This window comes from Eucalyptus grandis, chromosome 4 (genome assembly GCF_016545825.1).
Source record: "Eucalyptus grandis isolate ANBG69807.140 chromosome 4, ASM1654582v1, whole genome shotgun sequence".
NCBI lineage: Eukaryota > Viridiplantae > Streptophyta > Magnoliopsida > Myrtales > Myrtaceae > Eucalyptus > Eucalyptus grandis.
Window position 1 is genome coordinate 17,839,340 of NC_052615.1, and position 52,204 is coordinate 17,891,543.

Sequence of the window (52,204 nt, forward strand, 5' to 3'; positions counted from 1 at the left end):
ATATATACTACCTTATCTTTTTATTCTGTTTCTTTTTTTTTTTTTTTTTTTGTCTTTCTTTCTTTCTTCCTTTTTTGAAGTTTATGTCCTTGATTCATGAACACTTTTCTCTCTTTCGCACGTTGGACAAGAACCCATGTTTCTGAATCAGTTCATGCACTTCCTGAAATCAATCCACACGTTCAGAAGGAAAAGCCACTCCTTTTGATTGGTTCTTCCCGAGAGACCCTCTTCGCTAACTAGCCATCCGCGTTTCTCCCTCCCTCTCTGTCTCTCTCGGGAGCTCCGATGGCCACCTCGTGTTTCCACGCGTTTCGCTTGAGGAAATCGAAGAGCAAGCAGTTCTCGGTGCCTTCGTCTTCAAGAAGCAACTTGAATTCAGAGATGGAGAACATGGAGAGGAGGAGATTCGATAGCTTGGAGTCGTGGTCAATGATATTGGATTCTGAGAATGTGGAGGCCTGGGAAGCATCAAGGGAAGATCAGGAAGAGTGGACGGCCGATCTCTCTCAGCTGTTCATAGGCAACAAGTTCGCTTCGGGTGCTCACAGTCGGATTTATCGTGGAATTTATAAGCAGAGAGCGGTGGCAGTGAAGATGGTAAGGATTCCGAATCAGAACGAAGAGACTCGAACTCTACTGGAGCAGCAGTTTAAATCTGAAGTCGCATTGCTCTCGCGTCTGTTTCATCCTAGCATTGTCCAGGTAACATTCTCTTTCTCGAATTCTCACGCATGAAGCATTCTTGTCATGCATACGGGTGGTAGCGTTTCTTTCTGTTATTATTGTGATATGTCGTGGAATGACATCAGTTTAGTATTGTCGAATTTCGATATTTAGTCAATTTTGCTACCAACAGACTTATACATGTCGCTAATCTGCTGATATAAATAAAGAGTCATTCCCGAGCATAGTTAAACAGAAGATAGAAATGAAAGAAAACGCGTGATTTGGAATGTCTAGTGCTTTGAAATTGCAAAAGGTATACACTCCGCTCTGGTTTATTAGCATAATGATCCACAATAGCTAAGCCATGGAGATGCGACAAATTGGTCTCCAATTCAAAATGCTGCGTAAATGTACTGAAAGCTTCCAGAGAAGTAAGCAATCTAAGCTCCAAAATGGGTTTCCGGCTCAATCTTTTTGTGCATCGAACTCCTCAAAACACTTTGATGGTTTGCATAGACAAGATGCATTGAAAACTAAGGCAGAAAGAGGTACTTGCATCCTCAGGCATGTGATAATTAGCTTGGCAATTTAAACCAAGAGAGCTCAATATTGCAAACTTGGTGACCCATCATTTTGGGCAGTTCATCGCAGCTTGCAAGAAGCCCCCGGTATACTGCATCATCACTGAATACATGTCGCAAGGAAATCTGAGAATGTATCTGAACAAGAAGGAGCCTTACTCTCTCTCGATCGAGACAATCCTAAGGTTAGCTCTCGATATATCCCGAGGGATGGAGTACCTTCATTCTCAAGGGGTGATCCACCGGGACCTGAAGTCGAATAACTTGCTTCTTAATGACGAAATGCGAGTTAAGGTGGCGGATTTCGGCACTTCGTGCCTAGAAACGCAGTGCCAAGAAATCAAAGGGAACAAGGGCACATACCGTTGGATGGCGCCGGAGATGATCAAGGAGAAGCCGTACACTCGTAAGGTCGATGTGTACAGTTTCGGGATTGTTCTGTGGGAACTCACCACAGCCTTGCTTCCTTTCCAAGGAATGACGCCAGTGCAGGCTGCTTTTGCCGTGGCAGAGAAGGTTAGATGGCCAATCTGCATGCAAATTGTTTGCTTTCATTCAGATTTTGTTTCATTTTGGCATCTTCTTGCAACTTCTCGTGTAGAACTCTTCAGTGTCGCTTTTCGTTCGGCACTTCATTAGGACATTGTTTTACCCTGTAACTTACGCAAAAGGTCTTGATTGAATCCTTCTTCGCAGAAAAACTATTAATTTGATTTGAGTTTGGCCTTCTTATTCTTGGCATATAATTTTGATTGCTGTTCTTGTTGAACATCTCACTAAGTTTTCGATTCTTGGTGTTTGCACCGACACCTTGTGCTACATAAGATGGTCATTTTCTTCCAAGTGCAGTCGAGATAGACATCATTCCATGACTCGTTTCTGATCTTTTCATCTGACAGAATGAAAGGCCTCCGCTGCCGGAGAGCTGTCAGCCTGCGCTTGCCCACCTAATAAAGCGTTGCTGGGCAGCGAACCCTTCGAAGCGTCCGGACTTCAGTGACATCGTGGCTGTGCTCGAGAAGTACGACGAGTGCGTCAAGGAAGGGCTTCCTCTCAGCTCCCACTCGTCGCTGGTTAGCCGGAAGCACATCCTGGAGCGCTTGAAGGGCTGCGTGTCGTCCATCAGCTCATCGATACCTGTACATGCCTGACGCTTAATTGTAAGGTATATACCTATTGTTTTCTTCCTGATTAGTCGTCTGTTTGCCGTGTACATTCGACGTTCGAGCACTACAGTATGATGTGATTGTATATTATTTATCTTTGCGCTCGAAGAGGTTAGGAAGATAGGGGCACTATAAATTTCCCCTTTTTCCTTTTCTATTTTTATTTATTTATTTATTTTCAAATCGATTCTTCTGTTTGAGGTGCTGAAGGAAGGGCATCGACATGCCTTGCAACAACTTGACATGAACGTCATGGCTAGATGTGGGGAAAGGAGGATTAGCAAGAAAAGGAAAAAAATATAAGTATTGATGTATCGTGGGTGAATCGAATCCCTCGTGACAACTAACTTTGGTATCGTATCTGCCGGATTAGGAACATTATTGAACATGAGTATGTCCGTTATGACACTGCTAATTTTGGAATAGACATGGTAATAAAGATTGTGATTCAAACTCCGGCAAATTCAATCTGCAGTCCAAGATAGGACGGAATTTCATTGCCGGAGTGACTATAGAGGAACTTTTCTTCTTCTTCTTCTGAACGGTCCGAGTCACTACAACCAGGCAAACTCGCTGTCTCGGCAATAAACGAACAATTGAATATGCTTTCACAGAATCGCCAGTTGTGGCCGAGAGGTCACTGTTTCATCTACTCACCATGCGTTTGCCATATGATGTCTTAATTTAGCTAATGCAATCTCGTGTAGCAGCAGTTATTGGACCAGAATGAGTCAATTTCAAGCACATCACAACTTAATGTCAAAGATTGTCACCATTTCATGAGCCTATTCCACATATGCGCACTCATCCTTTTTGTCATGTATAAACAGTCAAACTGATGTAGAATCAACACCCCAATGGTGACTCAGTGACCTTTTCCTGACCAATAGATGCTCATTTCAGCTGCTTTCAGAATTATTCAAAATGACACGAGGCCAAAACCAAATTGAAAACTAGATGGCATCAAATGGCCAAGCTCAAGAGCCCCTTGTGTTCAGTTGGATTAACACAAGGAGCTTTGGATGCTTGCGTCTTCATCTAAATATTGCGTTAGTGTTCCTATCAAATAAACTAGAAAACAGACCTCCCAAAATAAAAATAAAAATTGTTAGTCCATCACCGGTGTATGCTGACGATAATGCCAACTCAGAGGTGGGAATATAGAGAATGTGTGCTCTTGTTACCCAGACTTGATCAACTGTACCCTCTCTTCTGTGTTTTTCTTTCTTCTTCTTTTTTTTTTTCATAATAATATCCAGATGCATACAACTTCGCACCTTAAGTCAAAATAATCAAGAGGCACACATTAGACAATACCAGGCTCAACAATCAAGTTGGTCAAGAGCAGGTAAGTACTTTTCGGGCAGTTGTCACATAGTTTCTCTTTTTGGGTCTGATGCTGATGACCCTTAATTAGACTCAAATGGCTCGGAAGTAAATCAGGAGTTCATCCTCTTTCTAAGCCAAAAATAAATCAGACCAAACTACATAACCATTGCATTAAAGAGACATTGAAAGATGATACAGTCCAGACAAATAGTGGGTGTGAGGAAAACTAAGGGAAGGGAAAAAAACAGGCTCTTGGGAACCACCAAAAGGAGTTTTGGATTGGAGTACCAATACCATTAGTGGGACTTTGCTTTAATCGAAGCCCTTACTTCCCTTTCTATACTCGTTTGTTACATGGATATCGAAGCCTTCCTTTTGCCAACCTTTATAACCATAAAAAATCAGATATAAAGATTGTAAAGTACTGACTACTATCGCACAAATTTGCATCCAGTTATTACCTATTCAACACCAAATTGCATCCACTGTGACAGAGATGCAAGTTCATACTAAATAATAATACAGAAAGGTAGGAACAAAGAGATACGGCAAGCTAATATAGTTCAGAGTCAGCTTATATTGGCTTTGTTACTTTCGATGTCAATTAAAAATCAAGTTTTGGGTACCTCAGTGCATGAATCGGAACTTCCCCTATTAATTCAACAGGAAAAGTTTCTTGACTAGAGTCTATGGTAAGATAAATCTATTGGCATGCTTCACCCATTTCACGGGGCATAAGACAATGCTAAGAGTAGCAAGCTCCCATTTCATGGGGAGGAGGTGATCATTGATCCTTTAGTATTGTTACTTAGCTGCCTCAATCGAAAACTGAATGTAAATTTTAGTCGAAGGAAATCTCAGAAACTTCATCCCTAGAGAAAAGCGACCCACCTTAGAGTAATAGCTAATCCAGCAAAATCAGAAAGCCATTCTATATGGCTTTCATTTATCTTGGCATGTTTTCCAAAAAAAAAAGAAAAAAAGAGAGGAACAAATTCAGCTGAATAACTCATACTTTATTATAATTCCAAGAAGCAGCCACTTTCACATCCTCGATTATTGTAAGGCAACCATCTACAGGACTGTTTCTCTCTTCCCCTGCTTTTCCCTTCAAACTCAATGGGAAAAACAGCACTCACCGCTCTCAGACACCCCAAATCTTCTCTGCGATGAAACTTAAGAACCTCCTCAACAGTCCGTTCTCTGCCACTTCCTCTGCACTGCCACTGCCATTACTGGTGGATTTCATTTCTCTCATCGACTCCAACTGACCCAGCTCAGCATTCCCTGAGTTTGGCTGCTTTGACTCACCTGACCTGGCGTTAAACCTTCTCCTATTCCTTCTCTCCTTTCTTGTTCCCGAATTTCTTGGTTGCTTCTCTGATGTCAGCCCATCTTCATAAGCATCAATTATTTCATGGATCAACTGACGATTTGGAGATGAGTCCCACCTCGCCCAATAACTCATATAGCATCTGAAGCAGTCACAATTAAAGGTACAGGGATGATCATCACTAGCTGTGCTGCTTTTGGCAGAAGAAGAGCTTCTGCGGGAGGTTTTGAGGTTGTTCTTGATGGTGGAGATTGGGGCAGAGCAAAAGATGAGATAGGCTAAGACTTCTCTGTCCTGTGGTGACAGAGCCGCTGTGAGGGCAAGGATGGTGGCTGGAAGGAGGGAGAGATAATCGGACACGATGATCGACAGCGACGGTGATGGATGCACCGAGCCTTTTCGGAGTTTCTTCATACCTCTCGTTTTCTTGAAGTTTTCAGAGCTCTTGTCTGGTTTGCGAAAAACAGACTTCAAAGTAGGAAAAAAAGGGTTTGGGAGGTCTTATAACGCAGAGAGAGAGAGAGAGAGAGAGATTACACTTCCAAATGCCCCCTAGGCATTAATTTATTATACTGCTTTAAAAGGTCTAAACATAAATAAGTCAGGATTCGGTTTTAATTTGGATTTAGAGACTTACAGATTTATGGATACGAAGACTATAATAAGATCTCTGTCTCTCTTCCTTTCTCTCTCTTTTCTTTTAACGACGAGGAAGCCATCTTAGGTAGGTAAGCATTGGGCTCACAAAATATCCCACTAATCTCCTAGACCAAGGAGAACATGAGCCCATATATGAAATTATTTGTACTAGGTTGTGGGCTTGTGCGGGGTGCCCAATCCTCGCACACCCTACGTTCCTTAACCACTAAGCCAACCCAAAAGCAAATACAACCATCATTGACATTATCCTCATCATTATTATATTTGGAACAAGAAAATCAGATGATAGCAACAGGTTAATCAGCTACGTTAGTGAAGACGTAATCAATTGCGAATCAGATCACATGCAGATCGATTCTATGGCATATCCACATTAGATATGAAGTCAACTCCATAACCTTAATACAATGACATTCATTTCCGATGCAAGGAAGTACTGCAGTCTAAACATCTAAAAACAAATGACTGATTCAATGGCTGGCATCTGACACAAACACCATGACATCTACTTCCTTTATAAGTGGAGAACGATGACAAAGAATGAGAGTGACATCATCAAATGTTTGTTTCCTATTATACTATGTCCTAAGACCACGAACATTTGCTATTTCTTATATGCTGAAAAATTAGCAGATTCTTCTAAAGAAAATTTCATGCAATGCTCTCTCGTCTGTATTTCAAAATACAATATCCCATTTTCATTTCTCTTAGTTTAAAATTACTAGAATCACACCACAATTTCCCCATGTCCACACTTTACATCAAGCCAAAATATATGAAAAAAGTGAAGAAACATATTTAGGAGCCCTTGGTCCAGCTCTTTGTTTTTGTAATAAATAGAAAAGAAATAATACTATCCCATAATTTTTCCTTAAGAACAAATCTCAAGACCATATTGAAAAAATGCTTAGCATAGATGGTGCACACATCTTGAACATCTTTCATGCATCAGTTTGCACATGCGGCATAGCACAAATCTACTGGATGATGGATGGAAAATATCTGCCACTTCAACCATCACATACCAATAATTCTAAGAAGAACTCTGAAGACGAGCTCTAATCCACGACTCTAGATTACGGAGCTCCTCATTGTTTATAGAATGGCCAAGACCAGGATAAGCCTACATATCCATGGAATTTTTTTAGACATCTAAAAATCAATTGTACATAGAGAAAAATTTACTTACAATCCATCAAGGACCATTGAATAAAGTTCAAAAATGTTGAACAGATTTACCTTAAACTCACAACTCACACCAGCTTCTGCCAGGAATGGTGGACCCGCTTGCCCAGCTTCAAATAATACTGTTCTGTCATCAATTCCATGAGCCCATGAGATAGGTGTCTGCATAGAGAGCCATAACTCATGCCCATAAATCATACCAACGTACCAAAGAAACAAAATGGATCTTCAGAAGATCTAATCAGTAAAGGAATTGCCAATTCACATTCAATTTAAAATCTTGGCCTTAGTCCTGACACAACAGTGGACATTCTTTACCACAGAAGTGGCCATCGAATTGATTGAAGAAATTGGCATAAAAAAATCTCTTCTAGGCCCAAAAGCAAAATTCACAATGTTCCCTTCATTTTCCATATGCTACTACTGAAACAAACTAGGCCAATTCATAGCCATCACCAAAGATGTAGGATATAAAAGACAACTCAAGAAAAAGATTTGGCTGAATTTTGGTCTAACTATATGTATTTATCAATTGGGATAAGAAAATGGAGAAAGAGAAAAGCAATGAGAAAGGAGAGGGAAACATTGAGGAATGAAAAAAAAACAGAGCTCCATTTACAGGAGCACATTATCAACAAAAGCTTGTACATTTCCATCTATTGCCAGGACTAACACCGAGAAAACAACTTATCAAAAAGCTAATCTCTCTATCTAATACACATGTCAAATAGGTAGCAGAATGAAGCAATGAAAAGGAAAAGTAAATGAAGTTGAAGTTTCCAAGGTCGAGATAAAGAAGTACTCTTTTGGCATCTGGCGAAACTTGATCGAGAATGGATGAATTGAAAGGAACCCATCCGCTGAACACTGCACCACCTCCGAGAGTTTTAGGGTACAGGAGAACACTTGCCAAGGTCAAAGCACCTGCAAAACATGAAACCACCTAGCTGTAAGACTGCGACAAAGATAATGTGGACAAATGCATATGCTAGCACGTGCACTCCCTATTGGGAGGGGGGGGGAAGAGAGAAAGAGAGAGAGAGAGAGAGAGAGAGACCTCCTTGACTAAAGCCACACACAAACACATTATTGGGACTTATGCCAGCAGCTATCTCCTTGTCAATCATTGCATGCACATTCTTTACTGCTTGAAGCACTCCGTTCTCATCTTTTGGAGAGTCCTGGCATATGTAACCCATTCCATGTCACAAGAGGAAGTCAAAAAGAAAAAGCACATTGTAATAGTTGTTTAGAGCCAGGCAATCCACTTCATTTCTTAGAGGAGATTATTAATTACATCGTACAACTACAGGGGTTTTAGAACCCAAAAATATATTTATGGCCTTGGAAAAATATAAGACGTCTCAATGCTTATAGGAAGAAGACAAGTCGTAGCAGCAGAGAAATGGCTTTTGGTGGATGTTCTGGTCACAAGGTGACTTCATTTTTTTTTTCCCTTTCGGATGTGATGACTTGTAATCTCAACTAAAATCCACCTGGGCTTATTGGTTACCACGGATAGGGAGATTTACATGGTATTGAAAGAAAGATGTGATAGGAGAAAATCATACTTACGGCTTTTATAGGGATTTCATGAATATCAAACCATGAAGGCATGACAGCACCATCTGCAAGGAAAAATATGTGAGTAAATGTAGCAAAGGATGCACGGAAGGGTTTATATTTCCAGAGAAAAGGAAAGAATGATTATCTACAATTGCAAACACTGCAGGACAAGTCAAGAGATGTCATTTTCTCAGGGCATCCAAAACTATTGATTGAAAAACCAAGGTGTGCTATTGTATGATACTTTTATTCTGTAACACAACCAGCAAGGAAATCTCTTTCTTCTTCATGGCTAAAGTGCGATTAAGGAAAGATGTTTTGAATGGCCAAAATAAAGTCATTCACAAGAAGTTAAGCCAACATGAAGGAGAAAAATATCTGAAGGCGGTTCACTCTCCCACTGTAATATTTCTGCGCACGATTGTTTTCCTGCGAGGTCGAAAGGCATGTCAAGCACGAATAAGTTTCCAATCTCCATACTCTTCAACAATGCAAACCATCAGCCTTCGTTTGCAATACCCTATCTCTGATTTTTCATACTAAAAGAAACTCATATTTCCATGTAACAACATCAGGTTCCCTTGCGGCCCCTAAGGAGTTCAAGATTGAACCAACATTATCCGCAGCTTCAACCTCACAGACAACACGCTGCAGTACACAATTCACCAAACAACACCAAAATCAACGAAAAAACCCGACTTTCCGACGACGTTTCGGTAGATCCCGCAACCCATTTGATCGCTCTAATTGCAGACACCGAATAGCTCCCCCATCATTCGATCACACTACCTATACCCATCACAGGAAAATCTCACGGGCGACCGAAATTAAGAACACCCATGAGCACGCACGCACGCACAATCAAAAGGGCACGACAGAACCCACAATTGCAAGTGACCGGCTTGGAAGGAGCGGAAGGGAAGGACCACTTGGTGAGCCTGAACTCCGGAGAAGTGAAGAGGGTCTTGATGGGCTCGTTGGCGGGGCCCGAATCGCCCAACCCGTGGAGCCAGAGGACGAAGCTTCGAGCCGCCATGGAGGGCGGCGCCGGAGCAGGTGGGTCCGGCCGCCGCGAGAAGAACAGGAAGAGGACGGTGGCGACGGAGGTGAGCGCGACGAGGACGAACGGCTTCGTTGCTGGTATCAGCCTGGTCATCGCCACCATCGTTTTCTTCCCCTGCGAACGGGGGAGGTGGAGTACGAAAGGACGATGATAGCCTTCTGCTTCGGTTCGATTTGTTGGATATGCAGGAAGTAAAATCGAAATTTGAAGTGCGTTTCGGGGGGAAAATGGGGAAAAGAAGTAGAAAGTGGGAAAGATTCCAATCCAATGAAGGAGAGAAATGTCACGTGTCTTATGAAGAATCTATCGATAAGCCGATGTACATTGCACCGTTCAAAGGAAATGAATTCAATCTAGTGGACCGTCCTAATATTTTCGTAATATGATCAGCTCATGTGAAATGAAGTTTTGGATTTGTACCATCGATTTTTTTATTTTTTTTTATTTTATGAGAAAGCATATTTCAATATCATCATGAATCAAACGAAATCTTGGTAAGGAATTTAACACCAATGTCGTGACTTTGATAGAGTATTTATTGCAATATCAATATTTTTTGAGTGCTCACTTTATTGCCATATTGATGAAAAAAAAACGATCACTAAAAGTACCTCTAATCATAAAATTGCAATTGGCTTTTCTAAAAAAAAAAAAATAACGTCGGATATGGCTATTTTTAAAAACACTATTAAGTATGAAACCTATGTTCCAACTAATCCAAATTCCTCAAAATTACAATGCATCCTATTTGTCTCTTGCTCTCTTTGTTCAACATACACTTACCCTAGTCTTTGTGTGGTGAGGGATTGAGAATCCTTAACTTATTGTACTTTTACTAATTCAATTCTAAACCTTTAATTTTTGCTAATTGAGTTTGAATCCATGTCTAACTCCTACTCTAATTGCTCAAAAGTTGGGAGCAAACACATTGTCTACAAATCTTCTGGGAGATGATATGGTGTTGTTGTATCCTCATCTAAGGATGATTGCTCTTACAGAGGGTCAGTCTCGAGCCTCCGTAAATAATTCAATTAGCTCTCTAATTAAACTCCTTCACTTCTCACCAACATTTTGTATCTTGAAATGATGAAGTTATAAAGTTGAAAGAGGAGAAATTAAGATTAAGAGAGGAGGCTAAAAAAGTTTAAGATTAATTGGAAAAGGCTGAAAATAAATAAAAAGGTTGGGAGAGCATAATTTGCAACTAAGAAAGGAAGCTATAATATTTAAGAAATTGTCGCATGAAGAGAAATTTAGAGGGTTGGATGAACAACTAATGATGATAAAGTAGTTTATAGCATGCATAGACAGAAATATAGAGTGTTAGGCAAGGAATGATTGATGAGGCAAGCACAAACCGAAAGATAGAGGGTGTTAAGTAAGGAATGATTGATGCGGTAGGTGGGAAAAATTGATAACCCATCTTGTATTTGGAGGGGAAGGTGGACAAAATATAGTCTATTGAAGACAAAAATAAGCGCCATGTTTCAATTCTTGAGCATCAATTTCCTCGAAAAGTTTTTCTTTGATATGTGATTAACTCGAATCTTGCAACGTTTAATTAACACGATTTTTCATCTATGGAAAACTTATTATTTGAACATTTCAAAATAACTTTTGGAGAAACATTATGATATCTAAAGAAAAGTTAGGAAATAAATCTAAATAACACACAAGAATTTTAATGCTATGTTTTTTCTTCTTGAATCTCCATTTCACCCATTTCGTCTAAAAAAAAAAAAAGAAAGAAAAATAAAAATAATAAATGAGCCAATCTCTTAGTGTAGCTTCTGATAAAAGAGCTCGCCACCAATTGTAGCGTCACCATCCACACAAAATTGTCCTTTTTTAATGCATTTACCCTGTGGAACTTGGGATTTTTTTATGTATACAAGTATTTTTGTTGGAACGTTGATACATAACTAATGGAATGCTTAAAGTATTTCCATTGCCCAACCTACTACAAGCCAAGCAGCTAGGAAGAAGTGTAAAGAATGAGAATTGTTGAAACTAGCATATTGGAAGATCAATCGAGAAAAGAAGTAGATGATAATGGTATTGAGGAGTCACTTACACATTGGTGCTGATTCCTCGGTTTACTATAACTGTACGTTACCCCATGTCAATCAAAGGTAATCAAAAGAGTAAGAAATAATCCAAAAGAAACATCTTGCTTATCGCATTTACCCAAATATATTTCCAAAAAAATGGAAAAGCTATGTATTGGTAGAATTGATGTATAAACGATACATTTAGCATGCATGAACATGCAAATGCACAAGACGAGGCAAAGAGCCAAAATCATGTCGACTCCTACTCTAATAGCTCAAAAGTTTAGAAAGGTTCATGCCATATATTGTAGATTCGAGAAGTGATTATACTAAACTACTGGCCAGCTACTTGGGACTCTCACACATTTAGGACTCTGCTATTTCTTCTCTTTTCCTCCTCTTTGAAAATTGCACTTAGTCCCTACTGAGAATTAGATTATGCTCCAAGTCAGAAGCAGGAGTTAGCCTTCTGGGTTGACGATATGGTGTTGTTGTGTCCTCATCTAAGGATGATTACTTTTGTAGAGGGTAACTTATTATCCGAGCCTCGACACATAATTCGGTCATCTCACTAATCAAACACCCTCACTTCTTACCAACATTTTGTATCTTGAGATATGAAGCCTTAATTTGCAATATCATCATATGAAGCCTTAATTTGCAATATCATCCCAACCATGAAGTCCCTAATAAGCTAAAAAGACCATTTGTAAGAATAGTGCATATTAAGCATTACAGTGCCAACATTGTATTGCGTCCAATACATTGCAAGATAGTTGTTATCTATGGTGTCGCTTGTCTTGTTATGCATATCCACCTATTATTTTTGTATATATTAAGGATTCAAAGATATCTTTTTATTTTTATTTTTAAATTTTAGGGATTGTGCATAATTTTTCCTTACAAATTTGTTGGTCAGATTTTGCAACGTTTAATTAACTTGATTTTTGCATCTATAGGAAACTTATTATTTGAAACATTTCAAAATTACCTTTCAAGAAAAGTTATGATAAGGTTGGAAAATAAATCTAAAGAACACAGAAGAGTTTCAATGCAAACTTCACCTATTTCATTAGAAAAGAAGGAAAGATAAAAAAAAAAAAAATTGTTGAAATGTTACTAGCTATAGGAAGAAAGAGAAAAGAATTAGATGATAATCAGTATCAAGTACTTACTTACACGTCGATGCCCATTTCTTAGTTTAATATAATCGTACGTTGCCCCACGCTAATCAAAGGTAATCAGAAGAGTAAAAAATAATCCGAAAGAAACATCTTGCTTGTCATGTTTACCCAAATGTATTTAAAAAAAAAAGGGAGATACTATATATCAGTAGAATTGACATATGAACAGCACATTTAGCGTGCACGAGCAAGTAAATGCACAAGACGAGGCTCATGTCTAACTCTTACTCTAATAGCTCAAAAGTCAGAAGCAATAGTTGACACATTGTCTACAAATCTTCTGGGGAGATGATATGGTGTTGTTGTGTCCTCATCTAAAGATGATTGCTCTTGCAGAGGATCACTTAATCTTCAAGCCTTCATACATAATTTGATCTGCTCTCTAATCAAACACCCTCGCTTCTCACCAACATTTTGTATCTTGAAACGATGAAGTTAAAAAGTTCGAAGATAAATTAAGGTTAAGAGAGGAAGTTGAAAAAGTTAAGGATTCATTGGAGGAGGCTGAACTGGAAATAAAAAGGTTGGGAGAGCATAACTTGCAGCTAAGAAATGAAGCTATAATATTTAAGAAATTGTCACATGTAGAGAAATTTAGAGGTTGGATGAACAACTAATGTTGATAAAGTACTTTATAGCATGCATAGATAGAAAGATAGAGAGTGTTAGGCAAAGAATGATTTATAAGGGAAGCACAAACTGAAAGATAGAGAGTGTTGAGCAAGGAATGATTGATGCTTAGGTGGGTTAGATGAAAGACAATATGTTGAAGGAAAAGTCGATTGCCCATCATTTAGTGTAGTCAAAGGGGAAGCCATGGAGGACAAAATTCAGTTTATTAAAGACAAAAATAAGCTCCATGTTTCAGTCCCTGAGCATCAATTTCCTCAAAGAATTTTTCTTTGATCTATGATTAACTTGAGTCTTGCAATGTTTAATTAACACGCTTTTTTCATTACAGGAAACTTATTATTTGGACATTCCAAAATAACTTTTGGAGAAAAGTTATGATATATAAAGAAAAGTTGGGAAATAATTCCAAAGAACACACATGAGTTTTAATGTGATGTTTTTTTCTCTTCTTCAATCTCTATTTCACTCATTTCGTTTGAAAAGAAAGAAATATAAAAAAATAATTGAAATTTTATTAGTTGGCAAAAGAACGCTTCAAGTGCCATAACTTTGCCGAAAGGGACATTTAAGTGCCATAACTTACGAAAGGTACACTTAAGTGTCATATTTGAAGAAAATGGATCACTTGAGTGCTACTTTGGCCAAAGTCCAGCCAAAACGCCGACGTGGCATTTTTCCGACAAAGCGCGCCCAAAATGTCGCCGTTTTGCACGCCGACGTGGCCGAGATAATGCAAAAACGGCATCGTTTTTTGCTAACGTGTAAAAAAAAAAAAAAAAAAATTAAATTAAATTTAAAATTAAATTTAGTTAAAATATTTAAAAATAATAACTAAAAAAAAAAAAAAAAAAAAGGAATAGGGGAGGTGGTTGAGGATCAGCCCTCGGCCCGCGCCACCGAGCGGCGAGGGCTCGCGAGCCCTCGTTGCCGGTCCCGACGATCCCGGCCGACCCTCCCCTCGCGTTGCCGGCCCTTCCCAGCGGTGGCGAGGCGGCGGGCGGCGGCTGCTAAGGGCGATCCCTCAGCCACCTCCCCCGTTCCTCTTTTTTTTTTTTTAATTATTATTTTTAATATTTTTACCAAATTTAATTTTAAAATTATTATTTTTTAATAATTTAACTAAATTTAATTTAATTTAATTTTTTAATTATTTTTTACCACGTCAGCCCAAAACGACACCGTTTTTGCATTATGTGGTCATGTTAGCATGCAAAACGGCATCGTTTTGGGCTCGGTTCGCTGGAAAAATGCCACGTTGGCATTTTTGCCAGACTTTGGCCAGATTAGCACTCAAGTGATCCCTTTTACTCCAATTTTGGCACTTAAGTATACATTTCGTAAGTTATGGCACTTAAGTGTCCCTTTGTGCAAAGTTATGGCACTTGAGGGGTCCACACATCGTTATTAGTTATAGGAAAATAGAGAAAAGAAGTGGATGATAACTGGATCGAGCAGTCACTTATATGTCGGTGCCGATTCCTCAGTTTAATGCAATCGTATATTGCCCCACGCTAATCAAAGGTAATTAAAAGAGCAAGAAATAATTCGAAAGAAACATTTTGCTTATCGCATTTCTCCAAATCTATTTCCAAAAAAAAATGAAAAAGCTATGTATCGACAAAATTCATGTATAAACGACACATTTAGCATGCATAAGCATGCAAATGCACAAGACGGTGCAAAGAGCAAAAATTATGTCTGCTGCTACTTTGATAGCTCAAAAATTTAGAAATGTCACTAGGTTCATGCCCTCTATTGCAGATTCGAGATGATTGTACTGAACTGCTTGCCAACTATTTGGTACTCTCTCACGCGTTTTGTGATAGTCTCGTTAGCCTTTTGGGACTATGCTATTTCTTCTCTTTTATCCTCTCTGAAAATGGCAATTATTTCAACAAATAGTGACTATTGAAGATTAGACTATGCTCCAATTCAGAAGCAAGAGTTAGCCTTATAAGCTGACGATATGATGTTGTTATGTCCTCGGATGATTGCTCTTGTAAAGGGTCACTCAATATCTAAACCTCCACACATAATTTGATATCTCTCTAATCAAACAACCTCGCTTCTTACTAACATTTTGTATCTTGAAATATGAATCTTAATTTACAATATCATTCCAACCATAAAGTCTACAAGCCAAAAATACCATATGCAAGAATAGTACATATATAGCGTTTCTAGTGCGGACGTTGTATAGCATCCAATACATTTATATATGGTGTTGTTTGTCTTGTTTTGCATATCCACCTGTTTTTTTTTATTATTATTATATTAAGGATTCAAATATAAATTTTTATTTTTATTTTTAAATTTTAGGGATTGTGCATAATTTTTCCTTAATTTTTTTTTGTATAATTTTGCAATGTTTAATTAACTCGATTTTTGCATCTATGGAAAACTTATTATTTGAACATTTCAATATAACCTTCGTAGAAAAGTTATGGTATGTAAAGAAAAGTTGGGAAATAAATCTAAAGAATATAGAAGAGTTTGGATCTCCCTTGGAAGCAAGAATTGGACTACCTGGAAACCGGTTCCACTTTTAGGAAGCAAGAATCATATCAACACTCTTAAGAACCGCACCTAACCAACTGATTTGGTTTGGTTTGAGCGATTTCTAATTCGGGCGGTTTGTTTTGCACTCTAGTAGCCTAGATTAGATGCGAGGTGAGGCGTTGGTCATGGTTGAGCAGGGACGGAGCAATGTTGGAATTCGCTGAAGCCGCTCCTCGAGGTTGGAGGGTAAAAGCAGCAAAGGCTCAAAGTGAATCAATAATCTAACGTTCATGAATTGAGGTAGTGTAGCTAGCATGGGTGTTTCTTGCCAAGTAGAAAGCTTCTCCTTTTATGTTCCTTTCATATCTCCTTAGCTCTCTTTTGCCTTTTCAGACTCTCTCGTCCCTTTTGTCTAGCACTAGGCAAGGTCAGCCTTGCCAAGCAAAGCTACCTTCGTTCACGGCCATGATGGCTTCACCCAGATATGGGCAAGCTTATGCCCAGTACCTTAGTTCATGAAAGAAATATTTTTAATTCGCTGTGAGCCTTCGCCGCTGTTGGAAGCCTTGCCCAAATCAAGTGCAAGGTGAGGCATGGGTCATGATTGAGCGGGAACAGAGCAAGAATTTGCTAAAGCTGCCGCTCAAGATTGGAACCTCGCCCACATTAAGGTGAGGCCAGGTGCAGTTGATAAGGGCCCAGTGACCCTTGCTAGCCACCGGTAAAAAAACCAAATCCAAAGAAGGAAAATAGGAAGAAAAGAAGAAGAAGAAGAAGAAGAACAAAATAATTTCGAAAAATATTAAAATGTTATTAATATTTGTCAATCTTAGTGCCGAGCCATGCCAAGTAGTATGACCGACATTGACGTCGGCGATTTTTAATCAAAATTGGCTGGATAGAATTAATTAGCTAAAGGTAAAAAAATCTAAGTTTAATTGGCAAAATTGAAAGGTTTAGAATTGAAATAGCAAAAAGTGCAATAAAATTAGGATTTTTTGAATAATTTTCCCCGTGCCTACCTTTGGCTCATGCATAATTTTGGAGCACTACAAATCAATTTCTACTAGAAATTGTAATATTTGATCAAGTCTCGAACTAATCTAGTAGAAGTTGATTAATTTATGCACTAAAAAATTAAGTGCTTGCATATACTTCAAAATATTCTAACTGATGTTGCTGAGATTCATCTAAATGGATAGCGATAACTCCTTTGACAAAATCAACGGCACTCTAGATTGAAACTTATGCTGATTATATTTTCTTAAGAACGATCTTTTATGTTGCATACAAAAATGAGTGAAAGAAAAATATTCTTATCATTCATGAAAATGTTTAGATAGGATTAATTGCGATAATAAAAATATTTTTCATTGACTAATAATTTTGAAAGATGCCAGAGATCATTTTCAAGAAATTTTTTTCTTAATCATTTATTTTCCGCAAAAATGTTGAAACCTTAGAAGGAAAAAAGTCATATGCAATTAGGATACAATTGGTTACCTATATAAAGATAGGACGGTCCTTTGCTTTTCGACCACCGATTGGTTTAATCTTTCAATGGTTCTCGCCCTTGCTAATTGGTCTTTTCCTCTTTAAAATGCTGGCCAGTGCAGTGTAACCGAAATTATAACCCTAACCACTGATCTCAAACTCAAAAATCAGTTTAAATTAGGTCCTCTTGGGAACTATTTCTCAAGGAGTCAACAGCCATGGCGATGTCAAATAAGGCGCTGGCTCTTTGCATCACGGCCCTCTTGGCGTGCTCATTCGGGCCGAACGATGTGACCATCGAAGCCTGAATGATATGATGGTTTTATGTGATGGGCCTAAGTTGGCCCGTCCGCCCATGATGGGTCTAAAAGCCCGGCCCACAAGATTAGGGCCCATGGATGAAGGGGTACATTCCTTTCTGTTGGAGGGACGTATAAAAGGAGAAAGAGAGAGGGAGGAACACAACCGGTTGGCATAACGTACGTTCCTCTCCCTCTCTCTCTCCAAAAGAAAAACAGTGCGCAAAAAGGCGACGCCGTCTTCCCTTCAAGGCCAATTGACGTCATCGGATTGAACGGGATCGTTTTCTCTTCCTCTTATCGGCGTTGGTGTTTAATCTGTGGCTAACAAGGTACGCTCGATTCCGTGGTGTGCTTTACGATCGGTGATACATGTGAATTTTCCGGACTCGTCTTCCGCATTCGTTTTAGGGGTTCGATTTAGTGTCGAATCCGTTTTTGGGAATCCGACAATTTCCCAACATGATCAATTACCGCGGCATAGGAAAAGGGGACAAGGTGTACTACCAGTGCCGTCATTGTAATCCTCTTCCTCTCCCGTCCAACCTTTACGTCTAGAGGTGTTAAATGGGTTGCACAACCCATTTATGGACCCATTTATGGTTAAATGGGTCATTAATGGGTCAAGCTTTATCTTATAAAGCACCCATAATAAGTTTTAATGGGTAAACACTAAGATATATGGGTTTTAAACGGAATTCGGCTCTCGACCCGTTTATGACCCATTTATCAACCCATTTTTCACTCAAAACATCATTTCTCTCTCTCTTCTCTTTAATTTTACAATTTTTTTTTATAAAAATCAAAATTATAATTATTTTTTCTTTCCTTTTTTTTTTTTTTTTTCTTTCTTCTAACTCCGGTCGTCGGCACGGCGATGGCCGGCGACCGGCCAGGGCGAGCCTCGAGCTTGCCGGCGTCGGGCGAGCTCGAGCTCGCCGGATTTGGCCAGGCGGAGGCCTCGCCGCGGAGGCCTCGCCGATCGGGGCGAGGCGGAGGCCTCGCCGACGTCCGCCGACGCCCGAGCCTCGCCGGATCCGGCGAGGGGCGAGCTCGAGCTTGCCCGACGCCGGCGAGCCTCGAGCTCGCCGGATCCGGCGAGGCGAAGGCCTCGCCGACGTCCGGCAAGGCTCGAGCTCGCCGGATCTGGCGAGGCGGAGGCTTCGCCGACGTTCGTTGAGGCCCGAGCCTCGCCGATCGGGCGAGACTCGAACTCGTCGGCGTCGGGCGAGGCTCCAACCTCGCCGGATCCGGCAAGGGGCGAGCTCGAGCTCGCCGGCGTCGGGGCGAGGTGGCCGGTCGCCGGCCGACGTCGTGCCGGCGGCCGGCCAAAGAAGAGGAAGAAGAAAAAGAAAAAGAAAAGAGAAAAGAGAAAAAGAAAATTAAAAATAAAAATAATTAAAATTTTAATTTTTTTAAAATAAAAAATAATTAAAATTCGATTTTTTAAATAATTATTTTTTAAATTTGTATTGTATAAAATCATGTTAGCAATACAATTTTAATATATATATAAGCTTTTTTATGTTTTGTTAAATGGGTCGGGTATAGGTTGGGTATAGGTCGGGTCGGGTATGGGTCAAAAAATTTGCACTGCAATAAATGGGTTATAAACGGGTTAAATGGGTCGCTTTGGGTCGGACCATTTATGACCCGACCCAAACCCGACCCGACCCACCCGTTTAACAGGTCTACTTACGTCCAAGGTTGCGAGAAGGCCGACATGTGCCGCGGAGGGACAGAGAATTGATTTCTTGGAAAAACTAGAAATGGGGTTCAAGAATTCGTGGCCTACAATTAATTGATTTGTTTCATTGCAGCCTTATATGTGCTTGTTGAGGTAGATTTTTCTCCTTAGAGATGATTGAAAAACATGTAAGAAATTTTCCATGTCTTCCTTGATTGATTAGTGTTAATATGGTTATATCTTATTAGCTTAGATTGCCCTTTTATAAAGTTTATAGATAAGAGCTTGCAAACGCATACTACTAGCAAATCTCGTTGACGCATGCATAATGTGAAGCGGTACAGATCAATTTCTAATAGCGATTGTAATATTTAGTCAAGTCTCGAACTAATCTGGTAGAGGTAGATTTATTTTTGCACTTGAAATTTAATTGCTTGCATATACTCCAATATATTCTTACTGATGTTGCCGACATTCATCCAATTGGATATCTAGAACTCCTTTGACGAAATTAAAATAACTTTACCAAAACTTAGGCTATGTTTAGTTCGCAAAAAATGAATAATTAAAAAAATACTTCCCTAAAAACGATCTCTTGTATCTTTTACACAAAAATGCATAAGCAAAAAATATTTTCATCGTTCATGAAAATATTTAGATATAAATTATTGTGATAATGACAATATTTTTCATTAAAGTGGTAATTTTGAGGAAACCTTTTTTTTAATGATTCATTTTCCGTGAAATAAATAGAGCATTCGAGGAAAAAGTCATACAATTAGGCTGCATGTGGTTGCCTAAATAAAAAGATAGGACTGGATAACATAAAATTAAGAATCCTATTTCTTACTTGCTATCTTTTTTGGGAAAAAATGTGATATAATAACACATACGAACACATTCCATCCAATAACATATTTGGTATACCTCAATGAGTATTTAAAATTCAAGAAAATTAATAAATAACTAAGAAAATAATAACCTGAGACTACAGAGAGAGGACTACCAAAAAAAAAAAAAATTGTTATCCAATTTGGACAGGATATAATTTTCAGATATGATAAGGTCATATTGGACAAAGATGTGATATCTAATATCTTATAAAAATGTTTGGTAAATATCTTAGTATAATATGGATATCGATATATGTTATCCAAGTTGAGTGTTTGCGGCGCAAGCACATTGCTTGTAGACCTGTCCATGCGCTGCAGCCTGCAGCCAACGTAAGGTCGCATGCAACAATGCGCGCGAGCCCCTTGCTTGGCATCGGCAACCTCCTCCCGCCATAATGACTCTCGCCGGAGGCAAATCCCACCTCATCCTCCTCGCCGTCCTCCACCACCTCCTCCTCTCCACCCACACCGCATCGAATCTTGACCATTTAGATCAGACTCTAGCAGCTGCCGGCCCCTGTATGTTCCGAGTGTAAAATCACTCTTCTTCGGCAGCCACCGATCCTCACAATTTCTACTGCGTCACTGGCCAGCCGGAGGCTGTCGAGTGAGGGCGGCTCCAATCTCCTCAAGATCACGCAGTTCGTCCTCAAATCGCGATGGCTCAAGGGGTGCTTACTCTCCGTCAATCGAACGGATCGCCAAGCTCAAGGGGATGGCGTCGGCTGACACCGAGCCCGTCGACGTAGTCCCATCTTAAATGGCCAAGCTCAAGAAACCGGAGGTCTCGAGCCTCAAGAACAATCGCTTCTCCGGCGAAGTTCTATCTGCACTGTCATCGCTTGTTCGCCCTCGTGCTGCTGATATAGTGGAGTATGTCGGTTTTACACTTCACCAAAAGGAGAAAAAATACTATATTTTTTATTTTCCCACCAAAATCTATACTGTAATTATAATCTTTTAAAAATAATGAAAAATACTTATGTGAACTTACGTGATATTCCTTTGTTTTTTAAAAGTTCCGGGTGTTTCGAATTGAAAAAAGCCGTAGCGCCCGCACCGCAAGATTTAGAGTACGTGAAAATAACAACTAAAAAGTCAGTTCAGGCTCTTTTTTTTTAATGATTTTTTTTGTGAGCTCTCGTTTCATGCTTTGTTTTTTCCCTTTCTTTTGTTGATTTTTGTTTTTGTTTTTATGCCAAGTCAATACCTGTCATTATTATATTTTTTTAATCAATTAGGTTAAAGGGTAATTTTTCGGAATAAAGGAAGCCAAGTCTAGGTTCACCAAAATTCATTTAGCCAAATAATCCCTGCACAAAAATTAGATTTCTATAAGGTTGTGAAATGTATAGAAATTTGATTAAAACGGCTGTGTATAAATTTGAACTTGGAAAGTCATCTGATGCTATTTATTTTATGGATTTCAAATAAGTGTCTAGGCGAATTTAAGTCGTTTAATCTAACTATAATGTCAGTTAAAAGTCAAATTGTATATCAATTATATATATTTTATTTTTTTGGTGATCTGGGAACCGTCATACAGCCCGGGCAGACCGGCGACGTAAACCCGGAGCGGTGCTAGCGCATGACCCACCACCACGACACCGCACTTAAGACCACTAGCCACCACGCTAGGATTCGAACTCCTCCCCTTTCGTGAGAGGGAGGGAGCTCGACTCAACGCGGCCACCACATGGGGTGGTGTATATCAATTATATTGTACACTATTAAAAAAAAAGGATTATTTTCTGCAAGTCATATTTGTAAGGTGATACTCAGTGTGATTATATTAGGAGTAGGAGTGCTCCTTCAATAAAATGCTTTAGGTTCACATAAGTTCTACTTCAATATTGCACCCTAATATTGCATTTTCTATGAGAATTATGTTAATTTTTTATAGGTGCATTTAGTTCAGTTTTCTCAAAAGGTTTTCGACCTCAAAGTCCCTTAGGGAAATGTTGATGTATTTGACAATCCATCCCAAGAGGTTTTCGGCCAAATATTGGCATTGAGAAAGTAGAAAGCCCCGTGCCAATAAGGACTAGCATTAAGCTTTTAGCATTTGGTCAAATGCTAAAACTAAATTTCTTCTTCCAAAACTACCCTCACTAATCTTTTAATATTCTAGTTTTGCCCTCATATTGTTCATCATTTTTTTGAGAAAGGGCATCTGGCGAGGGTGGCCAACGAGGCTAGATTGGGCTGGTGAAGGGTCATCGAGAGGCTTGCGAGGGGCTAGCGAAGTCTGTGATGCCTCCTAGGTCACCATACCTAGGACGCAATCCTCGCTGGGGTTCGCGCAACCTTGGGCAGTGGCCACCGGCACCAGTAAGATATCTCATCAATGGCCAACCCTTCCCTGAAGGGTTTTATTTTTATTCTTTTTAAAAAAAGACCCAAATGCCATTTCTAAAAAAATATTTGCCAAACACCATTTAGAACAAAGTAGCATTGTAAATGATTTTTTAGCTTTGCATTTCTCTAATGGGCTTTAAGTCAAAGGTATTTGTATTTTCCCAAAGCTCATTTGCAAAGCCGAGCCAAGCACACCCTACTCAAATTAAGCTTCCTTGTGCATCAATTAAAACCTAGGAAATTAGAGTGCGACGCAAAATATTATCGTATGTCTTTGCCCTTCCCCTCGCACAAAGGCCGACTCGAGCAAACTCGAGATTCTGGCTTCGATGCCAAATAAATAAATAAAAACGTAATTTCAAGAAAGAATTTGCACAAAAGACAAGTCCTCAAATGGAAAATACACCTCGCTTGTCATGGAAGTCAGTTTTTTTCCTTTTTCAAAAGCATGGCCAGTACATTGGAACTAAATGCCAACTCAGATTAACATGGCAACTCAAAATAACAGCCGCAAAACGATAATAAAGAGTATAAAATGAGCTTCTCGGAGAGCTAGAATCCTCACCAAACTAAACAATGGCGATGTCAAATATGGCGTTGGCTCTCTGCATTATCGCTGTAGTGATATGCTCGTTCGCGGCTTATGATGTGCTCGTCAACGCGAGATCGATCTCCTACGGTGGCATGGACAAAGACCGAGCACCTTGCAAGGGCGCAAACTGTTTGCCGGATCCGTCCAACCCCTACCAACGCGGTTATGAGAAGGCCGACGATTGCCGCGGTGGGCTGTGAATTAACTCCTCGAAAGATAACCCGGAAGGATGATTTCAAGACCATGTAGTCTAAACCACCCTAAAAACGATTTCTTGTATCGATCACAAAAATGGTAAATATATTTACATATAAATCATTGCAATAATGACAATATTTTTCATTGAAGCAATCATTTTTAAGAAAATATATTCTTAATCATTCATTTTTTTTGTAAAAAACATGGAGCCTTAGTATGAAGTAGTCATAAAATTAGGCTGCATTTGGTTGCCTAATAAAAGATCGGATCAGATCAGATAGCAAGGGATTAAGAAACCTTATTTCTTACTTGCTATCTTATGTGCTGAAAAAAAAAGTGATATAACAACAGATATGAACCTTTTCCATCCAATAACGTACTTGGCATACCTCAATGAGGATTTAAAGTTCCGGAAAATTAGATAAATAACAAAGAAGAGGATAGACTGAGACTGGAGAGAGAGAGGACCACAAAAATAATTGTCATCCAATTTACCAAATGTTTGGTAAAGATGGGATTTTTAATATCTTACAAAACGTTTGGTAAATGCCCTAATATAATATGGATATCAATATATGCCATCCAAGTTGAGTGTTCGCAGCGCAAGTACAATGCTGGCAGATCTGGCCATGCATTGCAGCCAAAGTAAGGTCGCGGGCAACAACATGCGCAAGCGCCTTGCTAGGCATCGGCGACCTCCTCGCCATCCTCTGCCACCTCCTCCTCTCCACCCATGCCGCATTGAGTCTCAACCGTTCAAATCAGTCTCCAGTAGGGTGGGCAAATGGGTGGGTCGGGTTGAAAATTGGTTGACCCATATTTGACCCATTTAACTTGTTTTGACTTGTATTCTTGTAGTGTAAATCTAGTGACTCATACCTGACCCAATCCGTACTCGACCTATACCCGACCCAACCTGTATTGCTAAAACCTATTAATATTCTGGGAAAACCCACTTCTACTATATGCTAATTGGATTAAAACTTCAAATTAAATTAAAAATAGTAAATAAAATAAGAAAAAGTTAAAAAAAAAAAACCTATAAATGGAAAATATTTATAATTTTTTTAACTAAACCTAAAAAAAGCTCATTTTTATGATTTTTTTATAAAAAAACAAGTATTATTAAAACATTTTTATGCAATACAAATTTTTTAACAATTTTTACGCACTACAAATTTCATGGAAATTTTTTTATAATTCTTTTAAAATATTTTTTAAAAAATCGAATTTTTAATTTTTTAAATATAATTTTTAATTATTTTTATTTTTAAAAATATAATTTTTCATTTTTAATAATTATTTTCTCTTTTTCTCTTTTCTTTTTCTTCTTCTTCTTCGGCCGACCGCCGACTACGATGATGGCTTGGCGACAGCCACCGGCAAGATTGAGCTTGCCGACGTTGAGTGAGGCTCGATTTCGCCGATCCAGCAAGGCCGAGGCCTTCGATGCCAACGAGCTCGAGTCTCGTCGATCCAACAAGGCTTGAGCCTCGCTAGTCGTTGGCGACCTATCGCAAGCTCGAGGCTCGCCCGGGTGTCGGCGGGCCGGCGGCCGGCTAAGGAATGAAGAAAAAGAAAGAAAAAAATTGAAATATGATAAATATTATAAATTTGATTTTTTTATAAAAATAACATTTTTATAAAATTAAAAAAGGCCATGGGTTTAAACTTTAAAGTGGGTTTCCTAATAACCCATTTAAACCCATTTCTTTTTGTGTTTTATTTTCTCAGATCCATTTATAACTCATATTTAATTTTCACTTGACCCATATATTAACCATTTAACTAAAAATGGGTCATAATATGGGTTTATGACCCATTTTGCTGGCTCTAGGTCCTACAAGTTCCGAGTGCAAAATCACTCTTCTTCGGCAACCACGGGTCCTCACGATTTCTGCTGCTGCATCATTTGCCAGCAGAGGCTCTCAAGCGATGGCGGCTCTAATCTCCTCAAGATCGCGGGGCCTCTCCTCAAAGGGTCCTTCTCCCCGTCAATTGAACGGATTTCCAAGCTCAAGGAGACGGCCGACACCAAGCCCATCGACGTAGTCCCATCTCAAATGGCCGAGTTCAAGAACCGCAGATCTCGAGCCTCAATATCGCTTCTCCGGCGAGCTTCTATCTGCACCGTCATCGCTTGTTCGCCTTCGTGGTGCTGATATAATTGAGTATGTTGGTTTTCTACTTCAACAAAAGGAGAAAAAATACTTTATTATTATTATTATTATTATTATTATTATTATTATTATTATTATTATTATTATTATTATTATTATTATTATTATTATTATTATTTCCAGCCAAAATCTATACTGTAATTATAATCTTTTAAAAATAATGAAAAATACTCTTTAATCTTTTAAAAATAATGAAAAATACTCTTTTTTTTTTTCTTTTTCTTTTTAAAGTTTCGAGTGTTTCAAATTGAAAAAGTCAGCGACCGTGTCATAAAATATAGAGTGAGTAAGTAAAAATGAAAGTAGAAGTCAGTTCAGGCACTTTTTTTTATAATTTTCTTTTTGTGAGCTCTCGTTTACTACTTAGTTTTTTCGCTTTTGTGATTTTCGTGTGTTTTTTTTTGGCCAAGTCAATACCTGTCATTATTATATATATATTTTAAATCATTTGTTAAATGGTGATTTTTCAGAATGGAGGAGGCCAATCATAAGTTCGCCAAAATTCATTTGACCAAATAATTAACTACCATGCATAGAAATTAGATTTTTGTATGGTTGTGAAATGTGTAGAAATTCGTTTAAAACGAATGTGTATAAGTTTACACTTGGATATCCATGTAATGCCATCCATCTTATGAATTTTAAATAAGTGTCTAGGCAAATTTAAGTCGTCTAATCTAACTATACCGCCAGTTCAAAGTTAAACTGTATATTAATTATATTGTACACTATTTGGAAAAAAAGATTATTTATTGCACTATTTGTAATTATAAATTTATCGATAACACTTATATTGCTTTTTCTGTGAGAATTATGTTAACTCTTTACTCAAATTAAGCTTCCTTGTGCATATGTAAGGACCTAGCTCCACTATATGATATTGTCCGCTTTGGGTCACCTGCCCTAGTGCGGACGAATCGCCATCCCAGCCACAGTCTTTTCCTTCATGGTTTTAAAACGCGTCACAATATTAAGGGACCCAAGACTTATAAAGGCTCCCTAGGACTCCCCCCTAAGCGATGTGGGATGGAGAAATGCCCTTAGCCTCGCTCGCGTACTGCCAATGTGATCTTAGTCCGTTTCTCCGTACTTGTCCCTGGTCTAGGTCGCCACACTCTCCCCCCCTTAAGACACAGTGCCCTCGCTGTGGCCCCCACACGCGGTCGAGAGTCGGAATATAACTCCATTCGAACAACAAAAATGAGTAATAGTTCAATCCCGTTTTATGCAACAAAATATGCTTTTTACAAACTTATGGAATATATAATCCACCATCTTTCTCAAAACATGAGTTTAAAATGTGACGATCCAAACCGAGACAGTAAAGAGGGACGGACTAAGATTGCCTCGACAGTACGCGGGCGAGGCTAAGGGCATTTCTCCTGTCCCACATTGCTTGAGGGGGAGTCCTGGGAGCCTTTATAAGGCTTGGGTCCCATAATATTTGTGATGCGTTTTAAAACAGTAAGGGAAATGACCGTGGCTAGGATTGTGACGACTCAAAGCGGACAATATCACATAGTGGGACCCAGATCCTTACAACATCAATTACAATGTATCTAATTGAATAATAGCTGGAGATCTATTCTCACGTGGATGCATTTCCTTATAATGGGAACTCAAATGTAAACCCTAAACCCAATTAAAATTTAGGAAATTACAGCATGAAAAATATCGTATATCTCTACCCTTCGTGCGGTTTGATGACGAAGGCTTTAATGGCGGATTCAAAATATGGGATAGGCAATGCATTGTTGAATCCACGGCGTGATGGCCGAAAGCATGGCGCAAGGAAGCGAATCCGAGATTCTTGACTTTGATACCAAATTAAAAAGAAAAAAGAAAAAAAAAAAGAACATAATTTCTAGAAAGGATTTGCACAAAAGACAAGTCCTTAAATGGAAAATACACCCAATTGTCATGGAAGTCAGTTTGTAGTTTTTCAAAGGGTGGCCAGCACGGTGGAAGTAAAACTGAAACCCTACAACCAGCAATGCCAACTCAAAATAACCGGCTCCAAAACGATGCTAACGAGTATAAAATGAGCTTCTCGGAGAGCTAGAATTCTCACCAAAGTCAGCAATGGCGATGTCAAATAAGGCGTTGGCGATATGCATCATCGCTATAGTGATATGCTCGTTCGCGGTGGATGATGTGCTCGTCAACGCGGTGCCGATCTCCTACGGCGCCATGCGTGGAAACGGTATTCCTTGCAAGGGCCCAAACTGTCTGCCTCCTCCGTCCAACACTTACAACCGTGGTTGCGAGAAGTCCAACGAATGCCGTGGTGGTGGGCCGTGACTTAGCTTCTTGGGAAAATAAAAATAAAAAATAGAAGGGCGATTTCAAGACCATGTAGTCTAAAACACCCTGCTGTTTTTATTTATTTATTGGTCTAATGAAACACCCTACTATGGATGTGGGAGATTATTGATCTTTTATTCTTTGACCAAATCGATTAATGTCATCGCAATTTATGACGAATCGATTGATTTGTTTAGTGTGGTCTTATTGTACTTTTCATGATAGATTTCTCTTTCTTAATCGTGACTTTTGTCAACTTGTCAAATATCGGATATGATTATAAACTTAGTTTTAACGATTAAATTCATAAATTTTCAGAAAATAGTCCGACTTCCAGACATAAGATAAAAATGCGTTGGTAAAGATTACCGCATTTTTGACAACATTAAGTTCCTCCCCAATGAAGAAAAACTATTATGTCAAAAATCATTCATAAACAATAGTCGCAAAAGAAATTTTCAGAATTAATCTTTTGGCTTTCGTGCTCGAATCTATGTTGAATGATTTTAGTTTAGACAACTACTCTTTGCTTTCATGTTGGCAGTTGCACAAATATTTATTCCTAAATTCGATTGAATTTTGTACAAAATGAATCAGATAAAACTAACTATAATTCCACTTAAAAGTTGAACTGTATATCAATTATATCGTACACTACTAAAAAAGAAGGGGATTATTTTCTGCAAATCATATTTGTAAGGAGATACTCAGTGTGATTATATTAGGAGCAAGATTGCTCCTTCAATAAACTGCTTTAGGTTCGCATAAGTTCTTCAGTATTGCACTATGCATAGTCATCAATCTATCAATATCACTCATATTGCATTTTCTGTGAGAATTATGTTAACTTTTTATGGGTACGCTTGATTTAGCTTTTCTAATGGTTTTTGACTTGGAAAGCCCTTTAGGAAAATATTGGGGTGTTTGGCAATCCATCCCAAGAGGCTTTCAGCCAAATACTGGCATTGAGAAAGCAGAAAGCCCAATGCTATAGAGGACTAACAGTGTGCTCTTCGCATTTAACCAAATGCTGAAACTAAATTTCTTATTCCAAAACTACCCTCAACAATTTTTTAATATTCTAGTTTTGCCTTCATTACTATTCATCTTTTCTTTTTTTAATTATTTTTTTTTTAGAAAGGGTAGCCAGCAAGGGCGATTAGTAAGGCTAGATTGGGTTGGCAAAGGGTCAACAAGAGGCCTGTGAGGGGCCAGCGAAGTCATGTGACAGCCACCTAGGTCTCGACACCTAGGGATGCATGATCCTCACCGGGGTTTTTGTGACCTTGGGCGATGGCCACTGGCACCAGTGAGGTCTCGTTAGCGCCAATCCAATCTCATCAACAACCCACCCTTCCCTAAAGGATTTTTATTTTTATTTTTATTTAAAAAAAAGACCAAAAAGCACTTTCTAAAAAAATATTTGCCAAATACCATTTAGGACAAAGTAGTATTATAAAGGATTTTTTAGCAAATGCAATTTGCATTTCTCTAATGGACTTTAAGTCAAATGCATTTGTATTTCCCCTAAGCTTATTTGCAAAACCAAGCCAATCACACCCTACTCAAATTAAGATTCCTTGTGCATCAATTAAAACCTCGCAAATTAGAGTGCGACACGAAATATTATCATATGTCTCTGCCCTTCCACTCACACAAAGGCCGACTCGAGCGAACCCAAGCTTCTGGCTTCGATGCCAAATAAATAAATAAAAAAAACGTAATGACGTCTTTGGCATACCTCAATAAGGATCTAAAGTTCCAGAAAATTAGATACATAAGTAAGAAGAGGATAGCTTGAGACGAGAGAGAGAGATGAACACAAAAATAATTGTCATCCAATTTACCAAATGTTTGGTAAAGATAGGATTTTTAATATCTTACAAAACGTTTGGTAAATGCCCTGATATAATATGGATATCGATATATACCGTCGAAGTTGAGTGTTTGCGGCGCAAGCACAATGCTGGCAGATCTGGCCATGCACTGCAGCCAAAGTAAGGTCGTGGGCAACAACATGCGCAAGCACCTCGCTAGGCATCGACGACCTCCTCACTGTCCTCTGCCGCTGCCTCCTCCTCTCGACCCACGCCGCATTGAGTCTCGACTGTTAAGATCAGTCTCCAGCAACCGCCGATCCTGCAAGTTCCGAGTGCAAAATCACTCTTCTTCGGCAACCACCAGTCCTCACGATTTCTGCTGCTGCATCATTTGCCAGTGATAACGTTTCTAGTAAGCAATATTATCTTTTGTATCTAATTTAAGATATTGTTGATATTGTTCCCGTACTTTCTCTACTTGCTTTAAGCATCCTCAATCATCCCTAATTTAGGGCTCTTGTAATATCTTTATATATAGCTTTGTACAAGAGAGATCATAATACAATATACAAAAATTACGATTTCTTCACGGTATCATAGCAACATTTGGCGTAATTCGCCTTACGATCCTCAAATATCCTTCTCCTCTCATTCTTCATCGACTTTCTTCTTCCCAAAGAAAATGTCGACAGGCTCTAATCCATCATCTCAGTCGTCTTCATCTATGGCATCTCCCTCACTTGTTATCTCAAACATATCCAACTCGATACCCATCAAACTGAACATCGCGAACTATCTTCTTTGGCGTTCTTTTTTCGAACCAATTCTCAGAGGTCACAACCTCATGTCTTACATTGATGGAACCTCCCAAGTGCCTGCTTCAACTGATGAAAATTACAAGACATGGATCGAAAAAGATCAGATGCTACTCTCCTGGATCAACGCTACTCTGTCTGAATCTGCACTTCCATATGTGGTTGGCGCTACATTTGCAAAAGTTGCGTGGGATGTCCTCGCTCGTCACTATGCCTCTCTCACTCCTGCTTATGTAATGTCTCTGAAAAGACAATTACATCACCTCAAGAAGGGCAACCTCACCATGCAGGAATATCTCCAACAATTCAAAACTTTAGCTGATAAACTCACAATTTCCGGATCTCCAGTAAGTGATGATGATCTCCTAATATGCATTCTCGATGGATTACCTACTGCTTACCACTCATTTGCATCCTCTATTCGTGTCCGTGCTCATCAAACTTCCATCACTATTGAAGATTTACACAATCTCCTACTCTTTGAAGAACTGAGCATCACTGATGATTCATTATCCAAAACTACTACTACCTTCACTGCAAACCGGCAACCTCGAACTCTTTCTCTTAGACAGCACTCATTCACACCTCGTCTCAATAGGGGTGGCACTAGTTATAGAGGACGTAGCAGGGGTCATTCCAATCAAGCCGAACTTCTCCCTACTCCATCGTTTCGACCTCAAGGTCGTCAATTGAACATTGGTCGGCTAATCTATCAGATTTGCAACAAACATGGCCATAGTGCCATTGACTGCTATCATCGCATGAACTATGCATACCATGGTCGCAATCCTCTTGAAAAACTTGCTGCCATGGCTATTGCACCACCTACTGATGATGGCACTTGGTATATCGATACTCTGGGTAGTCTCTCCATCTCCACTCCCTATAGTGGTTCCGATGAAGTTTAGGTTGGAAATGGTCAAGGTTTGTCTATTACTCATGTTGGTTCCACAGCTCTCTCACATCCCGCTTCCTCCATGAATTTAACTAATATACTTCGTTGTCCTCTAGCATCTACCAATTTAATTTCAGTTAGTTGTTTTGCTAAAGACAATAATTGCTATTTTCTATTTGATGATTTTCAATTTTTTGTGAAGGACAAGTTAACGAAGCAAATTATGCACCACGGTTGGACTGAGAATGGGCTTTATCCTATGCGGTTCCCCAAACCTTGTTTCAAACCTCAAGTTTCATTTTCTTCTCACATCAACTCCTCCACTTGGCATCATCGTCTTGGCCACCCTTTTGCAGTTATTTAACATCTTATTTTTAAACAGCTTCAAATATCAAATAAGCGTGACAACTCTCTGTGTTCTACATGTCAATTAGGCAAAAGTTGCAAGTTACCATTTTCGTTGTCTCACACGCACACTCAATTTCCACTTGAACTAATTCATTATGACATATGGGGACCAGCCCCAGTGTCTTCTATATCAAAATTCTCTTATTATTATGTTTTTGATGACTTCTCTCGTTACAGCTGGATATTTCCTATGCGCCATAAATATGATTTTTACGAAATTTTTATGGCTTTCAAACCGCAAGTTGAAAATCAATTTAACCATTGAATTAAATTCTTCCACTCCGATGCTGGTGGCGAATTCACTAGTGATGCACTTGAATCTTAATTTCATACACATGTATTTGTCATCAATTTTCCTGCCCACATACACCTGAACAAAATGGTGTCATCGAGTGAAAACATCGTCACGTGGTTGAAATTGGTCTCACCCTTCTAGCTCAAGCTAGTATGCCTTCTCGCTTTTGGTTTGAAGCCTTCAATACAACTGTATATCTCATCAACCGCATGCCTATTATTTCTCAAATTTCCCCATATCAACGATTGTTTCAACAAGTTCCTGATTATTCTCATTTACGAGCCTTTGGATGCCTTTGTTATCCTTGGCTCTGTCCTTATTGTTCTAACAAATTGGAGTTCCGCTCTTCGTGTTGTTTTCTAGGCTATAGTACCTCTCATAAAGGGTATCACTGCTATGACATGCAAAGTCACCGAGTTACATATCTCGTCATGTCAAATTTGATGAATCTGTTTACCCGTTTATCACAAACTCTAACTCTCCAAAATCTCCTACCACTTTACCCTCACTTGGTCCTATCTCCATCTGGCTACCATCAACCTCTGCCCCCACAGATACCACATGGGTTGAGCCCACCATTAGCCCCGCCAACGGTGTTGCCTCTGCTTCATTAACTATAGATGAACCACAATATCCTCATTTATCTTCCTCTATACCACCTACCACCATACCACCCCCTCCCCCACCACCTCCCACCCGTACTCATCCTATGATCACACGTTCTCAACATGGTATTTTCAAACCAAAAACCTTTACTTCTCGTTATCCTATTGCTTTATCTTCTTCTCTTCCCTTGGAGCCAACGTGCTACACTCAAGCTTCCAAATCACCTGAATGGCGAAAAGCTATGGATGAGGAATTTAATTCCTTACAAGAACAACACACTTGGTCCCTTGTGCCATTTAATCCAACCATGAACATCATCGGCTGCAAATGGGTTTATCAGATAAAACAAAACCCAGACAGCACCATCATCACAACAAAGCTCGCCTCATAGCGAAAGGATTTCACCAACAATCCGGCATTGACTTTGTGGACACTTTTAGTCCTGTTGTAAAGCATACTACTATTCGGGTCATTCTCACATTGGCGGTCACTTATGGATGGGCGATTCAACAACTTGATGTTGAATGTGCATTTTTACACGGCGATCTCCAGGAAACTATATATATGGCTCAACCACCAGGCTATGTTGATCCTGCTGCTCCTCATTCTGTTTACTTAATGCACAAATCCATCTATGGTCTACGGCAAGCACCTCACGCTTGGTTTGAAAAATTTACAACTCAGCTATAAGACATTGGTTTTTCAACCACTATCTCGGATCCATCCCTCTTCATTTAAATTCATGGCTCTATTATTATCTATCTCTTATCTTATGTTGACGACATTATTTTATTAGGAAATGATTCCAAGGCTATGTCTGCTATCGTCGAGGAACTTCGTCACTCATTCAAGATGAAGGACTTAGGCCCCTTGACTTATTTCTTGGGCATTCAACTTGTTCGACGGAAACCCCCATCATATCTTCCTTCATCAGGCAAAGTATATTCATGACCTCTTATCTCGCACAAATATGCTGGACTGCAAGCCTGTTTCCAGCCCTGCTACCTCGAATAAACTCAGTCATTCAAGTGGTGACCTTGTCTTAGATCCTACACTATATAGGAGTGTTGTTGGAGCACTTCAATATGTTACTCTTAGTCGTCCTGACGTTAGCTATGCTGTTAATCAGGCTTGTCAATTTCTCAAAGCACCCGAAGAACACCATTGGCATGCTGTAAAGCATATCCTTCGCTATTTAAAAGGCACAATCTCTTATGGCATGCAGATTCAGCCTGGTCCTATTTCTTTACATGCCTATTGTGACGCTAACTGGGCTAGCAGTCCCGATGATCGTTGCTCTACCAGTGGGTATTGTTTATTTCTTGGGGCCAACCCTGTTTCTTGGAGTGCAAAGAAGCAACCTACTGTTGCACGTTCTTCTACAGAGGCCGAATATCGTTGTCTTGCTCAAATAGCTGCCGAAATTCAATAGCTCCTATCTCTTCTCCGAGATTTATGAATCTCACTCCCACGCGCTCCCGTATTGTGGTGCGACAATATCTCTGCCATTGCTTTAACTCGGAATCTAGTTTTTCATAGTCGCACTAAACACATTGAAATAGATTATCATTATGTTCGTGAATTGGTGGGTCGCCAGTTACTTGACATCCGTTACATCAACTCCAGTGATCAAATCGCGGACATCTTCACCAGACTATCATCAGCATGGTTCGTCTTTTACGGTCCAAGCTTCACATTGTTGACAATGCTTCGCTTACGGGAGGGTCAGAACGTTTCTAGTCAGCAATATTATCTTTTGTATCTAATTTAAGATATTGTTGATATTGTTCCCATATTTTCTCTACTTGCCTTGAGCATCCTCAATCATCCCTAATTTAGGGCTCTTGTAATATCTTTATATATAGCTTTGTACAAGAGAGATCATAATACAATATACAAAAATTACGATTTCTTCAGCCAACAGAGGCTCTCGAGCGAGGGGTCCTTCTCCCCGTCAATTGAACGGATTTCCAAGCTCAAGGAGACGGCCGACACCGAGCCCGTGTCGACATAGTCCCATCTCAAATGGCCAAGTTCAAGAACTGCAGATCTCGAGCCTCAATAACAATCGCTTCTCTCGCGAGCTTCTATCTACACTGTCATCGCTTCTTCGCCTTCGTGCTGCTAATATAATTGAGTATGTTGGTTTTATACTTCAAAAAGAAGGAGAAAAAATACTCTCTCTTTTTTCTTTTTTTTTTTTTTTATCATTATTTTCCAGCCAAAATCTATTCTGTAATTATAATCTTTTAAAAATAATGAAAAATACTTATGTCAACTAACGGGTCAATATTCATTTGTTTTTATAAAAGTTTGAGTGTTTCAAATTGAAAAAAGTCAGTGCCCGCGTCACAAAATTTAGAATGAGTAAGTAAAAATGAAAATAAAAGTCAGTTCAGGCACTTTTTTCTATATATATATATATGTGAGCTCTAGCTTACTACTTTGTTTTTTCCCTTGCTTTTGTGATTTTCGTGTGTTTTTTTTTTTTTTTTTTGGCCAAGTCAATACCTGTCACTATTATATTTTTTAAATCAATTGTTAAATGGTGATTTTTCAGAATGGAGGAGGCCAAGCATAAGTTCGCCAAAATTCATTTCACCAAATAATTAATTACCCTGCACAGAAATTAGATTTATGTACGGTTGTGAAATGTGTAGAAATTCGATTAAGACGACTGTGTATAAGTTTACACTTGGATATCCATGTAATGCCATCCATTTTATGAATTTTAAATAAGTATGTAGGCAAATTTAAGTCGTCTAATCTAACTATACTGCCAGTTCAAAGTTGAACTGTATATTAATTATATTGTACACTATTTGGAAAAAAAGATTATTTATTGCACTATTTGTAATTATAAATTTATGGGTATCACTTATATTGCTTTTTCTGTGAGAATTATGTTAACTCTTTACTCAAATTAAGCTTCCTTGTGCATCAATTACAATGTATCTAATTGAATAATAGCTAGAGATCTATTCTCACGTGGATACATTTCCTTATAATGGGAACTCAAATGTAAACCCTAAACCCAATTAAAATTTAGGAAATTACAGCACAAAATATATCGTATATCTCTACCCTTCATGTGGTTTGATGACAAAGGCTTTAATGGCAGATTCAAAATGTGGGATAGGCAATGCATTGTTGAATCCACGGCGTGATGGCTGAAAGCATGGCACAAGGAAGCAAATCTGAGATTCTTGACTTTGATACCAAAAAAAAAAAAAAGAACATAATTTCTAGAAAGGATTTGCACAAAAGACAAGTCCTTAAATGGAAAATACACTCAATTGTCATGGAAGTCAGTTTGTAGTTTTACAAAGGATGGCCAGCACGGTGGAAGTAAAACTGAAACCCTACAACCAGCAATGCCAACTCAAAATAACCGGCTCCAAAACCATGCTAACCATGCTAACGAGTATAAAATGAGCTTCTCGGAGAGCTAGAATTCTCACCAAAGTCAGCAATGGTGATGTCAAATAAGGCGGTGGCTATATGCATCATCGCTATAGTGATATGCTCGTTCGCGGTGGATGATGTGCTCGTCAACGCGGTGCCGATCTCCTACGGCGCCATGCGTAGAAACGGTGTTCCTTGCAAGGGCCCAAACTGTCCCAGACTGCCTCCTCCGTCCAACACTTACAACCGTGGTTGCGAGAAGTCCAACGAATGCCGTGGTGGTAGGCGGTGACTTAGCTTCTTGGGAAAATAGAAATAAAAAATAAAAGGGCGATTTCAAGACCATGTAGTCTAAAACACCCTAGTGTTTTTATTTATTTATTGGTCTAATGAAACACCCTACTATGGATGTGGGAGATTATTGATCTTTTATTCTTTGACCAAATTGATTAATGTCATCGCAATTTATGACGAATTGATTGATTTGTTTAGTGTGGTCTTGTTGTGCTTTTCGTAATAGATTTTCTCTTTCTTAATCGTGACTTTTGTCAACTCGTCAAATATCGAATATGATTATAAACTTAGTTTTAATGACTAGATTCATAAATTTTCAGCAAATGGTCCGATTTCCAGACATATGATTAAAATGCGTTGGTAAAAATTACCGCATTTTTGACATCATTAGGTTCCTCCCCAATGAAGAAAAATTATTATGTCAAAAATCATTCATAAACAATAGTCGCAAAAGGAATTTTCAGAATTCATCTTTTGCCTTTCGTGCTCAAATCTGTGCTGAATGATTTTAGTTTAGACAACTACTCTTTGCTTTCACGTTGGCAATTGCACAAACATTTATTCCTAAATTCGATTGAATTTTGTACAAAATGAATCAGATTAAACTTTGTCCATCCAACGTATGAAAAACAGTAGTAAGGATTTTTCTGCATTTTTCTAAAATTTTAAATCAATTTCCTTTATAAGTCATAAACTATAAATAAATATTCAAAAAGTATTTATCATGTGGACTATCCAGAATCTATATTCGAAAGTCCATTTGTTGACATGGAAAAATTCCTTGCGTTTGCAAAAAAAATCATTACCGCTGACATTAAGATTCCGTGGTTTAACATTCGAGGAACTACTTTCTCAGATCTCTCTCGATATGCAGAGCCCTCTCAGTCTCTACCTTAATGGTAGCACAATTTCCTAAACCCTAATCTTCCCCTTCCACTCTACCTGCATCTCATCCATCATCCATGGCTCTCTCGTATCCCCTGTAATCTCAATCCCCTCCTTCCTCGATGCTATCTACGCTGGTCTTCAATGCCGCTTCTTTCACTTGACTAGGTAGAGCTTCGCCCAGTCGATTTCTTCCTCATCGATGCCCTAACCCCTTGGGCTCAGCTTTGTTCTCAATTCTGGTCGCTAGTTTACTTTTTCGGTCTCTCTGCATGGCTACAATTGCCCATTTCCGAGGTTTCTTCCCTCAATCGACACTCCAGATTTCGGTTGATTCGGCTTCTGCAGCTTCGCTCTAGCTCTGCCTTTGCCTTCCTGTCAACCGACTCTGCAAAATGTGTAGAAATTCAATTAAAACGACTGTGTATAAGTTTACACTTGGATATCCATGTAATACCATCCATTTTATGAATTTTAAATAAGTGTCTAGGCAAATTTAAGTCGTCTAATCTAACTATACTGCCGTTTCAAAGTTAAATTGTATATTAATTATATTGTACACTATTTGGAAAAAAAATATTATTTATTGCACCATTTGTAATTATAAATTTATCGGTATCACTTATATTGCTTTTTATGTGAGAATTATGTTAACTCTTTACTCAAATTAAGCTTTCTTGTGCATCAATTACAATGTATCTAATTGAATAATAGCTGGAGATCTATTCTCACGTGGATACATTTCCTTATAATGGGAACTCAAATGTAAACCCTAAACCCAATTAAAATTTAGGAAATTACAACACGAAATATATCATATATCTCTACCCTTCGTGCGGTTTGATGACAAAGGCTTTAATGGCAGATTCAAAATGTGGGATAGGCAATGCATTGTTGAATCCACGATGTGATGACCGAAAGCATGGCGCAAGGAAGTGAATCTGAGATTCTTGACTCTGATACCAAATTTATAAAAAGAGAAAAAGAAAAAGAACATAATTTCTAGAAAGGATTTGCACGAAAGACAAGTCCTTAAATGGAAAATACACCTCAATTGTCATGGAATTCGGTTTTTACTTTTTCAAAGGGTGGCCAGCACAGTGGAACTAAAATTGAAACCCTCCAACCAGCGATGCCAACTCAAAATAACCGGCTCCAAAACGATGCTAACGATTATAAAATGAGCTTCTCGGAGAGCTAGAATTCTCACCAAAGTCAGCAATGGCGATGTCAAATAAGGCGTTGGCTGTATGCATCATGGCTATAGTGATATGCTCGTTCACGGTGGATGATGTGCTCGTCGACGCGACGCCAATCTCCTACGGCGGCATGCGTAGAAACGGTATTCCTTGCAAGGGCCCAAAGTGTCCCAGACTGCCTCCTCCGTCCAACGATTACAACCATGGTTGCGAGAAGTTCAACGATTGCCGTGGTGGTCCGCCGTGAGTTAGCTTCTGGGAAAAAAAAAACACTAGAAGGGTGATTTCAAGACCGTGTAATCTAAAACACCCTACTGTCTTCTTACTATTTGGTCTAATGAAACACCCTACTATGGATGTGGAAGATTATTGATCTTTTATTCTTTGGCCAAATTTATTGATGTCACTGCAATTTATGATGAATTGATTGATTCATTTAGTGTGGTCTTATTGTGCTTTTCGTGGTAGATCTCTATCTTTCTTAATTGTGATTTTTATCGACTCGCCAAATATCGAATATGATTATAAACTTAGTTTTAACGATTAAATTCATAAATTTCCAGCAAATGGTCCAACTTCCAGACATATAATTAAAATGCGTTGGTAAAAATTACCGCATTTTTTTACATCATTAGGTTCCTCCCCAATGAAGAAAAACTATTATGTCAAAAAATCATTCATAAACAATAGTCGCAAAAGGAATTTTCAGAATTCATCTTTTGGCTTTCGTGCTCGAATCTGTGTTGAATGATTTTAGTTTAGACAACTACTCTTTGCTTTCACGTTGGCAATTGCACAAACATTTATTCCTAAATTCGATTGAATTTTGTACAAAATGAATCAGATTAAACTTTGTCCGTCCAACGTATGAAAAATAGTAGTAAGGATTTTTCTGCATTTTTCTAAAATTTAAATCAATTTCCTTTACAAGTCATAAACTATAAATAAATCCTAAAAAAGTATTTATCATGTGGACTATCCAGAATCTATATTCGAAAGTCCATTTTGTTGACATGGAAAAATTCCTTGCGTTTGCAAAAAAATTCATTACCGCTGACATTAAGGGCGCGCATGATAAAATTTCTACTTCTCTATTTCTCTGTTCCCCGGAACAGGTTCGGAACAGAAATTCGTTTGGTAACGCAATTTGATTTTTCTATTTCTGAAACAGATTTCTATTCCAGAAATAGATTTGAAGAAGAAATCAGAAACTAAAATTTTTAACTTCTCAGTTTCTGAAATAGAAATTAAGAAATCAATTTCTGGCTAAAAATCAATTTCTGTTTTAGAAATTTTGTCATGCGTATCCTAAGATTCCGTGGTTTAACATTCGAGGACAGTTAAATTTATCCAAAAGGACCCAAATTTATGTAGATAATGTGTGAAAATTTAGGTGGAACATTTAAGCATCTGGAATCAATTAACAATAGTGATTGCGATTAGGAAACTACTACTTTTAACTTTTAAGTTCGACCAAAAATTCAAGAGCAAACCTATTTTAAAGCATCTGTTCTGGCCTGGTTTCTCTACTTTTTAGCTTTACCAGTATTTCAACAGAAAATCTATTTTTTTAAAAGAGATTAAAAAACGAACATTGTCCCTGTCAATGCCAACTCTTAATTAACAACCTAAAACCCACTAATTAGTATCTAATCGCCCCCTTAGAGATCACTAATTCCTATTAGGAATCAACACAAAAGTCAGCAATGGCGATCTCGAGATCGTTGACAAGGACGCTCTGTCCAACCCTTAAAATCGTGGTTGAGAGAAGGCCAGTGAATGTCATCGGAAGAAGTGAAAATGATTTCTCGAGTAAAGTAAAAATTAGGTGTTTCTAGGAACGCGAAAAACTAAACCCTCTTGATTGTGACGGTCGATCCAAGATTAAATGTGAAACAATCGATTTAGTTCTCTAAAAATCATGGACATCGTGAATTTGCTCGATCTACTTACCGCGACGTATTTTATATTTTGTCGGTTGAATTTGTGTTCATCCTTTTTAGGAATGACTTTAGAATAGGTCGCATGACTAATTTTCTAATTGACTATTTACTTGAAAAAAAAATAGATGATCGTAATTCGCTCCCATTGTCAGGTTTATTGCTTACATTTGTTCAGTTTTGTTGATCAATATCCAACTTACTTGATAAGACCATACAAAGGGAAACATACAAAAATAATTCTAAACCTATTGTATTAATATTAATTCAGTCTTAAACTTTTTAATTGTATCAATTTAGTTATAAATATTTTTACATTTGTACCAATTTAATTCATCTGGCCAATTTAGGCTCGAAATTGCTGATGTGGACACTCATCGTCTTACGTGATATAGCCAACGCCGATATTAATAATTTTGTTTATAATTTTTAATAATATTTTGAAATATTTTATTTTTTTAAATAAATTTGTGAATTTTTTTCCTTTCCCTTTTCTTTTTGCCAATGTGGAAGGCGGATTGGACATTGGCCATAGGTCATGACCGGTGAGGGTCGCCAAGCAAGGCTGTTGTAGCCTAAGCAACGGTTGGCCTTGCTAGTGCTTGCCCTCACCCAAGCATAGCCTCGCAAGGCCCACTCTTGCTTGTGGTTAGCAAGGGCAACGCTAATCTAGCTGAGGCCAGCTCTTGCTGGCCACTAGCACTAGTAAAAAGAAAAGAGAGGAAAAAATTCAAAAAAATATTTAATTTTTTTATAAAATAAAAATAAAAATCGTCGACGATCTACGGAGAGGCCATTGCCGTCCTTCAACCCCTAAAACATGCCTCCATATGAAGAACACTGCCACTTGTACTTGTGTATAATTGTTTGGATTGGTAAGTGTAATATCCAACTTGTTCATAGATCAGTTTGATTGGGAGACACATGTGTATTTGGAGAAAAGATTTGGGACTTGCTAACTGGGAGGCACATGTGTATTTGGATGTCGTTTATTGCGCAAGAGAAGCAAACCGGGCCGCGGACTGGGCCGTTAGAACTCAGCGTTGCTCCAGCTGTCAGCCTAATTTGGTTTTTTCGCCACGTTCGGCCTTGCGGACCATAATATGTTCTAATATGTTGTCTCTGAACATGAGCTCAGTTCCCTTATAATTAATGAATCTAATTTTCACAACCCAAAAAAGAGAGGAAAATACACCTGAATTGTCATGGAAGTCAGTCTTTACTTTTTCAAAGGGTGGCCAGCACACTGGAACTAAAATTGAAACCCTAGCAAGGCCAACTCAAGATAACCGGCCCCAAAATGATGCTAACGAGTATAAAATGAGCTTCTCGGAGAGCTGGACTCCTCGCCAAAATCAGCAATGGCTATGTCAAATAAGGCGTTGGCCCTCTGCATCATTCCTATAGAGATATGCTCGTTCGTGGCGGATGATGTGCTCGTCAACGCGACTCCGATCTCCTACGGCGGCATGGACAAAGGGGACTGGGCACATTGCAAGGGCGCAAACTGTGTGCTTGCTCCATCCAACGGTTACCAACACGGTTGCGAGAAATCCAACGATTGCCGTGGTGGGCGGTGAATTAGGGCGCGCATGGTTTCATTTCTGTTCCTTTTCTGTTCCCAGGAACAGAAACAAAAAAAAGTGTTTATGTTCCGGGGAACAGTTTTTGAACAAAAGAACGCGTTTGGTAAGTGTAAAAAAAAACTGTTCTTGGAATAAAAAAAGAACAAAAACATGTTTGGTAACTGCAGTAAATTTCTGTTCCTAGAATAGAAAAAGAACAGTAAAACACGTTTGGTAAACGACAAAAAAATTTCTGTTTTTTTTTTTTTTTATAATTTTTTTTAATAAAGTTTAAAATTGATATTAAATTGTCATTCTTATGAAATGCTCATTAATTTTATTTTTTTCATGGTTAGTGAAGACAAACATTTTTAGCATGATCATATGGCATATTTCGTAGAAAATTTTGTAATTAAAGTTTGTATCTAGTAAATTCAAGTACATTTTTTTATTTTTTAGTTTTAAAGCATATAAACTTGATATTGATTTCTTTTACCAAAAAAAACTTGATATTGATTTCTCATTCTCATTAAATGCTTATAAATTTAATTTTTGAAAAATGGGGTGTGAAATGAAAAATATTTTCAACATGCTCATATGTGCGCCCTTAAATGAAAATTTCATACATCTCAACATGAACCCTTCCATACATAACATCACAATAATGGAGTAATATAGTTCATTGTTCAACTGCATTACAGTGAATACGTAAAAGCAATATTACAAAAGTCAACAAATCTCAGTCATATTGTGATCCCTTGCCATTTTATTTGCAATTCTTATCCTAACGTTGTTCATCCCAGATGACTGCTCAGCCGATGTATCATCTGCAACTTCCCCTCCTGTAGGTCCAAATGGATATTCCGGATCTCCATACATGGAAAAATTTCTGTCCATCCTATCTTGATCACGAATGTAATTATGAAGAGCACAACATGCAATTACAACAAGTGCTTGCTTCCGAATTGTAAATGGAGGCATATGTCTCAAAATGGTGAATCGATTCTTTAATGCCCCAAATGACCTCTCAATTACATTTCTTAGTGAAGAGTGCTTATAGTTGAATAACTCTTTTGCTGTTCTTGGCCGTCTCCCACTCCCTCTATATTCGCTGAGATGATACCGTTCCCTTCTAAAAGGAGTTAAAAATCCCGGAAGTGCTGCATAACCGGAATCTGCCACGTAGTATTTCCCTATAACATGATATATAAAAATTTGTTATGATATTAAACCATAATATAATCACAAATGTCAATATAAACAAAGTAAATACCGGGCGGTGGTCGGGGAAATTGCAATTGAGGAGTTTCGAGTGCTACCGAAAGCACTCAACAATCATTGGCAGATCCTTCCCATCCAGCATACACGTAAGTAAATTTCATATCAAATGAGCAAACACACAACACGTTCTGTGTGGTATTCCCTCTCCTGCCTCGAAATCGAACCTGCTCAGACACCGGGACAATAGCATTTATATGGGTGCCATCCAGAGCACCTACGCAGTCCTGTCAATTTAATATCAATCTAAGATTATAAAAGATTATGAAGTACATGTATTTGATGATATAAAGTTGATATAGAAATCATACCTTGAAGTAGCGTTTATGCCTAGGATCCATAAGAATTTCTTGAGGGATGACATCAAAGGACGGTGGTTTGATTATCTCTTTTGAAAGTTTGATAATTGCTTTCAACACTTTGCTGAAATACTTGCTAATCGTTTCTCCAGAATGTTGAAATCTCTCACATAAAATTCTATTTGAGCTACCATGACAAACCATTGATAAGAATATCCCAACTTGTTCGTCTATTCTAATATATCGACTATCTTTTAACCAACCTCTTACTCTCATCAAATCACATAAATTCAGAAAAACATGCCTCTCCATCCTGAAGGCTTCATATATCCTATCTGAATGTCCAGTAATAATCTCCCTTATCCATTCGGATCCTAATAATTTGCTGTCCCTAATTGGTTCTATTGTATGCACGGACGCGTCAATGGCAACCGTGCACAACCATACTAGCAATACGGCTATATCATCCTCATCCAAGACTTGTTGAACTTGTTCTACCTCTTCACTACATATACTATCCGATCCCTCTTCCATAGTACCTATATCATCAGAAAAATATAAAAACATCAATAACATAAGTCATAGTTCCAATTGAAGATGCCATTACATATAAGTAGGAAGAGTCTCAACACTTAAAACGACATATTAAAAGATAACATAAATAATACAATCTCTACGTTACCCCACTCAATTCATAAATCTACTAAAGATAATAAAGAAGTCCAATTCTCCTTTCAGGTGTAGATTTAATGAAAGCCACCCTCCACGAGGCACTATCGCATGCCCGATCCACTGCTTTATTATAAAGATCTTGGTCTATCTCAGGCATAGTAAGCAGAATATCCATCACAGCAGCGACGGAGAAAGGATCTTCAGGTGATGGCATAACCCCAGAGGTCGCAGAGGCACTACCGGATTGACTGGACTTAACTTTCAAAAAGTCTTGGATAGCTTTGCAAGTGTCATCAATACTGTTTTGGGTACTCATCCTTCTCCTCTTAGTAGTTGGAGTCCTATCCAATTTGTGATTTCCACGAGCTGAAGTTCCAGCATCTTCTGGTGTAAAGACTCTCTCATCAGTGTGGTGATCACCGAAGTCATCTGTATGGCCACCACCAGCATCACCATAGGCATTGCCACCACTATTGTCACCATATGCATTGTAACCACTGTTGTCAGCACCTACATTGGCATCACCAGTGTGATCTTCCTCCGACCCCGGCCCATCTTCAGCAGTTGCAGTGCCATATTCCCCAGTAGCATATGTACCACCAAATACAATACAAAGCTCGGGATATTGGGGAAATCCATCATTCCTGAATTTTGCCCACTCTACATTCTCCTACAATTTTGACAATAATGACATTTGAGGTATATAATCATACATTTTAAAATTAATATACATAATGACATCAAAATGATCAAAAAGTTAAAAAAAATATACCTTGATGTGATCTTCCCATACGCTTGGATCGTCGACAGAAACTCTTTTATTGACACTATCCCAACCGAATCCAGACTGAGACATAAGTTTTTGAAAACTGCTATACTGTTTTCTCAGTTTGTTTACCTTGTTTCGCATCTGGATCATGCTATATTGGCATCCTGTCTGTCTAACGAATTCAGTATGTATATTCCTCCACCCTGCCTTATTGAAAGTTGAAGTGGTCCGATTTCCCTTTTTCACCTCATCCACCAACAAACCAATAAATATGTTGGTTACAGACTCGGTCCACTTCGCATTGCATGTCTGTCTCTCAGATGCCATTTAATCTTTCATCGGTTGAGCAACATATGAGTTATGAGTTAAATCAATAACATAATACTATATATGCCAAACACAAAATCATTCTCAAGAGATGCAAGCCAAGAAGACTATATAATGAGAAAACTGAAAATTGTTGAACTAACTTGTGTGAAACAGATCATAAGTTGCATTTTCGACTACAAGAAGTACATAATAATGCTACATATAGAATGCACCATGAAATTCAGCCAACACAAGGCAGCATTACCCTTGGTTATACCTTCTTACGATGCCGCACAACCACGCTGCACCCCGACTTCAGCTGAATCTCCCCCTTGGTGGTGAAATCATCCTTCAACGCCCTCGCCACGTGCTTCACCAGCCTGTCCATTCCACATCACCATGAGCAACAAAATAACAATCGAAGGAAACCACATCACCAGCCCATTCATTCAACATCACCAGCCTGTCCACCTCGCTAGAGCGCCGCAGAGTAGCTCAAGCGTAGCTCAAGCGAGCTGCCAATTCTTTCGAGCAGCTGAGCTCAGCAGAAGCTCGAGCCGCAACGCTGGAGCCGCAGCCTGGAGGGAGGAGCCGCTCGTCGCTGGAGTCGAGCCGCAACCCAATGAGCGCAGCTCCATTGAGCCGCTCACTCACCGGAGCCGCAGCTCGAGCAGCAGATCGATCGAGGGTCGAGGGAGCTGCAGCTCGAGCGAGGCTCGATCGATCTCTCGCTCGAGCCGCGGCTCGAGCAGCTGCAGATCGAGCCGCAGCTCGAGCTCGCTCTCGAGCGAGCGAAGGGGAGCTCGACGAGCCGCAGCTCGAGCTCGCTCTCGAGCGAGCGTTGCTCCCCCCTTCGGCGCGGTAGATCCGGGCGAGCAACGCCGCTTGAGGGACCGCTCGCCGCGCCGAAGGGGGAGCGGATCTGACCGGAGAAGGAGCGCCGAAGGGGGAGCGACGCTGACCGGGAGGAGGAGGGCCGAACGGGAAGCGACACCGACCGGAGGAGGAGGGCCGAACGGGGAGCAACGCTGACCGGAAACGTACTTGGAGTCGCCGGAGTGAGGAGTCGCCGGAGAGTCGCCCCGAGTGGGAGCCGGGAGAGATGGGAGAGACGCCGGAAAAGGAAGAACGAAGCTTCACCGACGAGAGGAGCGACGAGCACGGACGAAGGAGAAGAGTTCACCTTTGTTCCGATTTTGTTCTTTTGTTCCTTTGGTTTTTGTTCTTTTGTTCCGTCGAAGAAGTGTTTCTTTTCAAAAGAAACAACTTTTTTATGTTTCTTTTTTTCTGTTCTTATTTCGTTCAGAAACAAAAAAAAAAAGGAACAAGAAACGCAACCAAACGCGTTTCTGTTCCTTTTTTGTTCCCGGGAACACTTTCCGTACAGAAGTGTGCCGGAAACGTTTCTTAGAAACGTTTCCATGCACGCCCTTAGCTTCTTGGGGAAAAAAAGAAGATAGAAGGGTGATTTCAAGACCATGTAATCACCCTGCTATGGATATGAGAGATTATTGATCTTTTGTTCCTAGGCCAAATTGATTAATGTCATCGCAATTTATGATGAATTGATTGATTTGGGGGTGTGGCCTTATTGTGCCTTTTGTGGCAGATCTTTCTCTTTCTTAACTGTGACTTTTATCAACTTGCCAAATATCAAATATGATTATAAACTTAGTTTTAATGATTAAATTCATAAATTTCCAGCAAATGGTCCAATTTCCAGACATATAATTAAAATGAGTCGGTAAAAATTACTGTGTTTTTGACATCATTAGGTTCCTCCCTAATGAAGGAAAAACTATTATGTCAAAAATCATTCATAAGTAATAGTCGCAAAAAAAAATTCAGAATTCTTCTTTTGGCTTTCGTGCTTGAATCTGTGTTGAATGATTTTAGTTTAGACGACTACTCTTTGCTTTCACGTTGGCAATTGCACAACGGTTATTCCTAAAATCGATTGAATTTTGTACAAAATGAAATCAGATTAAACTTTATCTGTCCAACGAATGAAAAATAGCAGTAGGGATTTTTCTGCATTTTACCTGACTAATAAGGGCTTCGGGGTCCAGAGCTTTAGGAAAAGGAAGAACCTGTGCTTACCAGAAGAGTTTGTCAATAAAGCACTTGCACTTTTTGACTTCCTGAACTTTCTTCACTTACCAGAGTTCATGAGAGCTTTTTTTTTTTTTTTTTTTTTTTGAACAAGAGAATTCATGAGAGCTTATCCTTCCCTTTTTAGACACAAACCGATGATCTTTTGCTCCCTAGAGTCAAAAGCTAAAACATTAAATCAATTTCCTCTATAAGTCATAAACTATAAATAAATCCTTAAAAATATTTATCATGTGAACTATTCAAAATCTATACTCGAACGTCCATTTTCGTGACATTGAAAAAATTCATTGTGTTTGCAAAAAATCGTTACCACTGACATTAAGGTAGCGCATGGTAACACTCATGTTTCTCCCAATTTCTGTTCTTTTGTTCCTCGAAAAAAGAAAAGAACAGAAACCTGTTTGGTAAAACATTTATTCCTTGGAACAATTTCTCTAATTTTTGTTCCCGTATTGTTCCCGGGAACAGTTTTGAGAAGCAAAAAAAAAGTTGATTCTTGTTCCCGGAAACAATTTCTAGAAGTAAGCTGATTTTCTTTTTTAATTTTATTTTCTTGTTGCGAACACCGTCAACCGCCCAGAGCCACCGCCCACCGCCACTGCTGCCGGCCGCCACCGCCGCCGCTTGCCGGTCGCCGCCGGTAAAGCTTTGAGGACGGTTAAATTTATCCAAAATGACCCAAATTTACATAGACTAATGCGTGGAATTTTTGCTGGAGCATTTAAGTATCTAGAATCAATTAACAATAGTAATTTAATTAGGAACTACTACCTTTAAGTTCGACCAGAAATTCAAGAGCAAACCTATTTTAAAGCATCTGTTCTGGCCTGGTTTCTCTACTTCTAAGCTTTACCGATATTTCAACAGAAAATCCATCTTTAAAAAAGAGAGAAAAAAGAAAAAGAAAAAAGAACATTGTCCCTGGACCATCAATGCCAACTCTTAATTAACAACCCAAAAACCACTAAGCAGACGCCGAATCTGGAAGCAAAGCAGACCTACCCGGGAATAGCGAGTTGAGCGGAGAGCTACGACCTGGGCACAGAGCATCGGACCATCGACGAGTTGCCGGCTCAGGGAACCGTGAAAACGGCAGATCCGGAAATAGAGAAGCCGAAACACCTCAAATCTGGTTTCCACTGCCGGAATGAGCTTATAAGATCAACATAGATGGATCATACATACCTGGTTTGCTGGAGAACTCCATAGCTTGCATATGCCGAGATTCGGTTGGGAGAATGGTGGGAGGAGCGGCTGAATCGGTCAGAGCTTCCTCTTCCTTGATGGCTGAAACCCTTGTGGGAAGCCCTCAACTACTTCTTTTCTAAAAGACAGGAAGTGCTTATTATTGAGTCAGATAACTTGCAAGTAGTCAAAACCATTAACAGTTTAGAATAGTTGAGTTGAGAGACTCAACCTCTTGTCAGTAAGTGTAAGGAAAAAATGAGGGCATTCTCAAATGTTCAGATAATATATTACTTTAGATAGGCCAACCTTGTTGCAGACTGGATAGCCAAAGCCCACAAGAAAAATTACTTATTTCTAAATTGGGTCTTATCCCCTCCTCAAACTTTGTTGGACCTTTTATATAATGATGCCAATTTACCGGGCCTCTCTCATCTTTGCTTAGTTAATAAAATATTTCCGTTTCTGACAAAAGAAAAAAAGTATATACTCACCACCTTAGAGATCACTAATTCCTATCGGGAATCAATATACAAATCAGCAATGGTGATCTTCAACTGCTTGCCTGCTCCGTGCAACCCTTACAATCGTGGTTAATAGAAGGCCAATAGATGTCATCAGAAGAAGTGGAAATGATTTCTCAAGTAAAGTAAAAACCGGGCGTTTCTAGGAACGTGGAAACTAGTCATCCTGATTGGAACGGCCTATGCGAGTTTAAATGTGAAATAATCGATTTTGTTCTTTGCGAATCATTTTTCTACTTTTGCCCTTCTCCCTATCTGCTGATGGGAGAATGCAAAGGACAAGCAAAGGGCACAAATTTCCCCAACCAGAGACAAGCAATCCAATTAGTAAGAAGCTAAAAATTACAGGGGAAATGGGTTCCGAAATCCGTATCCAGACTAACAAAACGTCACAAAAGATAAGGGTATGTACCTGGCGTGAATGATCTTGACGCTGGTCTTCATGTTGGGCTCTGACCAGTTGTAGGCGATCGAGCCCGCGATCCCGCTCAGCCACAGAGAACCTGCGAATCCCACCCCCCAAGAAGAATTCATCAAAAGAGAAGAAGAAATCGGATAAACAGAAGAGAGAGAAAACGAATCCGGCTCCGGCGCAACGCGCAAGGAACAGCTCCAGATTCGAGTAGAGGAAATGAAGGGACCGGAGAGATTACCGACAGTGCGGAGCTTGTGCTCGACGATGGGCGGTGGCAAGCGGCGATGAGGCGACGATGGGTTCGTGGAAGCGAAAAGGGGTAGCCGGGTAGGGTAGAGTAGAGAATCGAGATCGCGGGACGTGGGTTAATCAGATGAACCCATCTTCAGACTTTAATGGGTTTTGTAAATGGGTACCCATTTATTTTAGTTCTTTTTTTTTTAAAACCCATCAGGGTGTCTTAAGAAATGAGGCCGACCCATTAACGACCCGTTTATGCTTAAACGGGTCCATAAATGGGTTGCACAACCCATTTAACACCTCTAGGAGAGAGCAATAGTGATTGTGATTGGGTGGTGTATTTGATTTAACTTTGAACTGTTATATTAGTAGGTTTTTATTTTGACTATTGCTTGGCTTTGACCTTTCTATCCGGTGCTGTTAATAATGCAAGCTGAAAATTATGAGTCTCATATTGGCCTTCTTTATGCTCATTAAGAATAGATGAGGTACAACATACGAAATCAAGCTATATATATTTTTGCATTTTGTCTTTGCCCTGCTTTATATTTTAGAGATATTGGATGAGCACCATTGATGGATGCATGCCGGTAGTTGTTTCTTTCTCAGTTTGAGATTTTGAATAAACTCTGAGTGCCAGTGGAAGAGATTTAGCTGGTTCATTTTTAGTCCGGTGCTTGTAAAGTGAAAGTGGTGGTGTTTTCATGTATCATTTCAATTTGTGACATTTTATTGCCTCTTTAACAGAGCATGATGAGAACTTATCTAGGAGACAGGACACTATTAGTGTCATTCAAGATTTGTTAAAAGAAGCTGTAGGTGAAAAGGTAAACTGAAATAGAAGATTTTATGATATTCTTATTAAAGAGCTATCACTCTTGTGGTAGTGCAAGACCAAAGTAATTGTATATCTTATAATAACTTTAGATATCCTTTACCTTGATATATTCATTTGACCCCGTGCGTACTATTTACTTTCCATTATCTAATATGTGGGTCAAGGACAATAAATAACGTTAAATGCATAGCCAATCTAAGGATTGTAGCTAATGTTCCTTTCTAGAATGCAAACTATATTATTCATTTTAGCGTGAATAGTTTCACTTGTGTTGGGAGTGGTAATCATATTGCTGTTGATCTTAAGACAGGACTTTTTGTGGTAGGATTTAGAGTCGAGCGTTAATTAGTGTTTTTGTGCTCCTACATGTGTATGTAAAATTGCTTATTAGGATTCAACACTCGCAAATGGGATTTATGATGATTTCATGATGCTGCTTTTATAAATGTTTTAGCAAAGCAACAAATTTTCTATCGCCGATATACCATTTAGTGTTGACGAGTGCTTGGTATTAGGTTTGGTGGAATCCAAATTTGTCCTTACAAATACTCACTTCTTCAAGCTTCTTTTTATTAGAATAAAAGCAACTCCTACTGCAAAATTTTCTTTGAATGAATATGCCATGATCAACGAACTTGTATGTCTGGCTGATTTGAGTAGAGATCAGAGTGAAGAGACAGAAGTCAAAGACTCCATGACAACCAATAAACACCTCAGGTGAGATCAATTTTCACAACAATAGAATTTTTATGGATTTTGCGGCCATGTGAATATAAACTAAGACATTTTACATAGTGGATTTTCCGCTGTATTAGAATAATACAGTGATGTTAAGTGGATCTCGGATTCATATGAGACAAAATCCACAAATGAATATGTATCCACCTTGTGGAGGTGTCGCAACATAAAAAGCAGTCGAATGAAATTGTGGGGGAAATGACAATCATGCTCAACCAAAACTTGACTTGGTTGAAGTAGATGATTTGATGATGTAATTATTGAAGTCATTTTCCAAGCCAATATTTTGGCAAATGCAAAAGAATTTGAGGTAGACTCAGGCACTACCAAGCATATATATTAAAAACATAATGCTTTATCCTCCTAACCTCTAGTAAGGAAGGAGAAAAAATATTTATCTTGGTGATTGAAGAGCTACTCAAGTTTTTGGGAAAAAGAAAAATTTCTCAAACTCATATTATAATTGAGGCTGAGTATTTGAGAAATTTCTTAGCGTATGTTCCTATGGAAATGAAATGACACCTATGTCTAGACATTGTGATTGCCAAAAGTCAATAGCCATTGTGAAGAATGGAACTTTCAATGGCAAAAAGAGACGTTTGGTTGAGACGTGATGTGGTAAAATAATTCATTATAAAAAGGGATTTATATTGATCGATTATGCTAAGTCATAAATGATTTTGGCCAATTCTTTGATTACACATCGAGGGGAATGGGACTAGCCAATTGAAGAAAATCAACAGTGATGGTAATCCAACCTATGTGATTGGT

At 38.9% G+C, this 52,204-nt stretch overlaps 4 protein-coding genes and 1 long non-coding RNA gene across 5 annotated transcripts in view; 2 read left to right on the forward strand and 3 right to left on the reverse strand.

Annotated features, from left to right (window-relative positions):
* LOC104441447 (serine/threonine/tyrosine-protein kinase HT1) overlaps positions 1-2,548 on the forward strand; it is a 2,979-nt gene extending 431 nt beyond the window's left edge. The window contains exons 1-3 of the mRNA XM_010054600.3: positions 1-705; positions 1,311-1,766; positions 2,150-2,548. The exon at positions 1-705 is cut by the window's left edge and continues 431 nt beyond it. Of these exons, the coding sequence (XP_010052902.1) occupies positions 289-705; positions 1,311-1,766; positions 2,150-2,401 (1,125 nt within the window). The 5' untranslated portion in view covers positions 1-288 and the 3' untranslated portion in view covers positions 2,402-2,548. The remainder of the gene's footprint in view (positions 706-1,310; positions 1,767-2,149) is intronic.
* A 1,345-nt stretch (positions 2,549-3,893) lies between these two features.
* Positions 3,894-6,242, reverse strand: LOC104441449. The gene has a single exon (XM_010054601.3). The coding sequence runs from the start codon at positions 5,490-5,492 to the stop codon at positions 4,890-4,892; it is 603 nt and encodes a 200-aa protein (XP_010052903.2). The 5' UTR covers positions 5,493-6,242; the 3' UTR covers positions 3,894-4,889.
* Positions 6,243-6,413: 171 nt separating this feature from the next.
* Positions 6,414-9,831, reverse strand: LOC104441450 (probable carboxylesterase SOBER1-like). Its single transcript, XM_010054602.3, has 6 exons — positions 9,375-9,831; positions 8,499-8,551; positions 7,981-8,104; positions 7,726-7,847; positions 6,978-7,085; positions 6,414-6,861 (listed from the first exon to the last, which is right to left on the reverse strand). Exons 1-6 carry the CDS (start codon positions 9,652-9,654, stop codon positions 6,772-6,774), a joined length of 777 nt encoding a protein of 258 aa, XP_010052904.1. The 5' UTR covers positions 9,655-9,831; the 3' UTR covers positions 6,414-6,771.
* Positions 9,832-27,702: 17,871 nt separating this feature from the next.
* LOC104442941 lies at positions 27,703-31,467 on the forward strand. Its single transcript, XM_010056313.2, has 2 exons — positions 27,703-27,917; positions 30,576-31,467. The coding sequence occupies exons 1-2, from the start codon at positions 27,703-27,705 to the stop codon at positions 31,465-31,467; spliced, it is 1,107 nt and encodes a 368-aa protein (XP_010054615.1).
* Positions 31,468-42,876: 11,409 nt separating this feature from the next.
* Positions 42,877-43,787, reverse strand: LOC108957565. Its single transcript, XR_005550261.1, has 3 exons — positions 43,641-43,787; positions 43,325-43,556; positions 42,877-43,244 (listed from the first exon to the last, which is right to left on the reverse strand). It is a non-coding gene; the product is annotated as an uncharacterized LOC108957565 (long non-coding RNA).
* Between the last annotated feature and the right edge of the window lie 8,417 nt (positions 43,788-52,204).

What these genes read in the sequence shown, in the direction of transcription:
- LOC104441450 (XM_010054602.3), bottom strand. Translation starts at nt 9,654, where the DNA reads ATGGTGGCGATGACCAGGCTGATACCAGCAACGAAGCCGTTCGTCCTC. An exon ending in CAAGCCGGTCACTTGCAATT is followed by an intron (nt 8,552 to 9,374) that starts GTGGGTTCTGTC and finishes TTTTCCTTGCAG; the next exon opens with ATGGTGCTGTCATGCCTTCA. An exon ending in GTGTGGCTTTAGTCAAGGAG is followed by an intron (nt 7,848 to 7,980) that starts GTCTCTCTCTCT and finishes CATGTTTTGCAG; the next exon opens with GTGCTTTGACCTTGGCAAGT.
- LOC104441449 (XM_010054601.3), bottom strand. Translation starts at nt 5,492, where the DNA reads ATGAAGAAACTCCGAAAAGGCTCGGTGCATCCATCACCGTCGCTGTCG.
- LOC104442941 (XM_010056313.2), top strand. Translation starts at nt 27,703, where the DNA reads ATGGCGATGTCAAATAAGGCGTTGGCGATATGCATCATCGCTATAGTG. An exon ending in GAATGCCGTGGTGGTGGGCC is followed by an intron (nt 27,918 to 30,575) that starts GTGACTTAGCTT and finishes ACCAATTCTCAG; the next exon opens with AGGTCACAACCTCATGTCTT.